Below are 72,089 nucleotides of genomic sequence, written 5' to 3'. Positions count from 1 at the left end.
CAATGTATTGACTCATCATCCAGCTGGGCTGTTGCCCTCACTCTGTCTGAGCTTCCTGATATATGAACCAACACATCCACGCTTTGAGCAATTTGGAGCTAAATTTTCTGTTACTTCAAACTGAAACCCACCTAGATAATCCATCTCCTTTAAGTCTAAACCTCTCACTTAAGATTTTAATTCATCCCTCAATTTCAGGTATCTTTTATTAGCTTCTTGACCCTGTCTTTCTTTATTCTTTTTTATTTTTTTAAGCTTTATGACCCTCAGATAACTTAGTACCTATTAACTGGCCATTTTTAAAAATTATTTCTTCACTCTGCTCTTGGTCTGTAGCAAACTGGCATTCAGAAGCATTGAACTATGTCTATAACATGCGCACCCCAGCTCTTGCATGGACCCCGAAAGTCTTTCACAAAAAGAGAGGAAGCTTCAGGCAGTCACTCATTTTGAAAATCCAGTCTGTAGCAGATACTGCCAGTGTTCCATTTCTAGAGAAGCAAGGGGCTTTTTGAATCATCATGCTAATATAATGAGAAAAAGTTTCAAATATAGAGTTTTTTTCTTCTCTACCTTGGGTAGTCAATTTTATAGAAGCTGAAAGGAAGGAATCAACTTTTTCTTCTGTTTTATATCTCAGAGTTCTTTCATATGCAAACAGTTAAGTCTTGCAAAAAGCTCTAATGGTGGGTTCTTAATTTTTATTTAAAAAATTTTAAAGAAAAATCTCCTTATTACAGTTGGGACATCCAAAGCTTATACAACAGCCTATACAACAGCCAAAGCCAGCAGAGCCACCTTTAAACCTTTATCTGCCCTCCTGGTAACTTGTTAGGACTTCCACAGTCCTGTTAGGTGGTGACCTTGCTGAGCAGCTGGTGGCCTTCACAGCTTCTGGCTTTGTTGGTTATGGCTTCCAGCTCTCTATAGCTCCTCTTGGGAGGGCAATGAGAATGTCCAGCTGCTTCCCATCCTCAAGCCTGTAGTAAACATGATCACTGAAGAAATGGCTGCTTCCTATCACAATGTCCCTAGTTTGATCTCCCTGCCATACTTGGGTGGTCTCTGTGGTTCCTGTGTGTGAAATGATAGCATTGGTTATAGCTTCCAACACTGTAGGTCTTTGAAATGTATTAGATTGTCCACAATTGCCCACAGTCTTGTTTCTGTACTGCATATTTCCCTTTTTTTTTCTCCCAACTAATCCATCCCCACTCTTACTGAAAAGTGACGTGATGCCAAGGAAAACATCAGCAGTACTCTCTGACATGTCAAGGTTGGGGTACAAGAAACTGTGCTGCATTGACTTAATATTGCCAACATCAATACTTTTGGAAATTATATTTACAGACATAAGCTTCATAAATTCCAGATGATCCAGTCCAAAAATATAAACCAATTCTTGAGAGTGTGTATGTGCAGTGGGTCATTCTTGTTATTGAAGTAACTATGTGGGGGGGAGGGGCTGGAGGTATAGCACAATTGGTAGAGTGCTTGCCTAGCATGCATGATGTCCTGGGTTCCCTGACCAGCTCTGTCCAAATTGAGAGTGGCGGCGGCACTTATCTGTAATCTTAGCATTCAGAAGGCAAAGGCATGGGAACAAAAGTTCAAGGTCGTCCCTCACTGCATAGTTTGAGACCAGGCTGGACTAGGTGAAATCTTGTCTCAAAGGAAAGAACCATCCAGGTTACCATGATTCTCTTCCCCATAAGTTCAGGGAAAGAAATAGACACTCATGTATTGATGTCTCTTGTGTGTCAGATTTTCATCCTTAAGAATGTATTTGTTTATCACAGAAACTCTGCAGGTGAAAGGCAGTGGAAACCATTTCCCCCTATTTTTGTATTGACAAGTGACATAGTGCTATTCAGAGAACTTGACTTATACTTCTTCTTGTGAGTAAGTAAGTAGAGATTGAACCTGGTCTTGTACCAGTTCTTTCACAGGCATTTCATTCACAGAATAACTATGAGTCTGTCACAGTCATGGAGGAGCCCAAAAATCTAAACCTGAAGTGTCATCAGGACCAGTCTCCTTGCATGGATTCAGGGGAGAAGCTAGTTTGCATATTCTGGCTAGTGGAGTTGCCTGGCATTCCCACCTTGGCTCGTGGTATCAAAGCTCAGAACCCAGTGTTTTCTTCATAGAGCCTTCCCTATGGGTCTTTATATCCTCTTCTGTCTCTCCAAGGATATGTACTAGATGGACATCAATTCTCATCTAGTGAGATCTCACAGTCAGTTCCTTGAATATAAACACTGAGTCTTTCTATAAATTAGGTAGCATTCTGAGGTTCAGGATAGACACCAATTTCTAGAGAATACTACTCAATCCTCTATAGAAGTCAGGAATATTCTTCCTATGCCTATGTGGGATAAAGATCTAATTAGGATTCATAGTTAGTTGATACCAATTCTTTTTATCACAATTTTATAACCAGCCCTCGAGGATTCAAAGTAGTGGGCTTTGCACAGGGTCCTAAGGACTTAAAATAGCCGTGGGAAGGAGAGTCAAAGAAAAAGGTAATTAATGAGGCTCTCATTTAGCAAGGTTGGCTCATGTGAAAAGATCCACATGAGTATTTTCAGTGGGAATGAGAGAACAGGAGAAGTATGTCTTCTATGATGTGGTGTTTTGAAAGAAAACAACCTCTATAGGTGGTCTTTTTGGAAGAAGTGTGTCACTGGGGTGGGCTTTGAGGTCTCAGATGCTCAAGCAAGGCCAGTGGCTCACAGTCACTCTCTGCTGCCTAAAGATCCAGATGTACAACTCTCAACTTCTTCTCCAGCACCATGTCTGCCTGCACAGCACCAGGCTTCCCACCATGATGATAATGGACTAAACCTCTGACCTGTAAGCCAGCCCAGGCAAATGTTTTCCTTTTTAAGATTTGCTGTGCTCATGATGCCTCTTCATCGCAATAGAAACCCTAACTAAGGCAGGTTAACTTATCAATGGGACAATGCCTGGGAGACTGATGCTAGACTGTGATATGAGGAAATGAGGTACGAGGGTTCCAAGACTTCAGAGACAGGACAAGAAATCTGAGTGGAAGATTTTAAGTGAAGTAGTGAGCTTTAGATTATTGGGTCTTCTGAAGTATGTAGGAAGGGCACAGATAACAATTGGGAATTACTCTTTTGGCTGTTTGCCTTCATTGAGATAACTCTGCAAACCAGGTATAAGGTTTATTGCTGAGTTTATAAATGTTATACACACATTATATGGAAGCCAGTGAAAATTTCTAGCTATTCTGCTAAGAGTTTTGCATTTTTCTCTGTATTGCTCAAATCAGGAAGAAAACAATTATTCAAATATTTGAAAAAGAAGAGATCAAAGGAAGGTCAGAATTGGGATGAGGGGCAGGGCATCTACCCTACAGCTAATGAGAAACATGGGCCAGATATCTGATAACAGGGAAATCAGATTTACAATGGTGAATTAAATTGAAATTTAAAAGTCGACCTTGGCTTCCCAGGGAGATGTGTTTTCTTTGGCCCACTCACAAACTCCCTGTTCCTGGTAAGCTGGAGCCTTTCACAGTCTTTCACCACAGAATGCCAAGGCCCTGCAGTGGGGCATCCATTGTTGAAACAGGTGACATTTTTCAATGTAAAACAATGAGCATGTGGCAATGCTTCTGACATCTAGTGCTCAAAGACTCATCCCCCAGAAGTTTGGACTAGAAGCATATGTATTGAGGCTGGACCAGGACGGGAGAAATGGAGGTACTGTTGACCAAAAGGTGAAAAGTTTCTGTTAGATCAGTGAAGTAAGTTTGGGGGTCTTCCCTGAAACTATGCTCTTGGCTGTATCAGGAGTGATGCATTATGCTTTTCAAAAAAAGAATAGATTGGAAAAGTCTAACTAAAAGAAAGGACAGGTAACTCAGCTTATGGATATGATAATTAGCCTGATTTAACCATATCATCTTGTATCCATATATCAACCTCTATATTATTCCTTATGTAATATACAATTGTGACCTGTCAATCAAAAGTAATATTGATATTTTTTAGGTCTCTAGTTACCTTAAAAAAGACCTCTTTAAAAAATCCCACGAGGAAACACACACACACACACACACACACAGACTGAGCTGAATGGAAAAATGTACTTTAATATTGCTTGCCAATAGAGAGAATAAACTATTAACTAAAAGTTTGATTTTATGAGAAGTCTCCCCCCGCCCACCCCTGCTTTCACATTTATAATCCAGCTCTGACCCTCACCCCCCATCAAATTAGTGGGGAATTTTCAGAGTCTTGAGACGTCCTCAGTGTTTCTAAACTTGGATTGGCATTGAGTTACAGGCAATTTAACAAGTGAAAAATGGACAAGTTTTTTTTTTTTTTTAATTTCTTACTCATTTTCAAACATAATCTTGGCAGAACTTTTAAGAGAAAAATAAACAAAATGTCAGGAACATTTACAAAGGAACAGAACAACAGAGAGGCCAAGGTGTCAAGATCAGATGAATGGCTATTGTCCCAGAGATGGCAGCCTCCTCTGGAGTGGTGATGTAGTGGTACTGAGTGTCCTTCATGGACAGAGAGCTCACCTCAGATAGCCTGAAGAGGGGCAGCCTTTCTTCTTTTCCCAGCCCCGTGTGATAAAGTCTCGTGAAGTGAAGTCATTTTCTGTAGCTCATGGCTATTTACTTGCAGAGAAGCTGTGAGAGTAAGCGAGAGAATAAATGCCTGGCTTCTCAAACCATCTTCTTCCCTGGGAAGCTTCATGAAACCCTAATAAGACTCTGTGTCGATGCCCCAGATCTGCCTGTTCTAAGCATCCACAGATGTTTTCTCTTGGCACAGATAATAAGGATCTAAGATTAAATGTTAACGTTTAATAATTAATACCATTCAGGCTCTCAATCCCTTCTGTTGAGAGTTGGCACTGTGGCACAACCACTGGTGTGCTGGCATTCTGTAACACCCAATGAGCACATTTCCAGGCTCTTGTAATATCACATCCGGGATAAGTGTACTTTTAGCTTTTCAGAATGTCATAATTATATTTTTCAAAAACTGAGCCAGATGTTGGAATCTGCTCATATGCATTTAGTGCCATATCTACACTTAAAAGTTGTTGATATCTTTTTATTAGTAATGTGCTCTCTTTAATATTTTTTGGAACCATTATCATTCTTATTGTCAGGTAGAGTTGGGGATTGAGCCCAGAGCTTTGCACCCAGTAGGAGAGCACACTAGCACTGTTCAATATTCCTCCAGCTCCAAGTTAGCTCTACAAAATTCTCAACAACGAAATGTTAACAGTTGAGGAATCTGAGCAAGGTGTTTCCAAGCAGTCTTTGTATGCGTGTAACTTTTTCAGATTCTCTGTAAATCTGAAATTAGGTCACGAAAAACACTCTTAGACATTTATTCTACATACCCAAACTTGCTCTATACTTTCTTTTAAAATATGCCAAGGTTTAAGGATACAATTCAGTGGTAAAGCATGTGCACAAGGCTCTGGGCTAAATCCCTGCCACTGTTAAAAAAAAAAAGTGATAATAGAATGAGAGAACCTTTCATACCACCTACAGAGGCACTGACTAAAGGAAATCCGTCTTTCCATATGCAGAAGCAGAAAGCAGGTAGATTAAAATCCACCCCCCTCCCACCAACCACCACCCAAGCAACAGAGACTATCGGTTCTGTGTATTGTGTAGCTAACAAGGTCACAGGCTGTTCAGCTGCTGGAGCAAACCTGATTAAGACCGTGATAATCTTTTGAAAGACTGTAATTCATCTCCATTTGAGGGACATTATCTTAGCATTTCAGCCATCTCAGTGAGCAAGGTTAACAAATATTCAGTGATAAATTTTTGAAGGCTGTAGTCAAATCTTGTTCTCTTAAGTCCCTTTAAAGGGTTGTCAAAAGGCAACTGAATACAAATATCAAGTTTGTTCACAGACCCACACAACGGCTGCTATCTGAGAAAACGGTTTATGGTTCGCACAGTCACTACCTTTACTTGAGTCATTTCTGGTTTGCTTTAGATGAAAGACAAGCTGTTCCCATCGCTCACATGGGAAAATGTACCACAAACACTCTGTTTGCTTGAGAAAAGAAACCAGGAAACAGAAGAATCCATGGAAAGGTGAAGGGTCAGCATAACTGATCATCTCATGAAATTTATCTTAGGTAAATGTATTATTCAAATGGCTTTGAAGCTTATTTTTAAGAAAAGGGAGATAGAAAAAAAAATTGAAATGGTCAAACATCTTTTTAGGGTAGTGGATCTGCTTATAACAGGTTGGTTATTCATACTGAGTTCTCTCAGCAACCCCTTTGAAGTGTGTGTTTGCTCTATACTCATGTATTTTACAAATATATTATATACATGTATGATGCGGACTCCTGTGCATTCATCTCAAAGATGAGTACATATAATCATGGAAAGATAAAATGGCCTCCACTCACACTGAGACCGTTGGGAACTGGGAAAATACTCTCTGAATGGATGTATCTTCCATTGCTGTCGTTGGTAAAAATCTTTGCTGAGTGTTTCTATGGAGTCCTGCTTTGCCACTTATTCTGTTGACTAATTCTTTCTTTTCATGCTGGGACCAGTTTCTCTAAGGTGGACTATTGCTATGACATAAATATCCAATGGTGGTGGTGGGGGACCCCTCAGTAACCCATTTTTCAGCATAGAAAAGTAGGAATGGGATCAAGGAGGGATGGCTGATGAGCCATTCTCATTGTCTTTATATTTTGAATGTCCAGTTCTACTAGCATACTACTCATGTAATTTAGCTTTTTGGCACAGTTATTTTGGGAGATATTGAACAAAGAGAGTAAGCTTAGCATAACATAAAAGAGAAGTTCAACTTAATTATTAATAAAGAAAATATATCATACACACCCCTTCCTCTTTTTGTTTTCTGTTTCTATCTTTTTTTTTTAATGCAGCTATGTATAAAACCTACTGCATAGTTGTGATAAGATCTCTTAGTGAGAGAAACCAGAATGCTCTGGCTTGTTTGATGGGTCTGAGATGGTTTTAAAGATGAAGTATGGATAAGATAGAACACAGAAACACTAACAAATACTTAGCATCTTACACTGACCCTGTTTAAAGCCAGTATTTGCAAAAGAGTCAATGGTTATGATTAAAATGGTCATTCATAACGTAAGAGAGTATGAGCAACAATACAAGGCAAGCTTATAGTTCTGTGACGGTAGTAGTTATTTTTGTCAGAATTCATTAGCTGTTACACTTTAGGAACATGAATTACTCTGAAGCAAATCATAGCTCAATACACCCAATCTTTAGAAAAGCTTGTGATCCTGCCAACACACTTCTGTGACTCCCACGTGGAAGCCAAATAAGCCCTTTCCTTCCTGGTTGCTGTGGACATGGGATTCTCTCACAGCAACAGAAAGCAAAGTAGGATGCTAGGTATATAGCCTTAACACTTTGCAGAGTTTCAGGCACACAGTGAGACTCATGTGTGCTTGTTGATAGAGCACATGAAGGTCTCTTATTCTTCACTGAAGCACAGGCCTGTGGAAGCGTCTGAGCTCTATATTAATCTTTAGCCAAAGGTGCCCAGCAAGGCCAGCTGCCCATAAAGGGTTTTATGGGTATTGGTGGGTAATTTTTTCCTGTATTGGCCTGTTGAAGAGGAAGGTGCACCCTGGATTTTCTGAACTGCTTAGATGCTCTTTCATTTTGAAAGTAAAGGAAGGGATATCCTAGAAGCCCAAGTCTTTTTGCATGATGTCCTTCAGGAAGTACAAGGACTCTTCCACCTTGGCTTAAAAAAAAAACAAGCAGTAAAGCATGTCCTCCTGGAAAAGCATGCTTGCTCAAGCATTTTTTTTTTTTTTTTTTTTTTTTTTTTGTGAAATGGATAATTACTTTGGGGATTCCTTTCTGTTTCGTTCAAACAGATAATTTTGGATAACCATCTTGCAAAACTAGGCCTCAAAACAATAACAAATCCGGTGAGGTGGAATTCCAGGGCATTCAGAAGTTAAAGGCCAGATAGTGGGGTTCAAGGTTAGCCACCCCGGACTACATTAGAACTGGTCTCAAACAACAATAAAACAATAACTGTAACAGCATCCTAGCATATGAGAAAATGAGAAGCAGAGTTCTCCCTCAGTATCTTTGGGATTCAACTTATGAATCTCCCTCCCTTCCTACCATTACAGAGACTGAGTGGTGCTTAAGGCCCTTGTATAAAATGCCCCAGTATTTGCATATACGCTACACGTATTTTTGCATACACTTTAAATTACCTCTATATTACTAACACTAGCTAATAGGTAAACATTATGTAAATAGTCAAGGGAGTAATGACCAAAAAAAAAAAAAAAAAGCCAATTGTGTGAGTTTGGTATGGACTCAGTTTCCTTATTTGTTTGTAATTTTGTGTGTAGTTGAAGGATCCCACATGGAATTTGTGGATGCTGAGGGGCTGTGTGCTCATGCAAAGAAACTCCTTTGAATCAGAGAAGTCCATTTATAGTATGTCACTTTCCTAATTACTCCTATTATTAATTTTGAATTCATCTTATTATATGAAAATCATTTGAAGAAATACTTATTTCAGCTAACAGAAGATCATAAACATAATGGATGGTTTTAGCTATTTATAGTTAAATATGCAAATTTAATAATATTAGAACTCAATCTTTATATCATAATCACAAATAGGTTAAATTATGCCGTCATGTTTTCTAGGAAATTGGATGAAGTCTGTTTTCTTCTGTCAATTAAGATAAATACGTACAAGTATTTGGGAACACTACTCTCTTGTGTGATACTTAGCCAAATCAGAAATATTTTCATAAATGTTAATTGCCCTCTAAATTTCTAAAATCATCCAGTGTGACTTGAATGATTTTGATATTTTTCTCTGTAAACCTTTTTTTTTATAGCAGAGGTAGAGCTGTTCTGATCTCTCTCTGTCTTTCTCTCTCTCAGTCTCAGAATACTGATAGAGTCATATTATTTACTAGTAATTTCTCCAGTGGGACATCTGGAGGGCCATTACACAAACCAGGAAAATACCAACAAGCAGAATGAATTGTTTCTAGGAACTGATTATTATATTTTTAGGATTGTGGCAAATTAGTAGTTAAATAGTCATTTTCGTAGAAATTAAGGTATTAAAATTTATAATTAAGTACATTTTATAAAGCAAAGAGAATACATCAAAACTTCCCACTTCCTGGTTATTCCATTACCCATCCTCTTGAGGTTATTTGCACCTATTACATGATAAAAGTATTAAAATAAATCATGTAGCCTATCAGATCTTCCCACCTCCATGTTCAGAGGTTTCTCCTTAGTAACCAGGAATTGATTATTGTTTGGTCTCTGTTATCTTGGGACATATAGTACAACTCAAATGCCTACACTCATTTCCCAGCTACCCATCCTCCTTCCACAATAACTTGAAAATATTTACAGTTACATTTGATCACATTTTATTGACAGTAATTAGATTTTAAAAATTCTGAAATTATGTCTTTAGTTCTTCTGGTATGGTTTCAGTATAAAGTTCTTCCCAAGAAGACAAAGGTATTGGAGGCTTGACCGTGATACAAATAATATTTGGAGGCAGGCTTTTGGAGAAGAGATCGGATCATCTGCCCCTGATGGATCCATAATTTAAGAATGTTATCATGAAAATACCAGCAGGTGAGGCTTGACAGGAGGAATTAGGTCACCAGGAAGTGCTCCTTTGAAGGATGGATATACTCGTCTCCATCTATAATTCCCCTCTCATTGCATTCCTGAAAGAGAAAGAGATGCAGTGAGCCAAAATAAGTTCTTCATCCCTAAAGTTGTGTTTTCCATGTACTTGTCACAGGGATGCAAACAGAACAAAACAGGAGAACAAAACGCTCATCACATCAGTAAATAGTCGCAGTGTTATACACAAACACTCTATAGAGGCAAATAGACAGGAACAACAACAAAAACCAGAGAAATGCCGAGTGCTAACCTGTTCATGGGCTTTGGATTCACTCGGACCTGCCATGAGGCCCTGGTGAGGTAGGAAACTGCTCTGCCAAGTGTCATGCCACAACTGTGAGCTTCAAGGGTGACCTGAGCTTTGCATTTCTGAGCATCAGCTTCCCCAAGTATGGAATGAAGGAGAGAAAACTGATTTTCCAGGGCTTTTGTGAGGATTAGGTTGATATGGTTATCCTATGTAGGACAAATATAGTTTCATTGAAGAAAATAGATAGAGGATATTTTTCCAGTGTGTGTGTGGGGGGTGTTATCAATGGAAATTAAAAATTGATCAGTTAGTCAATGAATTTTGTGTGTGTAGTGGCAAGCATGAGGAAGTCAGAAGAACATTTGTGGGAATTGTTCTTGAGAAATGATTTTACTAAAATATTGTTTTTGTTTTCTGTAAAATTTAAATTAACTGAGCAGACTGTATTCCACTCTGCAACCCAAACATTGAGCCCTTGCTTCCGAAGTCACGGCAGGCCTTTTTGACCTGCTTTGCCAGGCTCTGATTTGATAAGGGAGATCCCAGAAAGCTTTATTTTGGCTCACAGTTTCAACTGGGAGGAGTCAGTCTTAGCTGGTGAGTGCCTGGGATTGGAGTCATCTCCTCATCCCTGGTACCCAGTTCCTTTATCCCTTCAGCCATCTCAAAATGTCAAACATCCATTCTAATTAGAGGTTTCAGAGTAGCTTGGTAGATGCTGCAGTGTTTCCTTTTGACCTATTACCCAACTGTCAAACTGCTAGAAAGCTCAGTAATTACTTCCCACCTCTGCTCTGACACCTTGTGCAACTGGACAGAATGACACAGGCATTTAAATCCTGTCCTCTGAAAATCCTTAACCAAATCGTGTCTTCTGGTTGGACATTAGTGGGATAAAATTCATTGAGAAGCAGGAAGTCATGCTAAAATACCTGCCTGGCAGCTTTTCAGTGAGACTCAAAAGAGATGAAAAGCTTCCAAACATTAATTAAAATTTCCATTTCTACTTTTCTATTGCTTTCCAAAATCTAAACTGTTGATAGAATACTGTGCATCAAGTATATTATTGATATTGCAAAATGTTGGAGTCTTTCATTTACCAATGCTATCAGACCAGAAGTTAATGGATCACAATGATTTAGGTGTCTTGAGGATGAAAGCAACATAATATCTTGTGGTGGAAGAAGAAAAAGTCCACACGGAAGGTGATTAAAATACCTACAGCGGCCATCGATGGTAGCTGAAAAAGAAATGCTGCTAATGCTGGAAGCCTTTTATATTGCAGCAAAGAAGCAATTTTGAATAAATATTCACTCAGATACCTTCTCAAACATCGATCCTATTGATAGTTTAAAAAAGGCTTACAATCCCCTTCCTTTTGTTCTTTCTTTGTGTTCTGTACTATAATATTCTGATAATTGCTACCTATATTGTTAAAGACAGCTACCTCTCTTTAAAAGAGTAGGGGAAATTAAATGAACCCCCAGAGAGAGAAAGACTCTGGCAACAAGGTAGAGATCAGTGTTTTAAACTCCAATCAGCTTCATGTCCTTCACGTGTTTGTGTTTAAATGCGGTCAACCTCCTCACGGAGTCAGAGCCCAGTAGAGTGGGTCATAAAAAAAAAAAAAAAGAAAAAAAAAGAATGCCCTGTGACTTCTGAACCTATGGCTCAAAGGTTGACTTGCAGGATCTAATAATCCAGTCTAATCTAATCCAGTCTGCCCAGTTCACTTGAAAATTTCAGAAACAGAGGCAATATTTTAGAAAAACAGCATCTCTCTTATGTTCTGTGTTTACACTGAAGTTATCTGCAAATTAGATTCAAGTGACTGTCCTATATTTTCTCCTGCTAAATCTTGTGAGCCCGTGCAGGGCATCTGGCTTTACCTGGCTTTGTCTACCTTCATCCCAGGACTGTTTGCTCTGTGTTAAGGATGTTCACGAAGCCTTTGGGAAGAGAAGCTGAGACGGCCTCCACTGCAGCATGGTCCAGCTGTGTGGGAGAGCAGCCTTGCAGCATTCCAGCTGCTTCTCATTCCTCCTTATATACTTAAATGAGCCTCTTTCTTCTTCTGTGGTTTATTTGATGTCTGCTCTTAGCAGTTCCTTTCCACAGGTTTCAGTAGCAGGGCACCGTCCTTGGTACCCAGGTGCCCAACACTGTATAATATAATATATGTAACATATACATATATATGACAATATATATGCAACATAATTTATATTATATATGTACAACAATTATATATATATATATATATATATATATATATATATATATATATTTCTTTGTGTTTTTGACACAGACCTTCATTATGTAGCTCTTATACTGAAAAATCCCTCTGCCTCTGCCTCCCAAGTGCTGGGATTAAAGGTGTGCCCCATCATATTTGACTCTTTTTCTTTTAAAGAATGAAGAAGGTGTGTGTGTTTGTGTTGTGTATACGTATACTGGAGCATAAGTCATAGTTGTTGAAACACTCCACCCCAAACCCCACTTTCAGTGACTGCAGGCCACATTATTAGCCATTAAAATCTGACAGGTTTCCACTGTCACCAGGAGTGGTGCAGTCTCCTCATCCATTGCATGATGGCTCCAATCCGACAAGGTATCACCTGCCACTTAATGATACTGGGCTTGTGGAGGCCAGAGGACAACTTTTTAGAATTTGTTTACACTTTTACCTTTTACCTATTTGAACCAGACTCTTGTCTCTGCCACTGAGCGCATCACCACCCTCAAGGCTATCTGGCCCCTGACCTTCTAGATCGTAGTAGTTCTCTCTCTGCCTCCATGCTTTGGTAGGAATGCTTGAATTAGAGGTGAGTGTCACAATACCCAGCCTTTTATGTGGATACCTGGGACCAAACACAGGTCCAGGCTTGTGTGGCAGGTACAGAACCATGATTTCAGCTCCACCTCCAACTTGCTTTTGATTATGTCTCATAGTGTAAGCTAGTTTGGCTTCAATTCATGATTCTCCTGCCTCAGCCCCCCATGTGCTAGCATTACAGACTGGTACCTCTTGCCTGGCCCTGCCTTTATCCTTAAAACAGTATAAATGGTTTCTAAACTGGACTTGGTGGCACACGCCTATAATCCCTGAACTCAAGGAGGCAGAGGCAGGCAGATCTCTGTGACTTTGAGGCCAGCCTGGCTTACAAAGTGAATTTAGTACATCCAAGTCTACCTAGAGAAACCCTGTCAAACCAACTGACCAAACAAACAAAAAGTTTCTACCTTGTAGGGTTGGTTTGAAGATTAAATGAGTTAAAAATGAGCTCAGAAATATGTCAGGTTCAGGGGAGGAGCTCCATGAACGACAGAAGAACCTTCATTAGTTCAGTGATTAGCTCGCATGAGAATCAGCTGGAAACAAGGCTAACACTGATTACTGGGCCCCAACGCCCCCTAAGTTACTGATTGAATAAGTCTGGATGTGGCCAAGTGCTTCTGCCGCCGCCACTGTTGCTGCTGCTGCTGCTGCTAATTCTGGGATTGAGCCCTGCCTTCACTTAATGCTTTCAATGGCTGTGGCCTTGCTGAGAGAATGCTTTCTCATTTCTGTTTATAAATGATTGGTGTTGGCTGGGTGCAGCTCTCAGCCGGGGCAGAGCTGTCAAGAGTGGGAAGTCTGATTTCTCTTAACTCAAGCAGGCACAGAAGTTTCTGATTTATTTCTGGCTATAATCAATACCTCGAGGCCAGGGGGTGCTCTTAGGCAGCAGGAAGTCTAGAAGAGTAGAAAGACAGAGCTTCTGTTCTAAATGCAGAAGCAATCTCTATTCCACTACAGGCGTTCTCCAATACCCTGGGAGGTGGAGAGCGGGAGGGGACCAGTGCCAGGAACCTTCCCCATTTCTCTTGTGCCCACATCTGCTGGTCTTCAAGTTTCTTATACAAAACAGCAGTGTTTGTATATAATGCATGCTTATCTTCCCCAATACTTTAAATCACTTCTAGGTTATGCAGAATACCTTACACAATAGAAACGCAATATAAACAGTTACCATACTCTTTTTTTTTTTTTTTTTTTAAGCCAAGATAGTTTGGGCATAGTCAGTGGAGATGCAATTCTTTTCCTGAGAGTTTTTCATCTGTGCTGGCTTGTCTATGCATGGCAAATCATGGCTATTTAGAACTGAGCACAGGGCCTTTTTTTTTTTTTTTTTTTTGTGGCTCCTGGACCCTTGAGCGCAACCTTCATGAAATGCTAAGAAGTCAGTTAGAGAATGAAATGCTAATATTCGGTTAGAAATCTCACTCAGGCATGGGAGGTAGATTTAATGTACATCATCCTATCTAAGTTCGGAGCAAACATTTTTGGTTCTCCTTATTAGTATAGGTTTGTGTTAAGTAAAGAGTACCTAAAATTGTTCTCTGTCCTTTGATCCTTTTGTAAATCACAAAGTCATCCTAAAGTAGCATGGCAGGGGCAAAACTGCTTGTTCATTTGTTTCTCTGTGTAGACCTGGATGTCCTGGAACCAGGCTGGCCTCAAAGTCACAGAGATCTGCCTGACTCTGGCCCCCAAGTGCTGGGACTAAAAGCATGCGCCGCCGTGCCCAGCTAAAAACTCTATTCAAGTTATTTGGAAATTAAACTGACAAAAGACAAATGATAGAGTGGAAGGAGACATGCTGTGTTAGCATGTTCAAATGCATGAGGTCTTTCCAGAAAAGCCATGAAGACCTAGTGATGCATGACAGTTCGGCTCTCAAAGGCTGACGGGCAGAAAAGATGAGAGATGGGGTTTTGAGCTCCTGAAGGCAGTAAATTGGGGCAAGGTGACTAGGAAATGTATGCTAGAAAGGGCTGCTCAGTCAGGTCTGTGACTCAGAGCTGCTTCTGGTTCTGAGGGCTCTCCTCTTCCTGATAGGGGGACAGGCTGTCTTTACAAAGGGAGATTTATTCCCTAGCTTTTAGGCAGAAAGGGCTACACCACGGAATCTTTCTTGTCCTTGCACCTTCTCAGCTGCTGTCAGTTAAATGTAATCCTGCTGGAGTGGCATTTTGGGGGAGCAGACCCTATCACCTTCGGTGACTTCAGTGTATTCACAAGACTGCCTGAGGGCTTGGTTCTGGTGCATGCTCTGAGTCAGCAGGTCTGGACTGGAGGCCTGTTATCACATAGCTCCAAGCCAGTATCACATCTGGGAGCTTCAGCGCACCCGAGCAGGAATTCGTATTGGAGGTACTGGTTGTTAGATCCTGAAGCTCATAAGTATTGGCCTTGCTACTTTCTTATCTTCCTGGTAGCCCTAAACTGGACCATCTTTTTTTATGTCCATGGAACCCAAGACAAGTGGCATCTTTGCCTGACAGGTACCCATTTTAAATTCAAGTAAACATTAATCTCAAGAAGATAAAAGTACTGTACCGACTCTTGGAAGGAAAAGGGGATGTTTCTTGTTATTTATTTATTAGCAGAAAACATAGGATGAACCCTTGGAAATCATAATGCATAGTCATTCATTCAAGTAGCATTTATGGAATGGTGTCTCTGCTTCAAGGATTGAGCACACAGCTATTATTTAATTTAAATATTTAACTTAAGCTGTAATGGTTTTGCTAAATACTATTCTTGAATCCCGGCTTTAACAGCTTGTGCTTCTTGGCTTTAAAAATGGTATGCCTAATTTTTAATGTACCAAATAATGTAAATTTCACTTTATTTTCATCATTTTTCCCCCCCAAGGAATGAGGGTTAAAAATGAACATCTTTGTTCATGGAAATTGCTGCTTGAAGAAAAACAATTAAGATCTTACACATGGGAAGCAAAAACGCATCTGATGAAAGTAAAGAGAAATTTGAATTATGATTTACTGCTTATGAAAATGACTTTGTTTATGAAATGGAGTTTGGCAATCTCGCTCAATGAATATAGTAATTTAAGCAAATTTTGCATTAGGAGTGAATCATAATAAGAATTCTCTATTGTGACATTGTAAGAGTGTAATGGCCATTTGTTTTACAGCAAGTTTCTCAAAGAATTGGTCAAGTACCAGAAGCTCACTGTGATGACAAATGGCTCACAAGGAATTGCTTTGAGAGAAAACACTACTTTTTGTTTTTGAAACAAGTTTGTATAAACACTAAACATATTCCAGCATCTGTAAATTACATGCTTTGACCAGAAACTTCAAAGGGTCAGCTTTGTCTTTTAGGTCATTCTTTCTTTAAAAAAACAACAACAACATAACCAAAGACCTTAAATTACTTTTAATCTATTTATTGTGTGTGCACATGGATGTGTGTGTGTGTGTGTGTGTGTGTGTATGCACACATCCAAATAGAGCTTGCAGGAGTCACTTTGGGAACTCAGGTCATGGGGCTTGATGGCAGGCACCTCCACCTACTGAACAATCTCCAGTCCTTTTCCTAAGCCTTATCCCTGTGTCTTCTAGGGTAGCAAAGAGTTGGACAATTTATCATTGCTGCATCTCTCTCCCATGTTTTCCTTAAGCAAACAAGCTTTGTGGGTTGGCTCAAGTTTTGTAGTTCTTCAGTCTGGTCAGAAAAATATGAGCTTTTTCTTTCTGTGAGTCCCCCTTTAATGATGTGGAGTCGTCCAGATGTTTCTTATAGATCTTCCTCGGAGTTTTACTGTGGCTTTTCCAATAAATGAAAGACCTTCCTCTCAAACAATCACAAATCTACATTGATTTACAAATGTAACTGCTACTATGATTGTAATGGCCTAGTTTCAAGTAATGTTATTTATAATAGGAATCGTATAAAAATCAATGAGCATACAAACTAATGTTGTCCATTTTCAGAAAGTAAGATGGCTGTCAATTTTCCAATTGCAAAACATGTGTCTTCGTTTGATTAAATTGTTCTAGGGCTATTTCCAGATTAAAAAAAAAAAGAAGAAGAAGAGAAGAAAGAAAGACAGACAGAAAGAAATGAGCTAGGGAAGGGTGTTCATTCATTTCTGAGTTTGTCACTGTTCTTAATTGGTGGCCAAATTTGTTCTATAAATAAACATGGACCATCTCTAGGGCTGTATAGAAGTCACACAGGATTGGATGTTGATGCGATTTTATAGGCTCCTTTTAAGAAAAGGTTAAAAAATATTTTTCTTGTATAAGACTTACAAAGAGAAATATCCAAAGAAACTTGCATTGAATCTACTCACTGGTGCAGATGACGGACCTGATGGCTTTGGATGGTAAGTCCGCCACTGGACGTAGAAAAAGTTGGGCAGGAAGCTGAAGAAACCTCTTCCTGAGAACGTGATTGACCTGTGCATGGTTTATGGACTTGTGCTCTATGGAACGCGCACTGTGGTGTAGAAGGCTATCCATTCCTCTGGATGTATCAGTAAAAGGTATTTTCCCACTAGTCAGCAGAGAAGTTTGTGGACTCACCTACAACATGGTCAATTTGATTCTTTCCAAAGGTCTACCAGAACGATCTCTGATTATTCGAGGGATCATTCTCAGGGTTATTCAAAATAACACCCCAAATAAATTTGGAACAGTTAGTTTGCTTTTTGTCTATGAGCCTGCATGAAGATTTTTTTTTTTTACCTAATCATTCACATTTATGAATAATTAATTAATAATACAAGGTAGCACATAAAATGGGCAAATTAATGGCAGACAAAAACCAAAGGATGGGAGGAATCGTGAGGCCCAGTAGGGTGCGGCACAAGTGGACCAAGGGTGGGGGTATAATTTCAGATGCAGACGCCATGTTAGTGCCGATGAAAATATCCCTAGGAGAATAAATAGAAGATTTTCACCTTCAGAGACTCACTCAGAGTAGATGAAGGCTACAGCATTAAAAGAAAGATCATCAATAGCAAACTGAAAGGGTGGTCTCTAGACTGGCCAGTCTCACCCAGAATCTGTTAGATACAAATTATCAGGCTCCATCTTGCCAGTCCATCTGATGCTCAGGCTGTTTCCAGAAGCCTAGACTAGAGCAGACCAAGGCTTCCTACTCTCAGTTATACTAAACCATAGACCTGAAAGAATGCGAAGGGATGTTTTTGGAAGAAAAGATGGCAACTGTAAGTTAGATATAGTGCCTAGAGAAGAAATTGGAAGCTGAGAAGTTTATTTATTTATTTATTATAGCATGGTATCTTAATCAGCAAGGTGTATATAAATTATAACATTTGCTCCTGCATGTTAAAGCTGCTCTTGGTTAAGCATTGGGCATCTTAGTTTTTATGCTACAGCCTATTAAATTGTGCCAATTCACTGTAGTGAGCCTACCTTAAATTATTTAATAATTAACTTAATGCTTTCATTTTATTATAACAATAGCTGATTTAATGATTATTAGTAAGGAGTCAGAGAAAACCCCATTTTACATCCAGCCATGTTGTGAATACCCATCAGATAAAGGGAGACTCCTTTCACGTGAGGGGACTGCAGTGTTTGTAGGTCGTTGTGAATGAGAACGCCTTTTCTTAGACATAACTTCAAGCAAACCCACTAACCTGCAGTAGAGTTAGTTAACAGAAAGGAAGGAATGCAAAGGGGGTATAGTGAAGGAGCAGGAGTCGGCTGTTGTGATACATGAGTGGTCGAGGGAGAGGACAAACTGACGAGGAGAAAAGGAGACACGGAAAGAAGAATTATGCAGCTGGGAAGTGTTAGAAAAAAAAAACGCACCTCAAAAGTCTGTCAGCAGAGAGGCGAGCGAGCGTGGCTACTGGGCTGCGGGGGTTCCGTAATGAGTGTCACCCAGCAGGTCCCGCTCCAATCTGCTCTGTGCCTCCGGGCACAAGCTGACTGTAATGCCACTGGACGGCTGCCCTGTAAGTGTTTTCTTAAGTTTGAAATCTTGGCACTCTGTACACACCCTTTGCATAGGAAACCTGCAGAGTGAGAAATACGCAGCAAAATGTACTTACGGAACTCAGTGTGTGAAGCGGTAGTGTTTACATAAGTCTTACACAATTTGAGAATAACGCAATTTGACAGAGGAGACAGGTTGATGAAATAGCTGAGCCTTTTTTTTTAATTTTTTAATTTTTTTTTTCTTTCTGGCATTATAGTCGAGTGGGTAGAACAGAACCATGGGAAAGTCGGGAACTGGCTCCAGTTCCTGGCTGTGTGGCTGACATCCTGTGATTCAGGGCAACAGACAAGGCTTCACCCAGAAATTATTACGGAACTGACTGGGAGGAGAGTGGTGAGAAGGTCTGTACCGGTTCCAGTCTTCTGGGGTTTCAGAAGATTGGGAAGATTATCCAGCAGCCAGCAGCCAGGCCACACACTCCCCAGCCCGTCTCCTCAGGTCAGGCTGTAAAAAGAGAGCTTTTGAAGCTCAAACCTTAAATGGTGTTAGTGTTGGAGCCATGCTGGGCAGTTGGACATGGAAGCAGGCTAGAGGTCTGGGAGAGTGTGATAAGAAAGGGCGGTGCTTGGTTTGGAAACCCATCAGACGCTGGAATCAGTGCCTGAATGCATTAGGCGAGCTTCAAGGGCCTAGAGCCAGAACAGAGGTTCAAAATTAGATGACACATGTGGGTCCTATCAGCAGCCGAGGTAGTGGGGGTCATAAGTGCACAATACAGGATGGCAGTCATCACCTAACAGGTTCCCAGGGCTCCCCGTGGGTCACTTACACGGCCTGCTTCATCGCTGTCTCATACAGTGTGCCTGGGTGCCGTTGGACTCTCTTCTTACAGATGAGGGAACCGAGGCACAGAGGTCAAGAGAATATTCCCAGGCAGTGGCTTAAAGGCGATGGGCCTTTTGCAGGAACGGAAGCAGACAGGGGTGGGAGTGTTGTCACCCTTTAGATCAGACATGCAATTGTTGGCACCTGGGTAACAGCAGCAATCAGAACGACTTCTCTGTGCGTCCTGTGGGGGCACCACAGAATGGAGGCCAGAGGAGTTGGCTCTACATTCATTCAGGAGAACAGCAGTGGTATGCTCTGTTTTGGTGCTCCAGGCTGACTGAATTCTCCTCTAGGCTGCGGAGAAGCCCAAGAGTACTAGCCTTGATCCCTCAACAGGAGGTTGGCTTGGGAACACTATAGAATCACAGACGTAAATAAACTCTGCTTTCTTAACAGGAAACAAAGAGGGAAGTTTTGTAATTACTAATTTATTTTAACCAAGTAGTCTTCCAAACTGGGTAAAATAAATCAACAAATGGGGAAAATTGAAGATCTTTACTGTGTAATTTAGAGACCAACATCAATGTTCTTGCTTTTCTCCGGCTTTCTCTCATTCTCTCTCACACATCCTGAAAATCTAAAATGCAAAACAAAACAAAACAAAAAAAATCAAAACCTCTGAAAAACTTCATTTCAATAATGTAATGATGAAATTCTTTTAGTTAAACTCTAATTAAATATTCAAATGTATTTTTATGTGTGTGCCTGCTTGTGTTTCTGTGTACCATGCACATGCCTGGTGCCCACAAGAGGCTGGAAGAGGGCATTGGGATCCCAGGGGTTTTGGTGTTAATAGTCAGTTGTGAGCCACCAACTTAGTGCTGGGAACTGAATTCCAGTCCTCTGCAGCAAGTGCCCTTAACTGCTCAGCTACCCCTCCAGCTCGGTGAAGCTCTATTTTAAGAAGAACAAGGCAGAAGGCAATCATGAGGACCAGCACTTCGACACATAGATGAATGTGTTTCTCCTTCTAGAAACGTTAATGCCTGTGATGAATTGGTGCCCTAATTTTCTTCTCAACTGTGTCTTTCAAAAAACCCTAAAGCTTTTTAAAATGAATCTTAATTTCTCTTTCTCTAATACTGAGAAAAAACCTACACCTTGAACTTTGAAAACAGTGCCTCCAATTTGGGATCTGGACCTGGATCATCATATAAAACCATAGTGCAAGATTTGCAAGCCGTAATCTTTAGCTGATTATTGTTGAGACTTAATAATCACATCATTAGTGCCCTTGTTACACAGATGAGGAAACTGGAGAGTAATCCAGTCTGATAGGATTGAAATCTGGGAATGCAGAGACAAATCTATTCTCCCCCCCACCCCCCGCCAACCACCACACACACTCTGGCTTGGCTGCCCAGCTGTATTAACATTTCCTTACTATTCTTAGAGGTTTCTTTCTTTCTCTTTCTTTCTTTTTTCCTTACATTGAAATGAACAGCAGCATTCAGCTTTCCTGCTAAAAAAAAAATAAAATTACTGGAAACAGAAGACTTGAGAACAAGGGTTCAAAGAAGTATTTGTGCACACTTGCTCATAGCAACATGATTTTCAAGAGTCAAAAAGAAAAGCAACTCAAGTACCTTCAGGTAAACAGTAGATAAACAAAGTGTGGTGGGTACACATGGTACACATGGGGGGGTGTTCACCTTTTAAAATAAAGGACTTTCTAATATACACCAAAACACAGATGAACCTTGAAGGCAAGTTAAGTTCAATAAATCAATCACAAAAAGGTAAATACCAACCATATGATTCCACTTACAGTCTAGTCAAATTCATACAGACAGGAAAAAGTGTGTCCTGAGGAGAAGGCGAGGGGGGGGGGGAAGGCACTGCTAGCAACTGGGGAAGATGAAAACATTCTAGAGATCTGGGGATGGGTGATGGTGATGCTGGGTGAGAGCTGAGAGGATGTATTTGTTGCTTTCCTCATTGCTCCGATAAAAATACCGTGCAAACAGTGACTTCAGGTGAGAAGGGCTTATTTGGTCCACAGTCTGAAGATACCAGGCATCCCCGCAGGGAAGGCATGCAGACAGAGGAGAACAGTTGCTTGCTCATACCTGCTTGGATCAGAATACAGAGTGATAAATGTCAGTGCTCAGCAAGCAATTTCTTCTCTCCTTTTTAATTCACTCCAGGGCTCCACCCGACCTACTTTCAGTGTGGGTTTTCCCACCTTGGTTAAGCCACTCTGCAAACACCCTCCTCTGCATGCCCAGAGCTGAATTTTCTAGGCAATTCAAAACCCGTCAACTTGACAACCAAGACTGACCAGCATAGATGGTAAATTGTATGCTATGTTTATTTTACCACTGTGCTATTTTGTTTTGGTTATGTTTACTGTACATGGGAAAAAAAATCTGTTTTCCCTGAATGTCTGAAGACTGAGTGTATCACTGTTTTATTCTTTAAAGCAACTATTCTTCATATGCTTTTTTTAACATATACTTTTTTCAACAGGCTTCCATGGAAATCACGCTCTTAGCATATGAAGTAACCTAAAGTTTGAACACACAGTTGTTTTATCAAGTAGTGTCACGTGAGCTTTATCAATCTACTTGATAAAGTAAGTAGAAGAGCTCAGTAGTGTTTTCACTTACTTCAGAGGACAGATGATATGAGAGTTTAAGAACACAGCCTCTTGCCCAGAGCTCAATGCTTGCTCCAATTGCATTTTGGACAAAGACCCAAAGCAAAGAATCATGGATTCTGGTGTTTCCAGTGGAAAATAAGAAGTTAGGAATCCTAGCTCAAAACCTGGAGTCTAAGCTCTCAACCTTAAAATTATGTTCTACCAAAAGAATCATTTGTTATGATACAGTGCCTTGACCTATCAATCCAGAGACATGGGTGATTCATTTTTATACAGAAAAACAATAAAAGCTATTGAACCAGCATTTCTATTTATTTTAAAAATGGATAATTTCTGTCTGGGCCTACTGTGAAGATCGTTGTAAATATTAATAAGTTATAATTTTTACTTTTTCCTTTTGGTTTGTTTGTTTCTGTTTTCCAAGTCAGCGTGTCCCTATGTAATACTGGCTGTCCTGGACTCACTCTGTGGATCAGACTGGCTTTGAACTCAGAGATCTGCCTGCCTCTGCCTCCCAGTACTGGGGTTAAAGGTATGCACCACCACTGCTTGGCTAAATTTTTTTTTAATTAAAAATTATTTTATTCATTCATATAAGTGTTTTGTCTGCACCTATATCTATGCACCATGCATGTGCCTGGTGCCTGTGGAGGCCAGAAGAGGCTTTCAGATCTTCTGGAGCTGGGGTTACCGATGGTTGTGAGCTGCCGTGTGGGTGCTAGGAATCAAACCTGTATCCTTGAGAAGAGTAGTCGGTTCTCTCAGTGTCTGGGCTGTCTCTCCTGCCTCTGAAAACTTTCTGATGATTAATTATAATGTTCTGAGAAATTTCTTATTAAAGAAATCTTTAAGTTTTGATTTTCACAATTTGGTATTATAAGTTAAGTAAGACTCTATCAACTCTTTCCGAAGTCTGATTCAGTGTGAAACCAACATTTCACCGTGGACAGCTCTGCAGACAATCTGTGTGTTCCTAGAAGAGGATGCTGTTTCTCAGCTTACAACATCACCGAAAAATCTGACAGCAAAGTGCTAATTCCAGGACTGCTGTCCTTGTTGATGTGGGAGGCAGGAAGGACCTTGCCTGATGGTCAGATGTTTCCATTATGGACAAATAAACCCACATAATGCCCTCATAAAGAAAGGCCACCTGGCCAGAGCAGTGGAAGTCCAGACATGCTATGAAAAAAATGTCATCGGGATACCTTTGTCAGAGTTTTTTGGGCGAAGCAGAAGTTTAAGTAAAACAAACAAGGATGCTTTAGGGATAAACAGGAAACAGAACTATTTGAGATAGTAGAAATGACCTCTTAACCCTCTTTCCTGTTTTACAGGGTCTGTACCCTGACCCCATTAGATTGCTAAAGGCAGCAGTCTGTTGTTCAGGTTCAGCCGTGTCCAGCTTGTGCTCCCATACAGACATGTACTTGTCTGCATTGGTCCACAGCTAGCCCAGCATGCGTCTGTGTTCACACTGTCTTCCACCAAGGGTTCTGATGACCTTTGCTAGAGAATTGAGCGCAGATTTTTTTTTTTTTAAAGGGGGCTTCTAGAATTTTGTAGTTATCGTCTTTACCCTTCTGTCTGCAGCACAAGACAGTACTGATGGCTGGCCTGCTATTTCATTCCCACTCTCCTACCCCTTCACTCTGAAGACTCTCCAGTCTCTACCATACTTAGTAGCTAGAGGTGGGGTCACTGCTACGTAAGTGAAAAGCGCTAGCAGAGCTTATTGACACTTTGGAAAGTGTCTCAATTTTAAGCCCCTCTGCCCCCAGCCTTTCCTTACTACTTCCTCATGATTGACTTATGGGGTGTCCACCATGGGATCCTAAAGAGATGAACTCCTCTCAGAGACACACAGAACAGAAAGATAAACAAACCTGCCCAGTTCTGAGGAGCTCTATCATTAGCTCCGGTCAGCTTACCTCTATAACTAAGATAATAGATTAATAATAGCGAAAAGCTGCTTAGAATATCCCTTCTCGTCTTCTTGTTACCTACCGGTTTACTTCCCATTCACAGGAATGTTTGTGAGCAGAAATTTCAGAAGCAAAGAAACACTAGAGCCTTTAATGAAAGGTATTTCCCTAGGCTAACTTGCTTAATTATGAGAATGTTTAGTTAATATACAAATTATGAAGCTTGAATAATTGGCTCTGATCAGCATCCTCATTATTATCATTAAAGAGATTTTTTTTTTCAGTATTCATTTGCACAAGGAAATCTCCTCAGCTGTTTACCTGGTGGATAGCTTTCTATGAGGCGAAGGTTCTCTCAGGCTGGGGGATCACTGACGCAGTGAATGACGTTTCTCCAAGCTGCTACCGCACGTTAGAGTTATTTGCATCTGCACTTGTAACAAAGACTCCAAATAAGAACAGTTATTTATGAACACTCACCGTGATTGAATATCCATGTCAAGCAAACTCAAAGCTGTCACCTCATTACATCTTTCATAATAACGTCGTTTTCACTCTAAGTCCTGAGTGATTTCTTGAGGCGGATGGACAATGACAGAGCCCTGGTTAGCAGCCTGGGAGTTTCTTCTCACTGCGGGCAAGCCCGTGCGTAGTTCACATTGTGAATATCATCTGTCCCGTTTGTTGAAGCAGAAAAAGGAAGTTGGCAGTGGCTCTACGCACGAAGAACAGAGCCCCTTCGCGTGTATCCACAGCACCTGGGCAGCTGATGGCGTGCAGGTCTGTCTGCTCTCAGTGGACATGGGGTTGAGGGAGTTGACTACCCATCCTTTGTCTCAAGGACGAAGGCTTGAAGTGGTGTACAGTAAAAGTTAAACTTCATGCGTTAAGTCTCAGATTGCACTTGGCCCAAAGAACTGATCGTGGCAGCATGAATTTTCTCAGTGTGAGAAGTCTCTTGAAGGTGTGTCGGGCTGACGGAGGGAGGGTGGTGTGACTGTTCTCTTGGCCTTCTGCTGGGCACTCCGTGTCCCCCAGCCTTGCTCTTTTGCTGACTTACACATTCAGTTTTGGACACTACTTTCCGTAAGATTGTGTAAACCTTGGCTGATCAGCCCATCTGGGGCATTGTATAAATCTGTCTTTGTTTTTAATCTGCGTTAGCTCAGATTAGCTTCCTTGTAAACAGCACTGTACTTTCAGATAACAGTGGTTTAAATGATAGAAATGTTTAATTCTTCCTTAAGTAAACTAGCCCCAGAGGTGGTAAATAAAGGGCTAGCATGGATCTTCCAAGTTTCCTAATTTTCCTGATCTACCTTCCCTAAGGGAAGGTCTATGTTTTCAAGTTCAAAGTAAGAGGTAAAAAAAACCAATAATGATAATAACAAGGGTTCATTTTTCACCTGGTAGGGAAGCACTACAGACAATTCGGTTTCGTGTCATTAACCAGATCTTTCCGAGGTTACACTTGACTTCAAGGGAAGCTGGAAGTTAAAGTCCTGTGTCTGGATTCCTGGATACCTCCTATAATCAGACTCAAGATTCTGAGCCTAGGCTAGAGGAGAGTGACTACGGAGCAGAAATTAACCGCCCCTGCTGTCATGTGCAAGCAACTGTAAATGAGGGTGTGGCTACTTGTGAATGTGCTGGTTTCTGACATATGGGCTATAACCTTGGTCCCACTTAGCACCAGAAGTGCTTTCTCTACTTCCTGGGGGTTTATGGGAGCCAGATGGTGGCCAGTTACCAGTTATCAAGGTATATAATTTCTCTCCTGCTTTGGTTTGTTAGATTCTATGGAAAGAGAACAGGCTCTCATTTATTTTTCTTCTAGACCCCAATTTACACAGTGAAGTTGCTTTCCAGCAGGACTTACCTTGCTCTTCTTGCTTATTTTTGAAGAGTAGGATGTGTTTCAAGTATAAATCCCACCTTAGGACACAGACCAATTGCCTGGTATGCTACGTATTAAAGAACTCTGCTTTTAATTTGGTGATTACATTTTAAAAACCCCACAGCTGGGAAAGTAGTTAGAAAAAAATAATCAAAAAGTTCTTCTAAAGAATGCTACTTTGGTGATTATTGTGGCAGTGACGAGGCATAGGACCCCCCTTTGTATTAATTGGGACAATGATATCCTTTTGTCTTCTCTTCAAGAAGCAGGATGACATAAGATTGCCAGTGATGCCCAATGACTCATTACTGAGAAGTCATAAAGGCTTAACAATTAGACAATTGTTAGTTGAAACTTCTTGATATCTCTTAGCAGGGGGTTTTAATATTTAAAATATTTATTAGCAGAAGTTCTATTCTTAGAAGGAATGGGATTTCAGGTACAGATTATGGTATGATTCTCAAAATAAAAACAACATATATACTTACTTATTACATAAAAAAGGAAGTTCTTTTTCTTTAGTTTAACATTCAAGAGCACTGTGGCAGTGTAATTTGTTTCCTTTGGACATTTTGATGAAATAGCACCACTGTGCATGGAGACTTGAGGAGATCCACCATCTCCAAAGACTGTAAGTCTGTCAGTTCTATTGTAAAGACCACAGTGCTGAAGGCACCACAGTGCCACAGAATAAAGAGATGTTAGCAACTGCTCAGCGATTCCCATATGACTCTCTTTAATTCCACTCAACTCAGCACACTGCAATAAATCAATGGAGCTCAATTTAATTAAACCTCGATCAATTATATGGTGGAAGCATAAAGAGAAGCCGCCTCTACTGGGAAGACTGTGTGTGTAGGCTCACAAGAGAAGAGCATGAGTCACCCTGTTTAAATGCCAAGGTGCTTGACATGGGGTGCAGTTGAACCTGCGTCCTAGTGTTTGCTTGACTTTAATTGGATTTGCAGAAGGTGTTCCCAAAACACCCTCTGGAGATGATGCCTGGCACCAGAACATCATTCTCCACAAAGGTGTAATCTGAGACAATTATTTACAGAGGAATAAGTATGACATCAACATTTTATCTGTGCTTGTCAAGATAGAAATAATTAATGTTTTATCTCTGGGTAGGGATTTTGTTTCTTCTTCTTCTTCTTCTTCTTCTTCTTCTTCTTCTTCTTCTTCTTCTTCTCCTACTTTTCTCATGCTTTTCTGTATCTATGGAGTAATTGATAATGACTGTAATATTTCATCTATTATAAAACTACAAGTGCAGTAGATGACATTTTAACCTTTGATGAATCTGGACATTAAATTAACACTCTTAAAAGTTGTTCATGGCTGCTTCTTTTTGTTATGCCTTGTTCATTCTTTTTTCTCTTTAATCAGTTTTCTTTGAAACCTATACATCCCATTAAGTTTAATGAATGTAATAAGATTTGTGTTTTAGTCCCAAAGTAATAAACATTGAGATATTATGGCTCCATACAGAAGGTCCTTTGTTCACACCATGGCCCACTTGACACCCTCAAGACTGCTGAAGTGAGGGACTTGCAACTTATCCCTTGTTTGGGATTCTAGGATGATGCCAGATACTCAGTATGCCCTTGACCAATGTCATTTTTCATTCTTGTTCATTCAGGTGGTTACTTTGGGAAAAGAGAGTGACATAAGGAAACCCTTCTGTCATGATATTGAAAAAAGATGTGGGGGGGAGCTCAATGAAGGAGAGTGAGGGTGGAGCTTGGCTATCTGGCTCTCGATAATACTGGTGGACAAGGCAGCAGGGTGGCCACAGCTTTCAGCCAGTCACAGTTGCTAAGTGGCTTTCTTAGCCTCTGTTGGCTTAGTTGTAAATAACATGGCTGATGATTTTCTCTCCCTTAAGGGAAAAAGATGCTATGGGGCTAAATTGAGACAATGGATGAAAGTGTGTTTGCATAATGCTGAGCTCAGTAGTGGTAAGGACAAGGATGAGTACAACCAATTGTCCAAGAGCAATGAAGACCTCTGAGTGTGTGGTGTATACCTGAGTAGTGTGTGTATATTCATGTGTGTGTGTGCTGTGCTCATGTGTGCATGTGTGTGTGGATGCTGGCAGTCAACACTGAGTGTCCTCCTCTACCATGTTTTAATCTTATATGAGCCTCCTTGAATCTGAGGCTCAGGAATTCTGTGAGATTGTCAGAATTGGCAATCCCCAGGCATCTTCTAGACTCCATCTTCCCAGGGATTACACTCATCTACCACTGCTCCTTATTTTCAAGGAAGTGCTAAAGACCTGAACTTAGCTTCTCACACTTGTTCAATGAACATTTTACCAACTGAACCATCTCTTCAGACCCTAAAAGAGATCATTGAGGTCAATATTGTCTTTTGTCCCCTTTCATCTGCTTTCAAATTCCTCCCGTTTAACGTAGTGTAAACCTTGAACATACCAGATATAAAATGTTGTGCTGGACGGAGACAGTGGATGCCAATGTTTTGTTTATCTAAGCTCCAAGTAGACAGCCTGTGGATGTCAGCTAAGGACAGTAGTGAGGAACAACTATTTGTACAACAGTTTAAGATCGGGTTTAAGAGTACACATTGACTTGTTTACATCTTTTGGATAACAGTGTCAGTAGATCTGGGTCCTGGACATCTGTGTTGAGAGAAAGCACCACGCAGCTCATGATGGAATCTCAGTTCTGCAGCGACCCTCTTCCCACAGGTTGTGTGCTTCGAGCAGCTGGCTACATCTTTTTCTGAACCTGTTGGTTAAGCAAGTTGTAATTGCTCCCACAATTATAAAACGTAATTAACATTTATGCAGCCAATAAAATATCAAGTTGAAAATAAACTTGTTTCAATGAAAACTACATTAAAAGTGTTAGAAATATGTGATACACATCATTGCTATTAAGGAATTACATTTGACCAAGTACAGCAGATACAACTATGGGTATTGGGAAGAGCTGCTCCTAGAAACTTAGAGGGATTTTGCTTTCAGACATGGAGATGTGTTTTGGATGTAATCTCTGTAAATAAATGATATTCTGGGCTGGGCTGCAGCTCAGTGTAGGGCACTTCCCTAGTCTATGCAAGGCTCAGAGTCTTGTCCTCAGAACTTCATGGAGTTCCACACTGGCTGGAAAATAGAGTTATTTTCCTTACAGAGCTAAGATGCCAAAAGGAAAATAACTGTTTACAAACCTGTGAGATAAGTGTGCTGCATTTAGGTGATGCTCCTCTGGCCTGATTTGAATTCATCAGTGGCTCTGCTACCTGAGTCTTTTCTGACATGGCTTGGCTTCCTGCTTCTGGACGTAAAAGTCTTAATACTTCCTTTGTCTTTGATCCTGCTTCAAGATTTGGGAAATGATGATTCTTTTAGGTTTGATTCTGCTTGTATGTCAGGTGGTGTTTACCTCGTGGAATCAAATAACCTTCCAATCTTACTGTTCATGGCTTGGCACACCCAGCTGTGTCCTGTTTCTGGAAATTCTTGGATGCTATTTTCTCTGCTTAATCCTTTCTTGGAGCGTGAGCTCAGTTAATGCCCAGTGTTTTGTCTTTACATGTATGGATGCGAATGGAAAATAACATGTGTGTTTCTTACCTTTTGTCAGCATGACTAAATATCTAAAACAAAAACAAACAAACAAACAAACAAAAACCAAGGAAGGAAAAGTTTATTTTGGCTCTTATTTTGGGAGGGTTTGATTTAGAGTCATTTGTCCCCATTTGCTGAGGAAGGGGTCATGGGATTGGGAGAACCACTCAGTTCATGGCCTGTGGAAACAAAGGCAAAGGAGAATGGAGGCAAAGCATTGACTTTCTTGCTTTCTCCGTTTTGTTCTGTCAGGCTCCCCAGCCCGGGAGACAGTGTTAGTCACATTCATGCTGAATTCCTTTCTTGGTTAATCCTCTTTGGAATCCCCTCCACAGACATACCCAGAGGTGTGCCTCCTCATTTCCTAAGCTCTGCCAACTCCAGTTGAGTTGACAGTGAGGATTAGGTGCCAAAATAGAGAACATGTAAATAAGACTCAACGTGTAGCGTGACAGGAGAGAGTAAACATCACTGGCTAAAGCTCCCGAGACGACGGTGCATTGAGAATAACTTGTTATGAAGAGTGAACCCGAGAAAGTGACATTTTAGTGTGGACTACCCTGAGACATGGGGCGCTCCAGACATCTGAGAGGCAGAGCTCTCTAGAAAGAGCCCCACAGATGGGGAGGCTGGAAGGGAGGGCAGCCTTGGTCTCTGTAGTACTGGCTGAGAGATGGGTGTGGCTGAAGGAGTCAGGCAGGGCATGGATTTTAGTCTTTCACTAGAACCTCTGGTCCTCCTCAGAGAAGATATATATGTGTGTGTATCTTTACATAAATATGTGTGTGAATGCGTGCATATATGTATGAACATATATTACACACATATATGATTATGTATATTATATACATAATATATATTACACATACATACACACATATCTTGATATCCCAGGCTGACCTTGAACTTCTGACCCTCCCATCTCTACCTCTCCAGTGCTGAGATAACAGGCATGCATGCATCACCATACCTGGTTGATGATGAGCTGGAGAATGAATCTGGATTCTTGTATGCATACTGAGCAAGCATAATGTCAACTGAGCTAGCTACATCCAGAGTCCTCTTTGCTTGTATTTTGAGCTCCTTCTTCTTTTGATGTAAAGATTAACAGGGAGATCAGGATATGAATAATGACATTTACTTATTTTTTAACTTAAATTTGAAGTGGCACCCGGTTGATATTTCTTACTCTTTTCCTACAAGTAAATATTAATAATATGAAGTCAAGATTCATGCTTTCTTTGTAGTCACTTTATCCCCAGCACCTATGAAGAGCTGAGCACGTGAGAGAGTTTAGTAAATATCTGTTAATGACAGGAAACAGAGTTACACGATGGTTGTGGGGGGGGGTTGAGTCTGAGGGTGAAGGCGGTAGGTGTCAGCAAACTGTTGCTTGGAGAAAAAGGAGAGGCGGACAGCCTCAATCATAACCACTGAGGCTCCGTTACAGTAATGACTGGCTCCTGGTGGATGTGAGTCTTATACCAGGCCTTGGATTCAAATGACAGCTTGAAATAAATCAGAAAAGATTTTGATATTTTTCTAGTGATCGTAAAAATGCCAGGGCTGGATGGAAACTCTCTGTGTCTGGCATCATTTAAACATGGGCTGTTCCAGTGTTTTTGGCAGGGTATAACTCTGGTGGCTTCCCTAATTTCAACACTGCAGGCTCTTGGGGGAAAAGAGAACTGAAGTGTTAACGAAAGGGTTCTCCAGCATAGGAAATGGATGGAGTGGCCTTGGCACTGGCTTCATTGTATGCATCGTTTTCCTGTTAACACAGAGTCTATGGACAGTGTCATTTCTGACAGGAGCACGATAAAATGTTGCGTGCAGAGCTATTCCCCCTCCCCACTGCCTCAGAATCCCCAAGTTTCACTTACCACGAAACCTTGCAGTTGCTTCTTGATTGATCTCACGTGGTGTGTATTGCTGGGTCTCTGTGTGTTGCTACCAACATTGTGGATGCGTCAGCTATGTTCTCCTGAGGGTAGCTCGAGTCACAGCCTGCTGCTGTCCTTCCCACTACCACTGCTGTGATCCTTGTGGTTCTGTGAGCAATGCTTATGGAAGCAATTTGCATCATGCTGCGCTATGTGGAAACCTCTCGAATCTGCATTATTTAATAGCAACCCCCCCCCCCCCCGCCCCGGTTAAGTTCCAGCAGCCTCCAGCACAGGTTGGCTCTAATATATTTAGCGCTCAAAGGTATAGAGGCATTCACAGTTAAAAAAGAAAAAAAAAAAAAGAAAAAGAAAAAACCTGTTTGAAGGGAGGGGAGGGCGGAAAGAGAGAGGAAACTGCAGTCAGGATGCAATGTATTCCAGAAGAGTAAAAATAAATAAAATAAAACAAAAAAAAACAGACAAAAAAAAAAACCCTACTTGATTTGGACTTTTTACAAGAAATGAGTTTTAGCTAACTACGAGCACAAAAATAAAGACAAAAACATCTCTCTTCATATCCACTATGCCCACAGAAGTCCGACCACTTAACACGTTGCTCATCAGAATTATGGGTTCAGAAAAACTCCAGCCATGTTTGCTTCAGGCCTCTTCCTGGCATGTTCAGTCCCGAGAAAGATTCAATAGCTTTTGCAGAACGGTGACTTAAACAAATTTCAGGAATGTGTTTGTATGAGTTTCCCGCTGCCCACATAGCCCAGCTTTATCCGGGTAGGCCGAGATGTTAATGTGATCTGACTGGAAACTGAAGTGGGTTTGCTTTCTAAGTTACACGTGAAATCGGCCCCACCGCTCCACTGGGAGGCATTACTTAGGGTGAGTGAAGCAGTTCATGATAATTAAGATGGTTAAGGTGATGATGATGACTTTAGGGTTATTGGCCAGAGTCCGTCGTTAATTGGAACTGGAGAAAAATCTCAGAAATTCTAAGACACACACACAAAACCCTCCTAACACGGCTAAATAACAAAACTCACTGGAGATATGTTTAAAGCACAGAATTTGCTGCCTCATAGTTAATGACTTGAGTCCTGCCCAGTACCCCTGAGGCCACCAGCATCACCCGCATCACTGTAATTATCTTTGGATTTCTCTCGAGCTCCTGCTGCACTGGGTGGGACCATAGCTACTTTGGTGCTTTCTATTGCTCAAAATCCTGGCTTATTGAGGCTTGCTAATGGCATCATCTCGTTTTTTAATTGGTCAGCTGTCAGAAAGTTCGAAAATATGAGTCACCTCCCTGAGCAAAATTGGAGCCTCTCCGAACCCAACTTGAGTTTACCATGTAAAGGAGACAGAAGCTGTCCAGTGAACAGGAAGATCCAGAGCTTGGACAACTCAAAGGTGTCCCCCATCTACTCAGTTCCTTATCATCAAGGTGATCTGCCTGTCACTGCCCATATGCTGCCCGAGGCAAAGGGTCAGTGGTGCTGAGTGTGACATCCCCGGCAGCTGCAGCTGTGGCAGTTACCTGTGAGTCACAGCTCATCTGTGCTGTGGACAGACGAATAGAAGAGACAACAGGCCACCATTGAGTTTCTTGGTGAGACTTGCTGGATACAGCAGTGAAAATCTGACCAGCATGGCCATTAAAATCTGAGCTGTTACAATCACCTCTCTCTGCATCCTTGGACAATGTCCTTCTGTTTTCCAAATTGTGCATAAAACTATTCATGTGATTATGTTCCACGCAGGCCTTTCTTTCTTCTTGGGGAGGCAGGCTTCTCTGAAAGCTTAAGGGACCTGGAGAAGGAGGAAGGCATTGTAAAATGAATGTAACAAAATCCACCAAAGAAAAGGGCTTGGGGGATTTCATTTAAATGAACTCAAATAAAAGCAAACACAACAGGATGAGAAAAATGGAAAAAGAATGGCAGGATGCAAAGAATGAAGCCAGCAGATGAGTTCAGGAAGGACACAGAGAAGGCAAGGAACCTGAGGAGAGCAGCCCCCTAGGCTGCCTCTTCCTGTGGGGCTCAGGAGTTCATGCTTTAGGTTTATCCCCAAGGGAACTAAAAACCTGTTGTGACAGGACTTAGCTCTGTGCAGGCAATAAGGACAAAGGTCTCTGGTAAATCACTAGTTAGTTATGTAGCCAGGAAGCAAGAAAGACAACTGATGTCATCAACAGCCTACAAACCATCTAAAAGGAGCAGAGGGAGACTCTACAAACTTGAGCACATCACCTGACTGCTCCCCTGGTTGGACAAACAATATATGACCAGCTCTCTGGTTGAGCTGAGGAGAAAAGCAAAGGCTTTTTTTCACTGGTTCTACCTGTGATATGATGGTCAAAGAATCATCATTCTCAGTAAAGGTACCTTGGCCTCCATCAAATTCCCGTCATAAGCTTCACAAAGACCAGTGGGCAGGACAGCAAGCAGAAGCCCCTCTCTAGAGACAGCTGTCCCTCAGGAGCATTTCCTGAATAAATGTACATTTTCTTCTGTGCTTACTTCTCGATCACCTTTCTTACTTTTATTGATCCCAGGGCAAGGAACTGGAAAGCCAGCTACTCAGGGTGACTTCAGTGACATTTGATTATCTGATACCTTAAGCTTCTCAGTTAAGATCACTAGAACCAAGAGATTCTCCATCATTCTAAGAAAAACTCACACCAGTGTCTATGAAGGAACTGCGCAGGACTGGAGAGATGGCTCAATCACTGAGTGCCAACTGTTTTTTCCAGGCACCCCCACTAGGAGTTTGGAGTGTACCAATGTCTCTGGCCGCTGTTGGCAGGTTCTGTATAGTACCTGTACACAATGTTCAAGAAGTATTAGTCATAATCTTAAAAACTTGCAAAAACCAACAACAGTCTGTGCTATGTTCATTTATTCATTTCTCCAAGTTATGCATATGTAAAAGATCTAGGTGGGCAGTTCTGGAGAGATGAAAATAGATTAGTGGTTTGCCTGGGAGCAAGGCTAGGAGGAAATGGGGAGTTACTACTCATGGGGTGAATGGGTGTTGGGGGGGATGATGAAATGTTCTAACAGAGGAGCACTGTGGTGGCTGCGCAGCTCTGTGAGGAGACACTGAACTGTGCACTTCCAATATTAATGGGGTGCACATCACATGTCTTGGTAGAGCTGCTACTTAGGAGGACAGTATTATGTCCCTTGAGCTTTTCAAGCTCTCCCGTATAGATAGGCCTGTCAGTAAGTCTGACAGGTCCATGAAAAAGGGGGGAAGAGAGAAGGGAACTCAGAAGTACAGACAGAGACGCTGGAAGGAAACAGATGTAGGAGAAACCAGCAGCAGGAAGGACTTTCAGTTATGTTACAAAATCTTTAGGGAGCCGGTGGGTGGGCTCAGGGGTTAAGACATCATTTGCTCTTGCAGAGGACCCAGGTTTGGTTCCCAGCACCAAAATGATAACTGCAAACTTTAGTGTCACGGGATCCGACACCCTCTTCTGACCTCTGAGGGCACTGGGCACATATGTTATCCGTCTTTGTGCACCCAGGCAAAACACCCGTACACAGCCAATAAACAGACAGATCTAACATGACTAAAACCAAACAGGAAACTTCGGGCAGAGCTTGAGATGCAATTAAGGTGCTAGAGCGCTGCCTCACATCCCAGCACCTCGTAAAGCCAGGGGAAGAGGCACGGGCTTGTTATGTCAACACTGGGGAGGCGGGTAGAAAGAGTGCAAGTTCAAGGTCGCCCTCAGCCATGTAGTGAACTCCAGGTCAGCTTGGGCTGGGAGCCAAACACCTCAGGATCAGGTACATACTTCGGGCAACCCAAACTCAGGCTCTACTGGTGTAGAAACTTGAGGAAAGACCTTGAAATGGTCTCGGGAACAAAGGCTGCTCTTGCAAACAGATCTGTCACTGACACATTGTTTGGACTGGCACCTTATCTCCACTGTTGTATTCTCTGCTACCCTCCTCTTTTCCTTCAAAAGGGCACCAGGTGACTTTAAAGACATGTCACCTCTAAATCCGATTCTATCTAACATCATTCTTAATGGAGTCAGTGCCCTCTGCCTCAGTGACTATATTATTTATTCTGTCTAAATAATCCTCTAAATTCTCATTTCTGGGCCAGTGACATGGATACATGTGTAAAATCACTTTCCATCAGCCCTGTTCCCTGAGTTCCACCCCTTGGATCTACATGGTTGGAGGAGAAGAACCAAGTCTTCTAAGTTGTCCCCTGACCTCTACGTGTTTTCCAAGACACTGTCTCTCACTGGTTTTGAACTTAACAAATAGGCTAGGTGGCTGGACAGCCAGACCCAAGGGTTTATTTTTCTCTGAATCCCTTGTATAAAACCCAGCGAGGGTTTTTTCCTTTTGTTTTGTTTTGTTTTGTTTTAAATATGGGAGTTGGTGATTGAACTGTAATTAAAACAAGACAAATTAGAATAAATGAATAAAAACTAACAAAATTTCTCCAAATATTCAAACGACCCAATGACAAGGAGAAAAAATATTTTGGAGTGGAACCAAAACAAAATTAATTCCCAATATTTACCAAGTAAAATATCTTTTTTGACTCATATATCACAACCCATGTGCAAAGTACTATCACAAGAAATAATGCATAAAAAGCAAGTGTTTTGATACTTCGACTTCAAAGTACATTCACATACACCAAAGCATTGAAAACCGAGATTCAAGACATGCTTGTACACCAGCAGCCATAACACCAGTCTTCATACTAACCACAGCGTGAAAACAACACAAATAAGGATCCACAGATGCGTGGATAAACACACAGTGGGGGGGATATCAAACTCCTAGTTCAAGCCCGGCGACCCCACGGCTGAAGCTTGAAAACAGTGAGCTAAGTGAAACAAGGAAGACACAGCAGCACAAACATTGATTGCACATCTATGAGGGTCTAGATGGGAGTTAGTAGAGACAGGAAGTAGGAAGTAGGATAGTGATTAAACAGGGCCTAGAGGGAAGTGTTCAGCTGGGGCTTCTGCTGGGGCTGGTGGAAGCATTCTGCCTAGAACAAAGGCTGAGGACAGACAAGCCCACACCACCGAAAGTGCAAAGTTCTATGTCCCACAACACACAGCAGAAGAAGAACAATGAAAAATACACACTTGGGCTGGGATGGTGCTTGGGTAGTGAAGTGTGTGAACACTTTGGTTCCATCTTAGAATCCAAGTCAAAATTGCAGTTGGGGCATTTACCCAACACTGGGTAAGTAGGTGCAGGAGAGTCTCTGGTGCTTGTGCCTTGGCCATTCTAGCTGAATCAGTGACCTCAACAGTAGTAAGTGACTGCCTCAAAAAAATAAAAGAGTTCCCTCCCCAGGACACACACACACACACACACACACACACACACACACACACTTCAGTCTAGCCCAGATATCAGGGCTCACACAGTATCCTGATAGTCCCAACGTTGTTAAGCGTCTGAGCTGCTGTATGAGGAGACACATTTCCTTCAGGGGCAAAAATACAATGCTCGTTCCAATTTTTTCTCCTGCTTTCCTTTTCAGATATCATAAAGTTTGACTGTCTCACGTGGAAGCTGTACAAGTTATTAAAAAACAAGAAACCACAAATATTAGGCAGAAGCAAGATTTCTTGGTCACCCCCACGCCAGCTGCGCTTCTCCACTATTACTTTTCTTTGAAAGATGAGGTTTCCTTATAATAAAAATGAAATGTAACTCTCTTCCTGTCGCTTTTTATGAAATGATTTCTGGCTATGGCTAAAGCACAAAATATTACCAGCTTAGAAGTTTTAAAGCTGGGGTTGGGGGTGAGGGTAGATGGCTAACCTTTCCCTTATAAGGTGCCACTGTCCCAACCACGCTAACCCATAGCTGCTGTTATCTTCAGGGTATAGGCACGGAACTGCTTAGATCACTGTTGCCTCAGCAAGGACCTAATGCTTCTCAGGTAAGGTTTTAATGTTTTAAATTTGCTTTTAATTTTTATGGCTATGACTTTCATTATTGCCACCCTAGAATTTTTGTTTGTTTTTTTGTTTTATTGTTTCTGGGTAGAAACCTTTGAAGTGAAGTGAAATTGTAGTCATCAAACACCCTTTAATCTTTTCCTTTCTTTCTTGCTCACCCTGCCAGCTTCCCTTTTCTTTCCATCACGCCCAAAGCCAGATAACACTTTCCTGCTGAGAAAATTTTAAAGCCACCACCCAGCTCTAGCAAATGAGGGCTGTCATGGTTTGGGAATGAGAAAATCTACTGCAGCTCTCACAGATCTAGAGTTGATAGTGGGTAATTGACAGCCGGAAGGACTTGGTCTCCTGGCAGAGTCAGAAGGAGGGTGAGCCCTGTGGGCTCCATTTGGGCAGAGATAAAACAGGTTTTCATTTGGTACTCACAGAGAGAGCATAATTAACCTTTTAGAAGTTTAAGGATGATCAAATTGTTATTCATTTTGCAAATGAGAAGAGAGAGCTTTCCTTCCTGCCAACAAAATGCCAGTGCAGATTTCAAGGTCACTGGATGATCTCTTTGAGGAAAACACACACACACACCACCACACACATACACACCACACACACACACACACCACACACACACCACACACACACACACACACACACACACACACACATACACATACACACATACACACACACACCACCACACACACACACCACCACACACACACACCACCACACACACACACCACCACACACACACACCACCACACACACACACACACCACCACCACACACACACACACACACACTACCACACACACATACACACACCACACACACACACGCACACATGCACACACGCACACACACACAGGGATGAAACGGAACAAATGTACTTTTTTGCTTTGCTCCACGCTGAAAAGCAGTGGTAATGTTTTGCACACCTACTTGGACATTCTGGAGGACAATGGCGCTAGCCTGTCAGAAAACAATATGAGCCGCCACCTAGTACTGGCGATGTGCTGGTATGGCTCAATGCTTTTTAGAGGTTGGAAGGAAGGGTTTCTTGAGATACAAACACATTCAATGATGGCCCGTGTAACACTGATGCCATGTGAGAACCCTGCTTTGTCAACCAACGCTAGTGCTTTCAATGGTTTTTGCTTTGCTTTAAGTGTGTAGCTAAGTCAGGACTTGAAAGCCGTGGTGCTGTGGTTGTTCTGCAGTGTCATGTGAATGCTTTGCCATATGACACCCATTTCATCAACTAGGGAAGGAATACTCTCTGCCCATTTCCGTTAAAAACAAAAGAAAAGAAGCACACACACACACTAAAATTTATGATAATTTCAAACAGAAAGAAAACACTATATTAAAAGTACAAAAAAAAAACCCTACATAATAATTCACACAATTTCATCAGTTTTTTTTAAACATTTTGATTCGTTTGCTTTACTATTCTACGTATTCCTCTGTCAGTTTACCCATTCCCCCACATATTCATCTCTCCATCTATCTTTCATCTGCACCAGGGTTTCCTCTGATGCCCAGGGAGCATGGTTACCCCATATACACACATGTATATTCCTATCTATATAATATCATTATAGTTATAAACTAGTTAAGAATAAAATGTGGGCATTTTTTTCTAATTCCTGGTGTGGATGTCCTAACATACTGATACCCACTCATAACAATGATACCGTGATAAGAGGGAAAAGCTGAAAATCAAATTAATTCATCATCCACATGGTAAACCTTCATTTATACTTTGCAAATGGTCCAAAACAATGCCCTTTAGAGTGAGCATGCCATAGTTTAGAGAGAATCTGGATTACATTTAATTTTTAGTCTGCTTATGAAAATTAATGCTTAACGTTCTGAACCTTAACCTTTGTGTTGCATGATGTTTTTTCTTATTGTTATTATTATTATTACTATTATTATTTACAGTTTATTTGCTCTGTATCCCAGTTGTTGGCCCTCTCTCATCTCCTCCCAGTCCCACCCTTCCTCCTTCTTCCTTCCTTATCCCTCTTCCTTCCTTATCCCTCTTCCTTCCTTATCCCTCTTCCTTCCTTATCCCTCTTCCTTCCTTATCCCTCTTCCTAGTCCACTGATAGGGGAAGTTCTCCCCCCTCTATTGTCTGACCCTAGCCTGTCAGGTCCCATCTGGACTGCCTGGACCCTCTTCCTTTCTTTGCTGGCTAGGTTGCCCCACCAGGTAGAAGTGATCATGGAGCAGGCAACCCAGTTCATGTCAGAGACTGTCTCTTCTCCTCTTACTAGGGAGCCCCCACGGAGACTGAGCTGTCTGTGTGCTACATCTGTGCCATGGGTCTAGGTCCTCTTATCATGATATTGTTTTTAAGAGTATATGCCATTTATTCTGTAGCGTATTTCTCAGGTTGGTTTTATTTGATATTTGAATACAACAGGATTCAAGATGCGTGTTTACGCCTCAGTAACACAAGGTGAAGAGCATCTGTGTCCTTGTCACGGTGTCAAACTAGGGGTCTGGAGTTGGAGAGGGTGGAGAGCTACACTGGTAAGCTACTGGCTTCTCCTTCATATTTAATAAGTCTAAGGTCAGGATTTAGAGGCGTAGAAGCACTTTGTAGACAACATTGATGGCTTTCTTTTTCTATTTTCTTTTCTCTTTTTTTTTTTTTTCCTTCCTATGCTGGGCATTGAGATCAGGGTCCCACACACGCTAGGAAAGTGCTCTACCCCTGAGCAACAGCCCCATACTCAGGATGTCTTAAACAGCAAACAGACAGACAGACAAACAAACAAACAAACAAAAACATCTTTGACTGAATTAAATATAGTGGAGTTACAGTTTTTCCACACTGTCTATTGTGCAGTCCTGGGCAGAACCAAGCAGAGTCTTTTCCTTCTACCATCCATTCCAAAGTTAAATTATTCCCTGACAAGACAAGCAAGGAATAGTCCTCACACATACCCTGGTTGTGAGAAAAGATGACAGGCAAACAAAGGAATGTTCAAGGGGATAAGGAATGAAATAAGAATGAGAGGATGGGAATCACGAGAACCCCAGACGACAGTTTACAAGGCTGCACTGTTACTGTAGGCTTCAGCTCAGATTTATCTTTTCAACCTATACGGGTCCTCCAGCATTAGTTTCTTCCTCCGGAGTTATTTCCTACTTCCATCTATTGTTTTCCATTTTAGTGAGAACAGTGGTATTTTCCTGAAGGAAACATGCTTACTTAATTTGAGGCAGAGTTTATTATCAGTTTCCTTAAATTGTCTAGTCCTGCCATTCCTGACAACATGTTAAAAAGTCAATATTATTACGGAGACACTGAGAGATGGCAAAACAAGGTAATGTCTAGCTAGCTAATGCTGCGCTTAGATATATGATCCATCCATAGAAAGAACCCAGTGCTCAGGGAAAAGATAATTCTCCTTGGCCTGAGACAGGAGAGAAGTTCTCCAGCACAGAGAATACATTTTGCAAAGAAATTTAAAAAAATGTTCCTGACCACATCCTTACAGGAAAGGAGCAAATGAATTCCAAGGCTGATTTTTTTGTCACAGCCGCCCATTGCCTTACACCAAAGCACGTGGGGATGAAAGGAGGCAGCCGGTTAGTGACAATGCCTTGAGTAGTCTTGTTTATTCCAAGATTAATTTCAAGGGTAATGAAGGCGTAATTTTCAAATGTGCATTTAGTCTCCTCAAGCCGTGTCCTCAGCTCTGTGAGATGGGAAGGACGGGCCTTCCTCCCTGATGTCAGGCAGGCCTGAACGAAGTGAACCCACGGAAACCACACAGCAGTGCTGGAAGAAGAGGCGAGCAGGTGGGAGTTGTTCGCTTTTCATTTTCAGGGAGAAATTATAATTGAATGTTTAATCAAAGCTCCAAATAGATCATGTTCACAATAATTTACTTGAGAAAAAATTTAAGCAGTTTTGCTAGGCTGCCACCTTGGCATATCACCTCAAAAATGTCTGGCTTTGTATAATTTCTGTGTGTGTGTGTGTGTGTGTGTGTGTGAGTGATTTGCCTTTCTACCAAACTAGGCAAATGAAGATGTGAAGCGCACACCTGTGGACCTTAATGAGTTTTCCGTTTAAGGGGTAGCTCTAACCCAGTTAACTGTTGGCACTGGTGACAGAAAACAAGGCTCTCCCATGGCTTCCAAAGGCTGGGCAAGGAGACCTCGGTGCCATATGGGAACTTGCTGTAAATGCAGACTCTTTGTCTCCCGTACATCCTCCCAGGCAGGAGCTCTGGAGTGGAAGCTCGATACTCCGAGGCCCCAGCCCTGCAGGTGCCTGACGCTTCCCAATGGTTGAGAGCCGCTGCTCTCCAACTGAGAAATCAGGTCCACCATCAGCGACTGCCCCTTCCAGCAAAACCTCCTGTGCTCGGGAGAGAAGAGGGCAACGGTATCCACTGGGCCACACCATTTTAAACCAAGAAGAAATAAGATCAGCCTATCTGCATGCCCGGGGCATCCTATCTGCAGCGTTAGATTTGGTCAGTAGTTTACCTCCCTAGTCTACCTTTGATATAAACTTGGCTTAATACTGGGGTCAATTTTTAGGATTAAAAAAAAAAACTACAAATGATTCTATGACCCCCACCTCTATTTCTAGTCACCCAATAGCACTCAACCCCTTCGTTTGTGTGCTGCTCAGAGCAAAGTAAAAAAATTTAAACATGAGTAATCATGTGTGTCTGGCTGGCTCGTTGGGTATATTTAAAACTTTATTTTTGAGAATTTCAGTCATGCATCCAATACAATGTCTACTCCTATTTTCTCTTTCCAGTTTCCCCCTTGTTCTCCATACATGTCACCCTCCCAACTTAATGACATCTATCCATCCATCCATCCATAATACATATATACATATATTAAGTTAAGTATATATGTTATATACACCCACACACACATTTCAACAAGTCCAAGTTAGTGATGTCCATATGTGCATGGACGTGGCGCCATTCATGGAAGCAAAGAAAATATGCCAGTGGCCACATCTTCAATAATGGATGATCCTCTCATGCCTAGCAGAAGTCTACTGTCAATAACCCTTTAGTATCAGGTGGGTCCTAGAAATTATCTACCGTGTGTATGCTGGAATTTGGACTGGCTCGGTCTTCTACAGGTATTGTACAGGTAACCATGGCTGCTATGAATTCATGGTTACATTAGTCATGCCATCTCCAGAAAACAGCATTTCACAGCACCGCTGCTTGTCTTCTGGCTCTTATATTTTTTTTTTCTGCATTTTCTTCTGCAATGTTTCCTGGGCTTTGGTGGTAGAAAAGTTAATAAAAATGTCTCATTTGTGATGAACACTCAGTCTCTTATGCTTGTGCATTGATTAGTTCATGAGGGACATTTTACAAGGATGGATATTGACTCGTAATCTTACCTTGTGTATGAAGCAGGGAACTGTGGGGGAGCTGTGAAAGTCTTGAGTGCATGTGTACTGTTTGACCTGGGCAAAAGCCATGTCAAGGACCCCAATGCCTCAGACTCGTGGCAGTGGCAAAGCCTTCTTCCATGGGTGAGGCTCTAATGAAATTGGCAAAGTCTTCCTCTGATCTGAGTGTGAATGTTGACGGAGTGTGCAAACACTAATACTGCTTCCTTCCCCTGGATGACTGCAACATGAGACCGTTCCTCTAGAGCCATGGCTCTCAACCTTCTGCACCCCTTTAATATCCAGTTCCTGGCTCTGTGCTCACTCTCATTCATGAAAAAAGTAGCACATTTCACGGCTACTTCATAACAGTAATTTTGCTACTGTTATGAACTGAAATGTAAATCTCTGACATGCAGGCTATCTAATAGGTGACTCCTGTGTCATTTGACCCCTCAAGGGGGTCGAGACCCACAAGTTGAGAACCTTTGCTCTACAGAGATTTTCTGCCAACACTATGCAATGCTTTCTGCCTGGGCTGGAGGTCATACATGTGTGGAGGTTCTGTGATTGCATAGTTGGTTCTGCTCTAGTAGAGAGAGCCCAGCCCACCGGCCTCAGCGTTTCCCTATGAGTTTCAGTCCCTTACAGCTCTAGTCAGGATCAGGTTTCCAGGACCAAGTCTACCTGGACACAGCAGAAAACTCAGGAAACACAATTTCTTTTTAGTTTGGGATCAATGTTCACTAATAAATTTTTAGGAAAAACAGATTACTTTTAATTTTAAGTTTGCCTCATTTAGTCAAATGTCATATCCATTTCAAAAAGGAAGAATGAATGCATTGCTATCTGCTGGCTTGCAGCAAGCTCTTAGGTTTTTCCATTTTGAAAAACTTAGTTTTTACAATATGAAAATTATAGACAGAGTGACATTTAAACCTTTGCTTTTCATAGCATTTCACACTTACACCATTTTAAAAGACAGCTATTAACATTTACAAAAATCTTTCAGAAACCAAATGTTCTAACATGCAGAATTCCAATTATACTGTGTAAGAGGGTTATCAACCATTCTTCTACAAGAATACTTTGAAGTGTCTGGTATTAAACCAAGAGCTAAAATGTCAGTTGCACATAGACAATAAATTAGGGTTTATAAAATCTTGTAAGATTTATTTAATATTACAATTTTGACCTTTAGGCTGCCTTCACCATAGCTTACTTCTGTCTCTCTCCCTACCACCATCTCTCTCTCACACTCTTTTTCTTTCTCTCCTCCTCACTCTCTTGTCACTTTCTCGTTTTGCATGTGTGCTACACAAAATTGTGTGACCTATTCAGGTGCTGTAAGAATGCTGCCCATGACCTCTCCTGTCCAGTTCCGTCTCTGCTTCCTTTTCCACTGTCTATTCTAACTTCCCCATCTGAGTGAGACTCAAGGAGGGCCTCCCTTGATCCATCCTTGTTACTTAGCTTCTTTAGGTCCATGATTATCCTGTACTATGTGTCTAATATCCACTTATAAGTGAGTATATACCATGTGTGTCTTTCTGATTCTGGGTTACCTCAGTTAGAACGGTGCTTTCTAGTGCCATCCATTTAACTGCAAATTTCATGATTTCCCTGTTTGTAATAACTGAGTAGTATTCCATTGTCCAGACGGTTGGGGAACAGATGTAGGGAGAGTGGGGAGGGGAGGACCTGGAGAGAGACGGGAAACTGAAGGTGGGAGCATCACTGAGACAAGCTGGAGATCTGCCACAGCATAGGCTACAGGCAGCATATAATGATGTCTCTAGCTAAGCCTCCTCACAGCGGAGGACAAGAGATTTGAGGAGTCCATCTTCTGGCCAGGCAGGACTTATAGTGGTGGGAGAGGAACACCAGTCCACCTACAAAACCTTTGAACCAAAATTTACCCTACCTACAAGATGGGCAGAAGTAAAGATAGAATAGGGACTGACAGAATGACCAACCAATGCCTGGCCCAACCTGACACCCACCTCTTGGAAGAAATCCAATCCCTGACACCATTAACCATACTCTGTTATGTTTACAAACAGGAACCTAATTTAACGGTTCTCTGAGCAGCTGATGGAATCAGATGCTGAGACTCACAGCCAAGCACCAGGAGGAGGCTGGGGAGTTCTGTGGAAGAATGGGAGGGAAGGATAGAAGGACCCAGAGAGGATAAGAACACTGCAAAAAGACCAACAGAGTCAACCAGCCCATGGAGACTTACAGAGATGGAAACACCAACCAAAGAGCATACATGGACTGGACCTAGGCCCCCAATGAGCAGTTTGATCTTCATGTGAGTTTACTAGTAAATTGAGCAGGTTCTGTCTATAGCACGGACTCTTGCCTGCTTTCGATCACTTCATCCTAGCTGGGCTGCCTTGCCTAATCACAGTGGATGAGATGGAGCTCAGTGTTGATGTGACTTGAGGTGCTGGGGTGGGTGCTTTTCTGAGGACAAGGGGAAGAGGGAAGAGGGTGAAGAGGTCAAAGGGAGGGACCTGGAAGAAAGGAGGGGGATACTATGGGGATGTAAGGGATGTAAAATAAATATATAAAATAAATAAAAAAGAATGCTGCCCATGCCTCTCAGCTTTCTATTTCCCTCATTCCTCCCATTTAGAGTAGCAAAACCCTGGGATATGGTGCCCATTTCTATGCAGAACACAGTAGTTGAGTCATTAGCAAGATGTCCCCCTTGACAGCCTGTGTTTGGAGTAGGAGTTCCTTCCGTTGGGACAGATCTTGAAGACAAACTAGAGGCTATATGACATCTTCTCGGAATTTTTAGCTACTTTGCAAGGATGACGGAAGATGAGGTGCCCCACATATATGATTGCAGTGTTGAATGAGACTGACTAAAACCAGAAGTGAAAGGCATATCAGACAAAATTTCATTATCCCCATTGAGGAAAAAACAAAACAAAACAAATAGGGAATTTTCTTTAAAGAATGGGCACCAATGAGGCTGTAATTTCTCCCACATCTTGTAGGAGATGCCTACCAACAAAGTGTGCTCATTACCAGGCACTTTTCCAAGATATGTAGCAAATGTAGAATAGAGAGAAGGGACATTAGAATGGAGGGGTCAATAGCCAATCATCTTGGTCTTTTCCAATTGTTGATAACTGGGAATTGTGTTCTGCCTTCCACACACTGGAAAGGAGCTAGGGCCTGAGTAGTTAGTTTGTAAGAATGTTTTAAATTCAATTATCTCCTCTCCTCCCTTCCCCTCGCCTCCCCTCCTCTCTCATCTCCTTTGCTTTCTTCCTCTCTTCTCATCTTCTCCTTTTCTTTCCTCTCCTCCCTTCTTTTCCCCTCCCTCCCTTTCCCGCTCCTTCTTTCTTTCCTTTAGTGTAGATATGTTCTCAAATAGTTCAGGTCTTATACCTACCATGTGGCCTAAGCTGAGGCTGGTCTTGAAGTCCTGACCCTTCTGCTTCTACCTCCTGTGTGCCCGAGTGCCGTGGTTACAATGTATGCCACTATACTCAGACTTTTTCCATTTTTAAAAGCATTGTTTTATTTTTAATTATGTATCTGTGTTTGTGTGTGGTGTGTGCATGTGATTGCTGGTATCTACAGAGGCCCTGGATCTGGAATTCCAGGTTGTTTTGAGCCATCTGTCATGAGTACTGGAACTAAAGTTGAATCCTCTGCAGCTCTAGGCCCAGCTTATATGTATGTATATATATTTACAATACATGAGCACTTTAAAAAAAAAGATTTATTTATTATTTATATAGTACTCTGCCTGTATGTATGCATGCATGCCATAAGAGGGCACCAAATTTCATTATAGACTGTTATGAGCCACCATGTGTTGCTGGGAACTGAACTCAGGACCTTTGGGAGAACAGCCAGTGCTCTTAACCTCTGAGTCATCTCTCCAGCCCCAGCTTTTATGTTTTTATAGTTTTATTTATTAATTTATTATTAATTTTTCATTTATTGGATTTTATTCTGAATATTTTATTTATCCAGTCCTTAGTAGAACTGAGATTTACTGGTAAGTAACTCAGACATTGGAAAGCTTACAGAATTTGCTTACAGCCGAACAGTGGGGGGGTGGCAGCAATATAGTTTGTAGCCCAGCAGTACAGCTCTGCAGTCCTTGTATTACTGATGTTTTCCTTCGGAGAGACACCCTAGTCAGGTACATTGAGGCAAGTCTATTAACTTTGCAAAGAGTCTTTTAAGAAACAGAAATCTGAAGTTACAAACGACCTGACATAAGGCCTCACACTTGAACCTTTACAGCAGTCACTTTGTCATCTGCTTTTGAAGCTCAGTGCTGGAGCCAAGAGCAACAAGGCAAATCTCATGGTGAGGAATTGCTCCAGTAAGTGGTTTTCTGCACCCATCTGCCAAGCCAGAAGTCCATGAGTCACATGCAGCTCGCTGACGCATTCATGACCCTTCTCACGTGTGGCAGATAGGAGTTCTTTAGTTTTGTTTAGTTTTGTTAGGCAGTGCATTGTGATGCATGGTAAGAGGTAAGAGCACATTACTGGGTGTTAGTTTGTTAGAGTCTAACGTAAATACACACACACACACACACACACACACACACACACACACACACGCATACACCTGCCCAAAGGAGGATGGCTTGTGCTGTTTCGAATATTGTTATGATATTGGTACAAATCCTCTGCTGTTTACCTGAAACAATGCTGGCATGGAGTCTTATTTTTAGTGGGCAGACACCTTCTTTTAATTGACATCCATCTAATCAAATTCTATCATAACCGAAGAAGTAGGTCATGTTCCCGGAGTTCGTCAGAGGACACTTGGCATGCAAGCGTCAGATGCGCGCAGCTCACGTCTCTGCCATCCGTCTCTCGTACCCACCGAGATCTGCTGCCTTTCTAGGCTCTCAGACACGTCCACCTGGCACTCCTGTCCATTTCACACACGGGGAACAAATACTTCATGCGTGAATGGGCCAGCTCTGTGAAAGCCACCCATTGTAGGTCGTCATGGCAGCTGAAGGGGATCAGATATACTGCTTTGAGATGTGTCTCTTTAAACAAAGATTCTTTTGAACTAAAGGTGCTTAATAAATTGAGGCAAACACAGGAATTCTTGGCACTACACCCCCCACCCCAGTCTGCACAAAAGCAGATTTCCTTATTAAAGGAAATCTGTATTTGTCCAGGGAGTGTCCATTTCTAAATGTATCCTCCTATGCTGGGGAGGAAGGGTGACTCAGGAGATACTATGTCACTTAAGAGGATGCAATTTCACACAGCAAGGCTTTCTAAGCAGCTTGTTTATGGCCTGTGTGATTGTCACCCTCCTACAATTTAGCCTTCATGGAATCCCAGCTCCCTCTCCTAGCTTTGTCTTTTCTCTTCTTTTTTGTTTGGTTGTTTAGTTTTTGTTTTGTTTTGTTTTGTTTTGTTTGTTAACATGATATAGTAGCCTCCAGGGTGTAGGAGCCCTTTGGAGATTTTTGCTTTTCCCTCGTGCTTGCCTCCCTCCATGTGCTTGTAAAATCGACCTTTTCTCCATTTAATCTGCCACTCATCTGTTTAACTCCCTGTCTCCAGTCACTGAATAAAAGAGGATAGAATATCCTCTGAAGTCTCTTTAAGGGTAAATTCCATCATGCTTTAGAATCATACCACCATTTCCAAGTACCATCCATCCTGTTATATAATGAGAATCGCAGTTAGCCATTGTATTCTGGAACTTCTCTTCAGAAACCATTTATAAAGAAATGAAGGTGAAACATAAATATATCTAGCATAAGTATAGATATTAACAACGGTTAAAAGAGTTAATTCCTTAATCAGAAAGCTGGGGTGATGCTTCAACCAGGTTGAGGGAGATTATTTTTAACATTTTGTTTATGTATTAAAAACAGTGAAACCAATGAGCAAATGGTGGCGGAACTGGCCTCTTTCACAGTGGGAAATGAGCCAACTGGACCTACGCTGTGGGGGATCTGTGTATCAATGGACAGAGATGGCTTTCCATGGTTATCACTTCTCTGGACTGTCCAGAATTATAAAATATTACAGAAACGAGAATCGGACATTCCAGGGAAGTATTTCTGCATGTCTCACACCTCAGGAGTTAACAGGATCCTGCCTCCGCCCCACTTCACCATCTTATTTCCCACCTGTACTGGTACAAAAGCTTCCTCCCTGGTCTGTCTGCTCCTGGAAGCATATTCCTCTGTTGGAGCTGCATGCCTTTACCAATTTAATCTTCTTTCAGCTCTGAGATGGTCACAATCCGTTTAAAAACAACTAATGGCTTCCTGCTGCCTGTAGATAATATTTGAAAGCTCTAATCTGGTCCACTAGGATTTAGCCACAGACTGACAGGGTTTCCAGTTGCAAATTACAAAACACAAAACAAAACAAATAATAACAAATAACAATAAAACCTCTTGTCGATTTAAAGGGGAAAAATGGATTTGTGATGATATTATACAAATCACAGACATGCCAGGAGGGCAACAAAACCAGGGTTGGAAGCTTCTCGACTGAGCTAGTATTCAAAGCCACCCAGCTAGTTGGACAAGGACTGTGCCATTGCCACAGGATGGCTAACACTGAAGCAATTGCCATGGTTACTGCCTACTGCTGCAGGCACAGTGTCCCATGTACTCAGTTATGGAACTGCCACCTGTACCATAGTTCAAGAATGCTTTCTGCCCCTGCTCCTTGCATCACAGGCTTCCTATTAAAAATCAGAGGGATGGATGTCTCTGATCATTGCCCACACCCTGCTGCAAGGAATGTTTGAAAAGTAGTTGGTGCCACCTTGAATGGTTTTACTTTATATTTTCATGTATGTATCATTATACTTTGTTCTTATTTGACCTCCTCACTACCTTCCTTTATCCCCCCATCCATCTGTTGCTGGTACCCCCTCCCCCACCTCCCACACAGAAGGATTTGCCCTTCTCTCTTGGTGACACTAACTCCTTCACTTCCTCCTGCTCCTGACAAAAGTGAAAGGAACCCAAGAATTCCTCAAAGGGAAGAGATGGAAGATGCAGAATAGATGATAAATATTCCTGCAAGACTTCCTAACTTAATGTTCTGCCAGTTACAAACCTCTGTTCTATACACAAAAATGAACAAACAAAGAAACAAAAACAAACAAACAAAGAAACCCAACCCATTCAGTCTTTGTCTAATTTAGTGAACATGTAATGGCACCCATATGCTAAGTACTATACTAAGTGGTGAAAATCAAGCAAGAATTGGTATTTCTATGAGATGCAAGACAGTGGGCAGCCTCAAAGCCTATAGTACAGCAGTGTAAACTTTGGGATACAAGCTGGATGGTGAGCAGATTCTGTCATCATAAAGGAACAGGTTCCGATTCTGGGTGTGTTTCTTGTCCTGCTCATGCGCAAAGCCGTGCTGTGTAGGCTGGCTATCCCCACCGTATGAATCATATCCTTCTACCGGCACGTTCACTGACTACCCTGTTCATAGCTATTGGCTGCAGCCACCTTTAGACTTTGCCTGGATCTTTCTTTGTGACTTTGTGTAAGCTGGTCTTCTCTACCTGGAAACCATCTCCACAGCCAAGGCCTCTGCTGACCTGCTGCCCTACTGAAGCTCTGACTGGTGATAGTTCAGCTGCTTGTGCTACCCAGCCTCATCTCCAATGTGCAGCACGAACTACCTGTTGAGTGACACACGTCTGTCCCTGGCAAATGGATACTGATATCCTGCTTGCTTCTGGCATATTTTGGTGGTTTTATTTGATTGTATCCGTGTACCCATGGATGACTTTCAGTGGCACCAGTTAAATCTTAGCTTTTTTTTTTCTGGCACAATTGTGGGTGTGTATGTGTGCACCTCTATGTTCGAGAGCACAACAGTTCAAGTTCTTAAATCACGATCTGTGGGAAACCTAAACTATGTATACCGTCATGGAGCAGCAGAGCAGCTAAATGCTGGCCCAGAAATAGGTTTTTCTTTTTCTCTCCACTTCTGAACTTTGTTATTAATAGGGAACCCACAAACATGGGTGTTCAAGCTGTGGCATTGCAAAATTAGTGTTGCATGACACAAACTATATGAGCCTTTGTGTCGTTCTTTCCTGTAGCCTGTGGGTCCCCAGAGCCAAGTGGCTCTGAGTCATTATGGAAGGACTCAAAATCTCCATCAAACTGTCTCCAACTCGAGAAACAGATGTCGAATATATAAATAATTGAAATAAATGGTCTTCTACTAATAACGCAGTTGGCAGCCTGGGTTTCACAGGATGACTTGACCTACTTAGTATTTTTAAGTGACATGCACTGCCTCAACAACTATCTGACTGACTTCCAATGGCGGCAGTGGATGGCAGGTGTGGGTTCTGGCCTGTAGGTTTGCTGGCTCTGGCTTTCTGGCAGGCAGAGAGTAAAGAATGCTGGTGTTAAGAAGAGAGACTCAATAGAACACGCTGGATTCCGTACTTTATTTCTGTGGCTTCCATGAGACCAGATTACCCACGAGGAATAAAGCTATGACTTCATAATGGTTGCTTCTTGAAACTGCACCATCATTGCCTCAATCCATAGAAAGATGTGCCTTCCACCCACTGCCTAAATATTAAATATTCAGTACCTTTCACTTATTCATGTTCATAGAGCAAGCATGTTAGTTGTAGCAGAAAATTGATTTATTTTGTCATTGTCAATATCTGCAAGGGATTTATTCTAAGAGCCCACGCTGATACAGAATCAGAGATTATCTGGAGGTCTCGTATAAAATGGTATGATATTTATATAAACCTATACATACCTTCTTTAAACCACTTGTAACCACTGAAAATATGATATCTGATATAAATGCTACCAGAATGGTTGTTACATGGTACTGTTTGGAGAATTATGAGCAAGAAAATACCATACTTGTTTAGTAGAGAGGATTTTCACCCTATCATATTTCAATCTGAAGTTTATGGAAGTAGAAACCAGACAATAGAAACAAAACCTAGAACATGGAGCAGAAGTAGTAGAGGTAAAAGTGGAAAGAACTGACTTACCAACAGATACAAGAGTGGTGACCTGTTGGGGGGCACAGGTATTCATGTCTGAACAAATTGAGCTCAGCAGTCTCAACAGAGCCTGTCTCTCCTTTGCCCAGTGCAGGGGTTTGAATGAGAGGAGCTCTCTGAGGCTAATGTGTTTGAATACTTGGTCCCCAGTTGGTGGAACTGTTTAGGAAGGCTTCAGAGGTGTTGCCTTGTTAGAGAAGGCATGTCACCTGGAGCCAGCTTTGAGTTTTCAAAAAACTGGTCTCATTCCTGGTGGGCTCTCTGCCTCCCGCTTATGGATAGAAACCGGGGCTGCTGCTCCAGCTGTCCCACTCCTCCAGCTGCCTGCTGCCTTATTTCTTCCCCTGCCACCATGGACTCTAACCTTTGGGCACTGTGAGCCAAATTAAATGCTTTCTTTTTTATCAGTCGCCTTGGTTTTGGTTTTTTATTACCGGACAGAAACAGAATCACCCAGAGTGTCAGTTTTCTGCTTCTTTCTGTGTGGAACCTTGTACCTTAAGCCTGTGTTTAAGTATGCTTTCAGCTTACTTGTTAGAATCTTTTATTAGTCCTTAGTCTTCAATACCAACATTCCCTAGGCCATAGGAAACATTCAGTAAGCTTTTACAGACTTGGTCAAGGTGAAAAAAAATCACCATAAGTTGGTGTCATAAATAGAATCAGAAGGTCAAATGTCCCCTTAGTATTTTTTTCTTTAATACCCTACCTCAATGACCCTGGATACTTTCTTCTTCATTACTACACTGGAGATGCCTGGAGCATATGGTTTATTTTTTCTAACAGAGGGTCTCACATTTTAGTCCAGGTTGTTCTCAAACTCACAGTCCTCCTTCCTGAACCCCCCAGGAAACAGGATTACACCCATACATCCAGTTTCAAACTCCTCCTTTTGCCCATTCTTTTAGTAACTCCTTCTCAAACCAGCTCACTTATTTACATCAGGAATCATTACTTTTTGTGTGCTCTCCCCTTTTCTGCTTTTTACATGCATGAGCCTGTCACCCACATGAGATTCTGAGCCCATTTCTTATCTTGGAGAGACATTGCTTCTTACATTCTCCACTCTGCTGTATCTGCAATTTCCAGCAGGCCCACATCCTCTCCAGCTACAGCACCTTCTGTTTCCTTCCTCTCATTGTCACATTCTTTGATGAATGGCTGCACTCTCTCGCCTTATGGTCGTTTCTATGCTAGGGACTGCATCTGTTTTTGCCAAAGTAGCAGCAAACAGCTCCATGACTAAAGCCAGCAGACATGTTTTCATGCTTATTTTAATTCCCCTTTCTGACACATTTCAGCCTATGCTTAGCTCCTGTCTTCAGTCCTTGGTTCTCAGCACCAACGTCTTTCCTATCCTCTCATCCCTTTTCCTGTCTCTCCAAATCTCTGCCTTTGTCTCAATTACTTTTTGTCTAACTGCATAACAGTTAGTGTCTTTCATCTTTCAGCCTCTTTTTTCTTTCTCCCAATAACATATACTCCCTAGAAAATCATATTCTCACTGGTGAGCTCTGCATCTCTGAGCAAAAATGTTGCCTCTGCTTGTGAAACTCTCACAGCTCATCTTCTTACCTTCCTTTCTGACTCAGCAGAAGGGCTTTTTCTCTATGTGAAAGCCTACCTGCCAAAATGGCAACTCACCTCTAGGTTCCCAGTTCCAGGGTAAACACTTTTTTTTCTGTTCCCCAAAAACATACTGCTTAGTGCCTGCAATGCCAACTTCTGTTTACTTATCTTTCCCCAAAATAGAATGGAAACTTTTGCCAGTTCTTGTGCCTTATCCCTGGCAAAGGGCCCAACAAGGAGGAGGTACCTCAGTGTTTGTTGAAAGAAGGAAAATATCAGATCTCTACTTCAGGTAGTCTGAAGATGGACAGATTCTGTTGATCCAGCCTTTGTGCTGTTGACTTGAACTTCTTATGGCTCAGTCCCTCCACCCCGCCAGCACTATTCTGCTAGCTAAGGCTGTTCTAGCTCTCATGAATGCCTACACAGTTTTCCCCTGATGCTTCCTCTTCCTACCATTCATCAAACATGTTCATATGCCACTAGCCACATCTTGTGAGTCATAAGGTTTACTTTACTTGTCCTGTACTCTGTGGCTAAAAGACTAGGTGCAATTATAATACATATGTATGACGTATTCAGAGATGCATACATCTCAGTTGTAATAGGTAGATTCCAAGATAACCCAGATGTCCCCAACATCCTTGTGGGTCTCCACATTGTAAGAGGATGGCTCTCTGAGATTAGAATATGGCAAAAGCACTGATGAGCTTCTGCCAGCACCAGACTATAAAAGCAAGATAGATTTTCTCTTTCCCTCTGTCCCCAACCCTGTCCTCAGTTGCAGGTGAAGTCACTTGCCATGGTGAGAAACACATGAAGGTAAATTAAGGTCTTTGGCTGACAGCTCCTCGAGTTTAGACATGGATCCTCAGCCTTAGACGCATGTCAGAGCCCTGCAGAGCAGACATAGGAAACCTTGATTGTAGCCTTATGGGAAAACCTGAAGACCAAAACTGCACCAGGATCGCTGACCCATAAAGACTACTACAAAATGATGATTGTTGTCTGAAGTTGTTAGGTTATGGGCAATTTTTTATACAACAGAAGGCAGCAAATACTCTTGATCTGGATGCTTAGAACCCATGAACTTCTCCACATTGCCTCATATCCTGCTATATGTCTGAAGCCCCTAATCTGTCCTCACACAGCACCAGAGGATGAAGACCTTCACACCCATCCTTTTCCTCAGGATGGCCTTCCATCCTAGCTACCCTTTCTAGCTAGTCAACTAGTCAGCATTTTCACTTCCATAAGGCCTGGCTGGCCACACCTACGATCTGCTCTTTTTTTTTTTTTTTTTTTCTCTTCTCCTGCATACAGCAGCTCTTATCTATGATGTCTCCATCTGAGTGGTTGCCTTGCCATGTGAACTGATTTGCCCAGAGTATAGAATGTAGAAATGACTGTTGAATGAGAGCATTATTCCTAGAGCCTGAAAAGCAATCGCTTAGCAGGTTGGCTTTAGTCATTTCCATTTACACTGTGTCTTTCTGGCTCAGGCTGAACAAGTGAACCATCTGGATTTCACCACTGGTGCCTAGCTGTTGCCTTCTCATCTGCTTCAGGGTCCTGTCTTCAGTGATGAGGCTTTCAAAGACAACATTGTTTCTTTGACAATAATGGTTTCCATAGTTCTTTGATTTCCTTGAGCATCCTGAAGAAGCGGGAGACCTTGTAAATTCCATGTGTCTCATCATTTCTGCAGACACACCTGGAGAGCAGAGCTTTCCCACTGAGACTTAGACTGAGGCTTTAATTTTTCAACCTATTTGAAAGTCTAAGTAAATTTCCCCCCGCAAGCTTCCTTTTCATCAACTTCTATGACTCACTTCTTAACGCAGGAGATGCTAATACTTGAAAATGATTATACGAATGAGCAAATGAATTCGCTTTGCTGTTGGCTCTAGCCCTGTATTTTATGTGAAAGCAACTGCATCCAATTCTTTTTTCCACCTCGGATGTGAAATTAAGGTACACATTTTATTTTATAGTTCTGCAGGGGACTGGGAAAACTGCTGGAGCAAATGGGAACTGGATGAAGAAAAGAACATTAAAATAAGAACATATACATGGGGAAAGTGAGGAGATTTCTTTAATGTTTGCTTCCAGCTTTTGAGGCTCAAAGGGCGGCATAGAACAGGCCTGTTTTTCAAGACAAATCTAGTTACCCAGACATGTAGAGGTGAGTATAAAAATCACTCCGGTACTTTGAAGGAATTAAATTAATTAAATATGAGGTAGCAGATGGTGACTGGGACTAGCACGGCTTCAATTAATACGTAGAGGATGAAGTTCATTCTATGGCAAAATATTTAAATTCTCCCATTTGTATGTCATGTCAGTGAACTAATTCCTCAAGCTTAAAAAAAAATAAAGAGGTACAAAGAGAACAAGAAAAGGAAACATGGACTGAGGGGCCATGCTTACAAAAGACAAATCTGACGAAGGGCAACTCAAGCACATTTACACCACAAACCCTAAGACCACCTTAAGGACACCTATAGTCGCAGCACTAAAGATTGCCTAAAACTCACCAAAAAGAAGCTAAAACACAACATGTACAGTAAAACGGACAAGAGATCTGAACACATGTCATCTCAAAAAACGTGGAATGAGAGCATGAATGTGTATGTGAAATAGACATGCATGGTCTTATATACTGAAGAAGTTAAACCAACAATAAGATACCAGCATACGCCCATGAAAGTGAGTAAAACGGAAACTCCTGGTCGTACCAAACAAGGAGACTAACTAGTCCGTGGAGTAAGCTCTCATGCACGTGGGAAGGCCAGGTGGCTCAGCCCCTAGGAAAATGTATAGCACTTGCAGGCTAGTACAGTCATTTCGTTCAAAGCTGGGAATGTTGTATGAGCCAGCAGTCAGGCTTTTTTGTATTTAATGAAACGGAATGAAAACTTGAGTCTAATAACAAACCTGCACACAAGTATTTCAGCAGCTTGGGATGGCCAAAACTTGGAAGAAATCAAAAGGCCCTCCATTAGGTGGATAAATATGAAGGCTACCCTTCATAGTATGAGATGATTTGGGGCATGAAAAGGAAGAAATTGAGCTATAAGGTAGAGTACTAACCTCTCCCAGGGATGAGCCCCCTTCTTGGTTGTTCAGTGCAGACCACACATACACCACCAGCAAAATGGACTCAGCATGTTTTACTTATATATGTCTGTGCATACACATGAACACATGCATATGCCTGACGATAATAATCAAAGAGAAAGAGACTATCACCTTGAGAATGGAGGGACTCAGGAGGGGCTCAAGGGATGGCAGCTGGGAGGGGGAGGAAGGGAAAAGTGGTGTAACTATTTCAATTAAAAGCATATTTTAAAAGTTTCTGGAAAAAAAAAAGAAGGCAGGATAATGTTAATGACGAATCTAAAAAGGATGCCTACTTCACAATTGCAACTACAGTATTCTAGAGAAGGCCAAACTATTGAGGCAAAGAAAAAAGAAAACTAAAACCGAAAACTACCAGTAGTTGCCAAAGGCTGGAGTGAGGGATGCCCCATTGGCAGAGCACAGAGGATTTTTTAGGGGTAGGATAATATTTTTCATGACAATAAGATAGCTGTTAGACATAATATACTTATCAAAAGTCGTAGACAAATATAGGTTGGCAATGTTGGTGTATTTCCAGCACTTGGGGGGCTGATGCGGGTGAATTTGGAATTTGAACCCTACCTTGATGACATAACAAGTCTCAGGTCAGTGTGCATCTCATGGATAGACTCTCTGTAAAAGCCCCAGAGCCAAAACCAAAATAAAAACGGAATATTTCATTTCAAGAATGAACCCTGATGAGGCTGTGGATTTCTTCTACGTTAAGTTCATCAGTGGTAACGGAAGTGCTAATTTGCCTGGGCTATTGATAGTAGGCTGCTGGGTATTTGAGTATAAGGGATGTGTGACAACCCTGTATTTTCTACACAGATTTTCTGTGGAGCTAAAAGTACTCCAGAAATAGACTACTAAAGACTGGGCTGGCGAGGTGTCTCAGCAGGTAGAGGAGCTTTCCATCAAGGTTAACAACTTGAGTTTAATCTCTTAGGTTCACATGGTGAAAGAAGAGAACTGACCCTTTCAGGTTGTCCGATGGAGGTAAAGTGCAAGCTGTGGCACACATACACCCCACCCTGATCTCCACAAAACAAATACATAAATAAAAATGATCAAAGTAAAGAGGGGCATGGATGGTTAGGTTAGTGGTACATGGAATGTTTGCCTAGAACATACAAGGCTCTGGATTTGGTACCTAACATGGTCATCACATCCTTCAAGGAAATAAGTAAAAAGACCAACACACCAGAAAACAGGTTAAAGAATGGATCTATCATTAGGTTGAAAGTTGTCAGAACAGGGGGCTGGAGAGACAGCTCAGCACATACTGCTCTTGCAGAGGACCCCTGTTTGGTTCTCAGCACCCACATGATGGCTCACAGCTGCCTCTACCTCTAACTCCAGGGAATCCAGCATCATCTTCTGGATGCTGTAGGCATCTACTTGCATACACACACACACACACACACACACACACACACAATTTAAAAATTGTACCAATGTGATAATACATGCGTTTTTTCCCAGAACTCGGGAGTCAGGAAGATTTCTGTGAGTCTGAGGCCATCCTGGTCCACCCAGCAAGTTAACATGCCAGTCAGGCCTTCATAGGGAGATTCTATCTCAATTAAAAGAAACATTTTTTCTCTTTATTTACTTTTATTTTTTGATGAAAGACTAATATAATCTATTCTTGTTTATTGTGATAACAACTGTATTTGGTCATGTACTTTCCACTGTGTTTGGTTATATTTATTGCTTCTGTTTCACTTGTTTTTTGTTGTTGTTTTTTTAAACCTATTTTGCATTTATCTAGTTTTGTCTCACCTTGTCCTTTCCCCCACACAATTTGTTTCTCTGAATATACTCAAATTGTATATCAGTTACATTTACCTTATTTTTATTTATCATTATATCATTTGTTTGTTTATTTATTTAGGTAGGTAGGTAGGTAGTTTTTTCTAAAGGCAGCACTTATAGGTCTGTGTGATCCTGGCTGATTTGGAACTAGCTCTGTAGACCAGGCTGACATCAAACTCAGAGATCTGCTCCCTGAATGCTGAGATTAAAGGTGTGTACCACTACCCCCTGACTTTTATTTGATTTTTTGGCTTTTTGAGACAAGTCCAGGGGATGCTCTATTTAACAATATTGCCTGTCTTGTAACTCATTCTGTAGACTAGACTGGCCTTGAACTCACAGAGATCCACCTGCCTCTGCCTCCCGAGTGCTGGGGTTAAAGGCGTTCCCCATATTTCCTGACTGGTATTATGTTTTAAATATAAAAATTTTGAGAATCTTATGACGCTGTTGTATTTCCATCATTTCTACCCCATCCTCTTGTTCTCCAACTTCTCCTGTGCCTGCGCTCTCTCTCAAATTTATATTTTCTTTTTCATTATATATACTATTTATATATTGTAAACATATTACTTATATGTTATATTATATTCCATATATATATTTAGTATCTATTAGTAATATATATTACTGAATGAATATATATATATATATACTATTTAGATAAACAAAAACGTTACTATTATATGCATGAGTTCATTTAGTACTGCTCATATGAATATGCGTCACTTATGCATGTTGCTCATATTCATGTGTGTGTAGGCTGAGCACTTGGTATTGGATGATCTATCAAGGGGCTCATGGCTGGAGAAGACTAATTCTCCCTTTCTCAACAGACATTGCTTGCCCCACCCCATTGACCTCAGACTGGGGCCCCACGAGATTTCCTCTGTCCGCTTTGGCGTGTCTGCTGGTGTTATCATTGTTCAGGTCTTGCTTACACAACCATGCTGTTGAGGTTTCATTAGAGCAGCTTGCCTGTTATGTCTAGAAGCCACAATCGAGCAGCAGTTTTCTTGGCCCTTTGGTGCCTACACTTTTTCTGACCTCTTTTCTGTGGTGTTTGCCGAACTTTCAGTGTATCGGCTGTGTTGTGGATGTCTCAGTGGCCGTTGAGTGCTCCACTAGCAGTTGTTCTTGGCATTTTGACCAACTGTTCTCTGTGATTACTCTATTGCAAAAATCAACATCCTTGCTGAAGGCTGAGAGATACACTTATTTCTGCCTAGAAGGATGGGCTTTAGAATGAAGCTAGGAATTAGACTGCGTAGGAAGAATGGCAGTAATGGGTATTCCTTTAGGGTGCACGACCTCACCAACCACTCACAATCGGCTAGGTTTCCCACACCAGGCATAATTCTCTTCTAATTGGCTAGGTTTACCATACCAGGGACAATTCTCTCTTCCGAGTGGCTCTTAAGTCCAATTAGATAGCTGTTGGTTACTGCCACGATATGAGCGCCACCATGTTACCCTCATATATCTTGCCATGCTTGTCATTGTCATGGGTCGAGGCTTCAAATGATGAATAGAATTATTGATTCCTTCCCCCCCTTGACAGTGATTGGATTTCTTTTGGAGTAGACACTTTTCAAGTGTTTATTTATTTGATTCAATTGTGACATAATTTTGGTGTAATTTACCATTTCCATTTGTTCTTTTGTTTTGTTCTGTTTGTTTAACGAATATTTGTTTATTTTAAATTTTACGTTTTAACGTGTTCATTCTGCATGTATGATATATAACATGAGGGTGCCTGGTCCTTGCGCAGACCAAAGGAGGGTGTCAGACCTCCTGGAACTGGAGTTACAGAGAGCTGTGGACTGTCATGTGGGTTTTAGAAACTGAACCTGGTCCCCCTGCAGAAAGAGCTAGTGCTTTTAACGCCTGAGCCATTGCAGCACTTTTGTCTTCCATTCTTCCACCCCAGCCCCAAACCCCGAAGCATCTCAGTGAAGGGTGATGCCACGTGTTGAGTGATCTAGTTCACCGGACACCTTGCTCTGTCTTTGGTCCAGATTCCTGAATGTGTCTGTTAGCCTCATTGCTTCTGCTCCCACGCATCTCTGACTTACTCATGACAGCAGGAGGTATGACCCTTTTGAACAGAAATCCCAGCTTGCCGGGTTTTGCCATGACCTCTCTACAAGCATCTCATCTCACTCCAGATAAAATATAGAGTTCTACCTCACGGGTGTGGTATCTCATGTCTATAATACCAGCACTCAGGAGGCAGTCACAGGAAGATCAAGAGTTCAAAGCCAGCATTAACTCCATAATGAGACTGAGATCTACATGAGAACCTGTCCCAAGGAAAAACAAAACAAACAAACAAAAAAAAACACAACAGAAACAAGAATGCCCAAAGTCCTCATAAGAGTCTCTCCACCATATGATTGATTCAATTCAGCTTCTTAGAAACACTCTCATTGACCTTGTGTATGGTTCAGTATCCCACCATAGTCTCCCCTTACCACCATCCTGCTTCGAAGTTTTCTTTACAGTGCCCGTCTCCACCCGATATACCCCTTTTAGCAGGCAAACACTATGAGAACTGTGTTTATAAAATAAAAACCAATCTTATGGTGCAAATCATATGTCAGAACTCACAGTTATCTTTGCAATGAATTAGAGTATATTGACACAATTGTGTAGCCGTAGCCACATTCTAACTTTATAACTCTGCCATTGTGTACAAGAGAAATTCTAGACAATGTCTATGCGTGCGCATACACACACGGAGAATGAGAGAGGGAGACAGAGAGATAGAGAAGAAAGACACAGAGAGAGAGCCTTCTTTTCTTAACCGTCATCTCCCATTGTCCCTGTTCTCTCCAGTCTGAGGCAGCTTTCATCTTTGCGTCTCTTTATATTTGCCCAGCACTTACACATTTCCTGTGAATGGAATAACAGAGTATGCGGTCCTTTGTCACCTTTCATTTATTATTATGCTTCAAGATTCATCTGTACTACAGTATGCATTGGTATTTTGTCACCTAGTAATATCCCATAATAGCTTATGCCATACTTTGTTTATTCATCATTTAATAGGCCTTGCATTGTTTTCCTTTCGTTTGGCCATTATGAATAACATTCCCATGAACGTTTATGTACAAGTCACTGCGTGGGTAATTCTTTTCAGTTCTCATAGGCAGACACATAGATATGCAATTTCTGGGTTATAGAGTCATCCCACTCTTCATCATTTGAGAAACCAAAAGATCATTTTTCACAGTGCCTAAAAGAATTGATGTTCCCAGTCTAGGGTCTAGCTAAATGGTAGACCGTTTGTCTACCACGCATGAGGCTCTGAGGTGAGTCCCAAGATAAGATACACACTTTTCTTCCCTTCCAAGTAATAGGTTATTACTGACTAAGGTTCCAGTCTTTCTTCAACCCTGCCTTTCTTTCTTTCTTTCTTTCTTTCTTTCTTTCTTTCTTTCTTTCTTTCTTTCTTTCTTTCTTTCTTTCTTTCTTTCTTTCTTCTTTGTTTTTCAAGACAGGGTTTCTCTGTGAAGCCCTAGCTGTCCTGGAACTCACTGTGTAGACCAGGCTGGCCTTGAACTCACAGAGATTCACCTGCCTCTGCCTCCCATGTGCTGGGATTAAAGGCATGCACAAACACTGCCGGGCTTTTTACATAGTCTAAACACTTCACATCTTATGCCTCTGTTGTATTAAAGTTTTTCTATTTTGTTCAGTATTATCTATTTTTTCTTTTCTTTTTTCTTTTTTTTTCCTCTTTGATATATTTATAAAACATATATAAAACTACTCCACTTTGGAGTAGTTGGGATTATAAGTGTGTACCACCATGGCTGTCTCTCTGGTCTGCTTTAGATAGTTTTTGTATGTGTTATGAAATGAATTAGGGTTTAGCTGTGTTTTTAGCATGTGCATATCTAATTGTCCAGAACTCTTTGCTGAAAAGACTGTTCTTTTGTCACAGAGTCATTCAGGTGCTTTGTTGGAAATATTTGGCTTTAACTGTGGAAGTTAACCTCCTCAGTACCTCTACCCATATTCCCCTGCAAGTCCCATGCTGCTCTTTTAAAAATATATATATTCACGTGTGTATGTAAGCCTTGATGTGTGCTTACATGTAGCACCTGCAGGCGAGAGCCCATGGAAGCCTGAGAGGGCATCAGATTGCCTAAAACTGGAATTATAGGTGGGTGTTATATGCCCAATGTGGGTGCTGGGAAGTGAACCTGGGTCCTCTGCAAGAGCCGTATGTGCTGGTAACTACTGAGCCATCTCTCCAGCCTTCTCGTCTTGTCTTGATGACTGAAGCTTTGTAGTAGGTTTTGCCACTGAGAATTTTGTTCTCCTTAAGGATTATTTTTGCTCTTCTAAAGTCTCTTAAGTTTTTGTGACTTGAATTTTGTGACTTGCCTGTCAATTTTTGCAAGAAGTCAGGCAAGATTTCCCTAGGGTGTATAGTTCATTTTAACAATTTCATTCCCAAGTGGGCATTTGATAAATATTTGTTGAATAAATAAATTTAACAAAAGCTACAAGTAGAGGTCACATATGGAGTTGAAGGCAGGGATCAGAAATGGGTCAGAACTGCTCTTTTATGAGAACTTTCTTTTGCAATAAAGATTTAAATTTATAGTTACTTAGTTTAAATATACCCCGGTGGAATTTTCTCCCAAGAATCTTGTAACAGCATCAACTTGACAGCCTCCAGAATTAGCTAAGAGAGAGACCTATAGGTATGTCTGTGAGGAAGTTTCTAGATTAGGTTTGTTGAGATGGGAAAACCAACACCAGATGTGTTCAGCATCATCCCATGGGTTAGGGTCCTTGTATGAAGAAAAGGAAAAAAGCAAGCTGGGTACTGCCATTCATTTCTCTATGCTTCCTGAATGTTTAGGCACAAATGTTCCTGTTGTCATGCTACTGTCATGCTACTGTCATGCTACGTCATGGACGGTGTCCTCTGGAATTGAGAGCCAGAATAAACTCTTCCTTCCTTAAATTGCTTTTGTCTGGTATTTTGTCACAGAAATAAGGAAAGTAACTACCACAAGTTTAGACATGTGAAAGCAATACTGGATCATTCTGAAACAGCACTGCAAGCGTGCTCTTTGCTTGGGTTGTATAGGTGATCTTGAAGTACTCCCTTGGCTTGGCTGAGACTCAACATTTGCTGAAAAATCTTTTCTTCGATTTTGGTATATAAAATAAAAACAAGTAATAGTTGAAGCTAGAATCTGGTACTATTACCGCCTTTCAGATAGAAGTTTGCTTAAGAACGAATGAATCATCGTACACAGAAACCAGAATGCAGAGATTGTTACATTTGCATTTTTAGTTAATTAATCAGTTGTGTGTGTGTTGTTTGAAGGCCCGTGTGCCTGTGTGCATGCGGAGGCCAGATGAGGATATCGGGTATCCCGCTCACTCTGCCACATCTGCTCTATTCCCTTAAGACAGAGTGTCTCAATGAACCTGGAACTAGGCTGATGGCCAGTAAGTCACGGTGACAATCCTGTGTCAGGCGCTTTCTGTCCCTCAGTGATGGGGTTACATGTGCATGTGACCACACCCACTTTTTTCTTTTCTTTTTTTACATATTTGCTGGGGATTCACACTCAGGTCCTCATGATTGTGCATCAGGTGCCATTATTCACCCCCTATATTTTCGTCTTATTTGTATTATAACAAGGAGAACTTGAAATGGGCAAATATCTACACGCTGTGTGAGGCTTGGTCTGATGCTTGTATTTTGCTGCTAATCACTGGCCCTCAACATCTGGTGACTGCCTGGATACACCTATCCTTGTTGTGTAAATCTGCCTAAGACATTATTCCTGATTGGTTGATTAAAAGGCCTAAAACCTGGACAGAACAAAATGGGGTAGGTGTGCCTGGGGTTCCTGAGCTTTGGGAAGAGAAGAATCATAGGAAGAGACAGGCAAACCAAAAGAGAGGAGGAAGGACATCGCCACAGAGGGCTAGCATGGAGAAGGAGCCACGTGGGCCCAGCGGGAAGACTTCAATAACGGGGTGGAAAGGCTCAGATGAATACAAGCGACTATTTATATGATTATGGTTGGAAGATAGCCCAGATGAGTGTGGTTAAGGAGGATGGCATTGGATGGGAGCTGGGAGGTAGATGGGGAGGTTATTGAAATAGTGTGGATGGAATTATCTGTCCATTCCAAGGTGTTTTAAGGCAATTATAAAATCTAACGGGTGTCTGTTTCTTACTATTTGATTGATAACAGATTAAATAATACCTCTGCAATAACTATAGGGATAAATAATAAATGATATTTAGCTTAACACATTTTTATCACCAACAACAACCACATTTAGTCAACCCACTCCAGTTTCATTGGGTCTGAAACTCCCCACTCAGCACCCCTTAGAAAGAAGCAAGAGGTAGTTAGAAGAGCCAATGGGTACACTCCAGGCTCACATCGTTTGGGTTCAAGACCCAACTCAGTGTCCTGACCTTGTAAGTTCTGTGATCACCTTGAACACAGGGACACATAATAGTTTTGCAGTTGTCTGTGCATGCTGTGTGTAAAGTGTTTAGAATTGCTTCAGTAATATATTTCTATCTTAATTGAATTAAGAAAAAATCCAATAAAAACCTTCAACTAAATGTCTTGCCATTACCAAATGCTTGGTTATCTAACTCCATCCACTTGCTCCATCTCTTAGTCTGAGTACCACTCTATAACCAGCACTGATGCCAAAAAAAAAAAGTTCAGTGTATCTTCCATAAACTCAAGGGTGAATGAAAACTGAAGAAAATAAGTTTCCTTAATTCACAGTATCGGACCACGTTTCCAACACCTGGCTCTGGTGAGGGCTGCCTTGGCTGTGTGACACTCATTTAGGTTAACATCATCGCAGAAGCCCATGTAACAGAGAGATATATGAGGATCAGAACCGAGGGAACAGGAATGGAGCAGGTTCACTCTTTTAAAACAACTTTATTTCTGAAGAACAACTGGGGTCACATGAGAACTGTGTTAATCCTTTCCAAAGGAACACCCCTGGTATCTAATGATGTCCCTTTAGATCCCACATCTTAAAGGTCTTAACTCATTGTTAATATCACCACACTGGGGACCAATCTTCCTGTCCATGAGCCCTCTGTAAGGGGCTCCTCAGAGTTGGTACAGAACACAGCCAGACACCAAGTTCTCAGCACAGAGAGATTTATTACCCCAGAGAGACAAGCAGAGGGCAGGGTTGCCTCTAGATTGGATAAAGGCAGACAGCAGGTGTTTTTTTGTTTGTTTGTTTGTTTGTTTGTTTGTTTTTGTAGCAGTGAGGTCTTTTTTTCCCATTATTTCACTTTGTATCCCAGCTGTATCCCCCTCCCTCATCCTCTCCCAGTCCCACCTTTCCTCCCACTTCTCCTCCTATGCCTCTCCCCCAAGTCCACTGATAGAGGAGATCCTCCTCCCCTTCCCTCTGACTCTAGCCTATTAGTTCTCATCAGGACTGGCTGCATTGTCTTCTTTTGTGGCCTGGTAAGGCTGTTCCCCACTCAGGGGGAAGTGATCAAAGAGCCAGCCACTGAGTTCATGTCAGAGACAGCCCCTGGTCCCCTTACTAGGGAACTCACTTGGAGACTGAGCTGCCATGGGCTACATCTGTGCAGGGGTTCTAGGTTATCTCCATGCATGAAATAAGCTACTGTAGAAAAATTGGCAGAACAGTGGCAGTGTATGTTCCTTAGAATATGTCTATGGGCAAGAAACAGTTGTCAGCAACTACAATTCAGTGTGTCTCAGTTTGGTGCCACTTTCCTTGAATAAACAAACTGCCACTATCACCACCAGTAATAACAAAAAATCAGGAGCTTGGGGCTCAAGAGGTGAGTGGTTAAGAGCACTTGCTGCTCTTACAAAGAACGCTGGTTCAGTACTCAGCATCCACACAATGGCTTCCATCAGACTGTAACTCCATTCCCAGGGGATCTGAAATCCTCTCCTAGTTTCCCTGAGCAGCAGGCATGCACATGGTGCACATATATGCATGCAGGCAAAGAACATTCATACATTTAAAGTGAACCTTTAAAAAAATATATATATCAGGAGCTCTTTGCTTTGGTAGCAATTTATAGGCCCTGGTGAATCAGCTGACTCAATGAGCTATCGCTGACAGCAAATACTCAAGGAACATGAAGTGCTAAAAAGTTCGGAGAATTTGATTTTTTTCAGTCCAGTAACCAAAAGCATTTGATCTTTTATTACTGACTATGGTTGCTGTAAAAAGAAATGAAATGTCCTAAGTATTCAGGGTTGAATGGCCACCAATGCTTTCTATTTTCCCTGTTCAAACAGCCTTAACTTTATGTTGTATATAATAATATCTCAGCACGCTCAGGCTTTATAAAGAAAAGGTGTATTTTTTTTCCTTACTGTATTAAGATGGTCCCTTAAAGTGCATATTTCAACAGGATGAACTTCTCTTCACATAATAGCTTTTTTTTTTTAAAATTGGTCTTCTGTTTTGTGTAAGTAAAACAAGTCAGGTAAAAGTAGCATAGAGGGATCTTTTTTTCTTTTAAAAGAACAGAAAATGTGGTTTTCTTCCAAACTTTATTCCCATTAACAGATGTCCTGAAACCAGATCCTGAGGGCTCCCCAGAGCACCCTTGGGATCAGTGCTTAGCCATACCCTGGAAACTGTCCCACTGGACTAGAGCAGCAGCTCCAAAACTCAGCAGGGTGAGTCCACACCCCCCACCCCATTAGCGTGGTGTGCAGGGTAAACAGCGGTGTGTCTTCTTATTTCCCACCATTAGCTCACTTCAGGACGGTTCCTTAGACTACCACTGAATCAAGGGCAGCAAGTCAGAAAAACAAAACCTCCTCAGATGTGAGGCTTCCTTAGAGAGAATGCTCGAGGAGGAAAGCTGCCTGGGTCAGGACACAACTGATTTACGTTCAAGAAGAATTAGTTCCAGTTTAATTTTCAAAAGTCTTGGAATCTGTTCATTTGAGAGAAAGGCTTCTTTATGAAAAGTAAAATTCATGCTTTGAAAAATAGTTCCTTTGCTAGGTCATGGCTAACTGGGGAAACCCATTTAGTTACCAGTGAGTCCCAGGAAAACGTGCACCCTCAATCTTGTGGCCTATAAAGAGAAAAATAAAAACAGAGGAATGTCCCCTGTTGTATTGAGTAAGGTTGAACTGGTTTTGAAGTTCACAGTGGGAAATGATATTTATTTGATTTTCTAAAAATATTTGATGATAGTGACTCAAAGGAGGAAGGAATTTCATTGGAGAAATCTAGAGTAGAGAATCTGCTTTTTTATCTTCAATCCCAGAGAAACTAATCCGAGCATGGCTAATCTTTCACTAGGGAAGTGTTCCCTGAATAGTCTACTTGGCAAACTGCTTATATATCTTAGCTACCAGGGTAGAACCAATGGACCAATTTATACAGTAAGCTTGGGGCCTGGAAACAGTTTAGACTGGGTAGAGATCAGCCCACTAGTCATTGGTGTAGAGCAGCTTCCTCTTGCCCTTCAGGCGTTATTTATGCTAAACAGTGTTTAGGAAGGGGAAAGTGAGAGCCAATGTCCTAGCCCAGTATATTTGAGGGGGAGACAGAATGGCATTCTTAATAGTGACAGGAGCAGTGTGACAAGCCTGGATTTGGAGAAAATTGTATTTGAAAGACTTGTAACTGTGAGGTCATTTATCTAGTCTTACTCGGAAATGAATAGCTTGCTTTGCATGATCTTTTCCAAAATCTCTCCCCACCACCAGATCAAGACAGATCCCAGAAACTCTGACCTTCTTGGCAAATGCTTCACCACTGGCAAATGTCTCCAGCCTCTTAAGAATGAAGCTGAAGTCGGGGTTCCAATGCAACATGGTCTTCATCCTCCAAGGGGAGAGCAGATGTAAGGCTTTAGGGATAAGACCCTTCCTTTCCTTCCATCTTTCTCTGTCTTAGTCACTGTTCTCTTGCTGTGATGAAACACCATGACTGAGGCAACTTATAAAAGGAAGCATCCAATTGGGAGGTGTGCTTACAGTTTGAGAAGATTAGTCCGTGATCATCATGGCTCAGAGCATGGCAGCAGGCATAGCCCGGGAGCAGTAGCTGAGAGGTAACATCCCAAACCACAGATGGGAGGTGGGAAGGAAGTGAGACAAGGCCTGGACTGTACTTCTGATCTCTCCAGGCTCATCCCCAATGGCACACACCTCCTTCAGCAAACATTCTACCAATTGGGAACCAAATATTCAAATTCCTGATCCCAAGAAGTTCATTCTCATCCAAACCACCACAGTAAAGCTGCAGATGGACAGACACACGCAGACATGCATATACACATATAAAGGCTGAACTACCCGAAGAGCTAATGTTACCTTTTTGGGGTGTTTCAGTTTGCAGCTGACACTGCCAAATTGAATTACAAGATAGCCCAATATTTTATGGAAGACAAGACTCAAGGTCAACTGCTCTACACAACCATCAAACTTTAAGGCTCCTCAGTTGTTTACAATAGGATAAACCCCTCTTTTGTTTGTTTGTTTTGTCAGATTTTTGGTTTTTATGGTCTCCCAACAACCCACTCTCTCCAGTGATAAATACTAAGACAGTTTCAAATCCATAAGGGCCAGAGTCAACCCCTGAATATGGGCAAGAAACAATCTCTTTACTTTGAATTTCAAGTAAGCTGTGTGAAGTTCTGGCTCATTTCTAAGTGTGTGCAAGGCATCTCTGCCTCATCTTCAGCATCTCTGCCATCTATTTGGATGCTGCATGCAAACAAAGTCTGTCTTGTCCTATGCAGCCCTTCCACGGCACTACAAATATGCTACAGCCCTTGTGTTTAACATGCGGGCTTAGTGAAGGTACAAATTTGATACAGTTCGACTTTCATAACCTCCAGTTTACACTTGAACGCTGTGACTTTTTAGTGCTGACAAGGAAATCAGATTGGACGACCCTGGGCCTACAGCTTCACAATGTGTGTAATGCTGGCTTTGCGACTGAGGAAAATCAATGAGGGGAGCATTGATCTCCTTGCAAATGCAGTTACCTCAGAAACTCTCTGCCAGGGATTTGGGTATTCAAGTCATTGGGCAGCACAGCTTGCTTTCAAACCCTGCTCTTATGGGGCAGCAGCTTTCCCAATTCACCTTGCTCCACTTACACACGCATAACCACGTCTTCTAGATGGAGAAAGGACTTGGCACACCCACAGCTCAGCCTCTGTGTTTGCTCAAGGCTAAGTGAAATAGCCTGCATGTCAATGACATTGCGCTATGTCACTGGGTAGGGAAAGCGCCTGCAGAATAGTGGGAGTATTAGCCTCTTCAAGAAAATATTGCCTTCAGCTAGATGGATTTGATGTTTGTCTGGGCTCTTTGGCCAATTTGTTCTCAATTTTATTCTTTAATCAAGGAAGCAAATGTGATCAAGAAATTACCTGAAAGCTGCACAATAGATAAACACTTCGGTGCAGATACTCACGAAAGTGAAAAATATTACACAGCCAAATATAGTATGCATAAAAATATGTATTGCAATATTTCATGCTTGTTAGTGGAAATATTTTTACAACATGTCTCCCAAGTGCAGAAAATAAATCAAGCCTTTAAAAAGAGACTGCAGATGATTCATTTAGTGCTGTCATAATATGGTGTTTTCTTTAATGAAAATTTATATCATTTTTCCTGGACTCAGTGGAATAAATTTATACTGAAAGGTGGGAGAGAGTGATAAGTTCAGAATGAAACACAACCAACCCTTGACAATAAACGGGAGTAAGTGAGGAATAGACTGACACTCGTTTTTCTAGGAGATTTCATATTCAAGCCATCATTAATGAAGCAGAAATAGAACTGGTGGCATTTGGCGGAGATTCAGCACTTTCAGATGAACGTCATGGACACCAAAGCCATGCTGAGTCACATCCAGATAACTGGTCTGGAGCTTAAGCAAGCTCATCCATTAATGCCTTTCCTCAGGAGGAGGGAACAGGAACTAACAGCTCTAGTGCCATTTTAAATGCAGGAGATGCTTGGGGACATGTCTAAGTGGTTCAGTGCTTGCTCCTCAAGAATTAGCATGTGAGGAAGGATCCTCAGAACCCCTATAAAAAGCCTAGGGTGGTATCAGGCTTCTTCAACTCCAACAGTAGTTGGAGATGGGGCAGCAGAGGTAGGAGGACCCGGTAGTTCTTTGGCTGGTCATCCTAGGCAAACCTATGAACTTCTAGATCATTGAGAGACCAGGTCTCAAGAGATAAAGGTGGAGGGGCCGGAGAGATGGCCCAGCAGTTAAGAGATGCACTACTTCTCAAGAGGACCTGGGTTCAATTCCCAGCCCCCACATAAGGTGACTAACAACCATTTATAACTCTGGCTCCAGGGGAGTTTGACACCACAGACTTTGCAGACATTCACATGCGTGCACACACACACAAATAATAATAATAATAATAATAATAATAATAATAATAATAATAATGATAATATAAAAAAGATGAAGAGCTGTTAAAGAAAGATACAAACATACGACAACAGCATTAGATCTCCATATTCATCTTCATGCAAACATAAACACTGTATACACATTTTGTACACAGATATACACACAGACACATGTATTATACACATAGACACACAATAAATGTATTGCTGTGCATATGAGTGTTTGTGTGATTGATGATCCTAGAATATGAAGCAACAGCCCATGGGATGGGAACACTAGCTAGAACTAAAGAGAAGCTGGACCTGATGGCACAGGCCTGTGGAGACTGAAGCAAGACTATTACAAGTTCAAGGCCTGCCTGGGCTACAGTGTCAGCTCAACACCGGTCAGGGTGACTTAAGAAGAGCCGGTCTCAAAGTTAAAACTGAAAATAGGGCTGATGTATAGCTCAGTATTCAAGTGCTTATTTAGTATGCTCAAAACCCACAGCTTAATTCCCAGCATCATATAAGTAAATAAATAAATAGATTAGAAAAGTTCTTTCCAGCAAAGTCAAACTAACATAGTAATATATATAGCTTAAGAAACAACCTTTCCAATGGTAGTGAACAGAAAAATATTCTAGTGTGAGGGTGGAGGAGTCAGGGAAATGTGAAGGTCTTCAGGTCTAGAAGAAGTCACATGAACCTTCAGAACAGCATTCTCATCTCAGTGTTTGAGGACCGTCAACACTGTGGATCATAGACTGTGCTACAGAGTGTTGAACATAGCGCTGGCCGGCAAGATGGTCAGTAGGTAAAGGTGTCTGCTGCCAAGCCTGATGATCTGAGTTCGATCCTCATGGGGAAGGAAAGGGCTGACTCCAGTAGACAGTCCTATGACCTCTACCTGAATGTCGTGGTGCGCTCGCATACACACACACACACACACACACACACACAAAGAAAGGGAGAAAAGAAGGAAGAAAGGAAGGAAAAAGAGAAATTAAAAGAAAACAAGGCAGTTGAAGAGCCCCTGGTCCCATGTTCTCAACCCTTAAAATTACAACTGTGAGGAGAGCTTTTTAATGGGTTTTAAGTGAAAATCTACGTCATATTATGTTTGACTTTACAAAACTCTAACTTGAAACATGAAACAAAATCTGAAATTATTCAGTACTGCATCAGTCAGGTTCCATTTGGAAGAAAAGAGGTGCAGTAATTTGAACATG

General features: G+C 41.6%; 2 long non-coding RNA genes across 2 annotated transcripts; one reads left to right on the top strand and one right to left on the bottom strand.

Moving 5' to 3' along the window:
* Window positions 1-20,073: 20,073 nt before the first annotated feature.
* Window positions 20,074-24,813, bottom strand: LOC132652305 (uncharacterized). The gene is made up of 6 exons (XR_009589801.1): window positions 24,675-24,813; window positions 24,475-24,581; window positions 21,586-21,698; window positions 21,216-21,328; window positions 21,014-21,091; window positions 20,074-20,206 (listed from the first exon to the last, which is right to left on the bottom strand). It is a non-coding gene; the product is annotated as an uncharacterized LOC132652305 (long non-coding RNA).
* Window positions 24,814-24,844: 31 nt separating this feature from the next.
* LOC132652306 (uncharacterized) lies at window positions 24,845-42,710 on the top strand. Its single transcript, XR_009589802.1, has 6 exons — window positions 24,845-24,933; window positions 37,427-37,486; window positions 39,935-40,044; window positions 41,196-41,322; window positions 41,747-42,005; window positions 42,299-42,710. It is a non-coding gene; the product is annotated as an uncharacterized LOC132652306 (long non-coding RNA).
* The last annotated feature ends 29,379 nt before the right edge of the window (window positions 42,711-72,089 follow it).

This window comes from Meriones unguiculatus, chromosome 2 (genome assembly GCF_030254825.1).
Source record: "Meriones unguiculatus strain TT.TT164.6M chromosome 2, Bangor_MerUng_6.1, whole genome shotgun sequence".
In the NCBI taxonomy this organism is placed as follows: Eukaryota; Metazoa; Chordata; class Mammalia; order Rodentia; family Muridae; genus Meriones; species Meriones unguiculatus.
This window is presented reverse-complemented; position numbering and strand designations above follow the sequence as displayed.